The 71,912-nt window shown below is 48.3% G+C and overlaps 2 protein-coding genes across 3 annotated transcripts; both read left to right on the top strand.

Moving 5' to 3' along the window:
• The first annotated feature begins 8,596 nt into the window (after positions 1 to 8,596).
• On the top strand, positions 8,597 to 25,377 carry LOC142254286 (uncharacterized). The gene is made up of 8 exons (XM_075325324.1): positions 8,597 to 8,715; positions 12,309 to 12,447; positions 15,135 to 15,271; positions 17,491 to 17,629; positions 17,884 to 17,993; positions 19,731 to 19,763; positions 23,189 to 23,267; positions 23,530 to 25,377. Exons 1-8 carry the CDS (start codon positions 8,640 to 8,642, stop codon positions 23,765 to 23,767), a joined length of 951 nt encoding a protein of 316 aa, XP_075181439.1. The 5' UTR covers positions 8,597 to 8,639; the 3' UTR covers positions 23,768 to 25,377.
• Positions 25,378 to 30,022: 4,645 nt separating this feature from the next.
• Positions 30,023 to 61,333, top strand: LOC142255135 (CD59 glycoprotein-like). Of its 2 annotated transcripts, none has more exons than XM_075326598.1 (4): positions 30,023 to 30,097; positions 49,566 to 49,640; positions 51,297 to 51,398; positions 60,920 to 61,333. In XM_075326598.1, exons 2-4 carry the CDS (start codon positions 49,571 to 49,573, stop codon positions 61,117 to 61,119), a joined length of 372 nt encoding a protein of 123 aa, XP_075182713.1. In that variant the 5' UTR covers positions 30,023 to 30,097; positions 49,566 to 49,570; the 3' UTR covers positions 61,120 to 61,333. The 2 variants fall into 2 exon arrangements, with proteins under 2 accessions (XP_075182713.1, XP_075182712.1); XM_075326597.1 differs by lacking the exon at positions 30,023 to 30,097 and adding an exon at positions 40,289 to 40,363.
• Positions 61,334 to 71,912: the final 10,579 nt, after the last annotated feature.

Genomic DNA, 71,912 nt, shown 5'->3' with positions numbered 1-71,912 from the left:
AAACCTCTCGTTCTGTAGCTAAATTCATAGCTGTCACAATGAGAGCGTCGGCGTCCGCCTACGACGCTCCCAGGCAAAGTTATGGCCCATATTCCATGTTGTGGATTGTCCATAACTCCAGCCAGGGGTGGAGCAGTGCTCCCTCTGAGGTCACTAAGGTAGGAGGGGACCTGGATTTGCCCAGGTTGATAACCCTACTTCGGCCATTTTCCAGGGTTCTTTCGCTGGGGGTCACGTGCAGGAAACATCTGTGGGAGTTCCTAGAAACCTGGTCTACAGCGCCCCCCTGTGGCCAGACGCACAAGGTAACTGATTGAATTGCATACCTGTTTGTAAACCATGCTTTATCTGTAACTGTACTCTGACATATGTATATTCTGTAGATTCCCTATTGTATATATTGTAGTTTCTAGTGTGCTTTAGGCTGATTAAATTATATAATTAATCTTGGGCTGTTCTGTTATCTCGATCTTGAATCCCACGTCTGTGTGTTCGGCTAATAGTTACCGTGAAGCGGTTGGTGGCAGCGAGTTGTGCCAAGGATTATTGTGGGGAGGCCAGTGAGATCCGGGGAGGTTTTATATATTCCGCCCGCGGAGGTCGGGGGAATATATACCCTACTCTCACTGGGGACCCTTCAATAATCGGCATAAGTAGTATAGCGGCCTCCTTGCTTATTGTCGGGCAATTCCATAATTGGCCTGACTATAAGAGGGGCGCTAGAGAGCGCGTCACGTGCTCTGTCTGTCGGTCGGGAGGTATAAAGGAGGGGTGACCCCCACTTGTTACCCCCCGATTGTGACGTACTGGTAGCCAGCGCGGGGGATTTCTGAGTGACCCCCCCCGGTGGTTTGTGACATATTGGTGGCATAGCGGTGGGATCGAGATAATAGTGTGTGTGAGTGTGAGACCCATACTCCCAGACACTAAAGACTGCCTGCAGCAGCTGTGGCTGCTGGGGTCTTCAGACTAGCTCAACACTAGAGTGTCAGAGTGCAGATACTGTAAGGTGTGTGGAGGCATCAGGTGTCAGTTCTGTGTCAGTGACCAAAAGTCTGCAAGAATGGCTGATGGCACCAGGAGCAGAGCTAGGCAACTGGCCAATGCTAAGGCAGGAGCCGAAGAGAGGGAGGACGGTGCTGTGGACAGTAATGAGGAGGATGCCCACGAGTCCTCCAGGAGCTCGACGCCAGAAAACAGCTCTGCAGAGGACATTGCACAACCTGGCACTGCTGGACAAGATGAGGAGCAGCTCACCCAAGGGTCCTCAACGAGCCAGATGCCAGCCCTCCGCTCTGCAATGGACAGTGAATCACCAGGCTCCGCAGCGGGCCGCAGATCACCACGTGCCATTCCACCGAGCCTGGGAGGCTCGGATAGCCTTCTTCAAATGGCTATGGCCCTTCTCCAGGCTGGAGACCGGGAGGGCTACAGGGAACTCATGGCAGAGCGCAGGGCAGCGTGTGAGGCTGCGGAGCAGCAGGCAGAGCGGCAGGCAGCGCGTGAAGAGCGCCAGGCAGAGCGTGAGGCTGCGGAGCGACGGCAACAGGCAGACCGGGACCACCAGCTGCAGCTAGCTCAGCTCCGGCCCTCATCAGCCACACGTGACCTTCAAGACACCAAACTTCCAAAGGTCCGTGTTGAGGACTTCCCAGTGCTGGAGAAGGATGGAGACTTGGACTCTTTCTTGACTGCTTTTGAACGGACTTGCTTGCAGCACCATCTGGACAAGGACCAGTGGGCCAAATACCTGACCCCCCGTTTAAGGGGTAAGGCCCTGGAAATCCTTGGGGACTTGCCTGCTGAGGCAGATCAGGGCTACGACACCATCAAGCGGGCCCTGATCCAACAGTACAACCTCACTCCAGAGTCCTACCGCAAGAAGTTCCGGAGCCTACAGAAGGGACCAAAGGACTCCTGGGCTGACCACAGGCGGGCACTTGCCCGAGCTGCCGACCACTGGACCCAAGGCCTGCAGCTTTCCACCGGACCGGAGATCCTGGACTTGTTCATCACGGAGCAACTCTTGTGGAACTGCCCTGAGGATCTCCGCCAGTTCATCCGAGACCAGAAGCCAAAGGGGTCCACGGCTACAGCTGCCCTGGCCGATGACTACACCAACAATCGGGCTCCTGAGGCCAGGAGAGCAGCCACCAGCAGCACCTGGAGAGGGGGTAAGATGAATTCTGCGACTGCCCCACCTGCCCCTAGACTGCAGGGGGTGTCCCCCTCAACTCCCCTCTCCAGGCCCGTGGCAGAACCAAGACGGTGCCACCAGTGCAACCTACCTGGACACTTCAAGGCCATGTGCCCTCAGCGTCCCAAGGCCCCGGCTCCGTCCCCGTCCCAAGGGCCGCCCAAGGTGTATTGTGTGGGTGGGGGTGGTGGTAGGTCCCTGGACAGCTTCCAACCTGTCACCGTCGGCCGGTCTGTGACCATAGGACTGCGAGACAGCGCCTCGGAGGTGACTCTGGTGCGGCCTGAGATGGTGTCCCCCCAAGACTTGATCCCTGGAAAAACCCTCGCTGTCTCCGGGATTGGAGGCATTGACCCGGCGCTGCCTGTTGCTGACATTTATGTGGACTGGGGCGCAGGGCGAGGGGTGAGGGAGGTGGGGGTAACTGATCGGATCCCCGCAAACGTGCTACTTGGGACAGATTTGGGGCAGATAACCTCCCAGTTTGGGCCCCCACCAAGGGCTGAACCTTCAGCCAGTACGGACATGACTCCTGACAATGTTAATGTGTTATCTATGAATGATGTGAGAGAGGGGGGAGTGAACTCTGATATTTCTGCTTGCACAGACACCATAGACACACACACAGCTGCAGCTGTGACAGGGGAGGGGGTCAGAGAAAGGTGTGACAATGCCTCTACAAGTAATCAGCCTGTGAGCTGGGATCTGCTGCCCTCTGCAGGGATAAGCAGAGAGCAGGGTGCTGCAGGGGGAGGACCAGTGTGTGGGGTGGGGGCTACCACAGCAAATGTGGGGTCCCCAGAGATTTCACAGCGGGGTTCTGTTGCTGCAGGAGGGGAACAGGCAGGTGAGATTGGGGCCGGTCCAGGAGCGGAAGTGCTCCCAGGTAAGATCTCGGTGCATGGTTCCCCCACAACCGGGGTGTCAGGAAGCCAGGTCGGTCTGCCTGAACCGGCGACTTGGTCAGGAACGGAGGAGGAGCAGGCACGACCCACGGTCGCAGCGGCTGTGGCCGCTGTCACCCGCAGTGGGAGTGCTGGAAGCCAAGGGGCCTCCCGGAGGTCCGATAGCTCTTCCCCTTCTGACCAAGTGGCAGCCGAGTCAGGTGGAGGCCAGGACACAGGTCCCGGGGTACTGACCGAAGATGTGACAGTCTCGTCGATTCTGGCCACATCTAGTCAGGGGTTTCAGGCAGCGTTAGAAGCTGACGACAGCCTGAAAGCTCTTAAGGAGCAGGCGGCACAGCCTCCCTCGGACTCGGACCCGGAGCGAGTGGTCTGGGACCAAGGACGGCTGTACCGGGCCACGGTCCAGCAGGGTTCACCGGAGGCGTGGCCCAGGGACCGACAGTTGGTGGTACCCTATCCGTTCCGGACGGAGTTGTTGCGGATCGCACATGAGATTCCGATGGCCGGACACCTAGGGATCGCTAAGACCAAGGCCAGGTTAAACCAGCATTTCTACTGGCCAAAAATGGGGGCCGATGTGGCTGCCTACTGCCGTTCGTGTGAAACCTGTCAGAGAGTGGGGAAGGCGGGGCCACGCCCCAAAGCCCCACTGGTATCTCTGCCCATCATCGATGAGCCTTTCAGGAGGGTGGCTGTGGATCTGGTCGGCCCGCTGGCCATCCCCAGCAGCTCCGGGAAACGCTTCATACTGACGGTAGTGGACTATGCCACCCGGTACCCAGAAGCAGTGGCCTTGTCGTCCATTCGGGCTGACAAGGTGGCCACCGCATTGCTGGAGATTTTCTCCCGAGTGGGTTTTCCCCAGGAAATGCTCACTGACCGGGGGACCCAATTCATGTCCCAGCTGATGGAGGCCCTCTGTAAGCAGGTCCAGGTGCGACATCTGGTGGCCAGCCCGTACCATCCACAGACTAATGGCCTGTGCGAGCGGTTCAATGGCACCTTAAAGCAGATGCTTAAGATGTTGGTCGACTCCCATGGGCGTGACTGGGAGCGGTATCTCCCACACCTGTTATTTGCTTACCGGGAGGTTCCACAGGCCTCAACAGGATTCTCACCGTTTGAGCTCCTGTACGGGCGACGTGTGCGGGGCCCCCTGGCTCTGGTGAAAGAGGCTTGGGAAGGGGATTTGGCCACCCCTGGAGTGTCGGTTATCGAGTATGTCATGCGCTTCCGGGACAAAATGCAGGCCTTGACGCAACTGGTACACGACAATATGGCTCAAGCCCAGGCCGATCAGAAGCGTTGGTACGACCAGAACGCTTGTGAGAGGACCTACCAAGTGGGTCAAAAGGTGTGGGTACTGGTCCCCGTACCACAGGACAAGCTTCAGGCAGCCTGGGAAGGCCCATACCTCGTGTACCAGCAGCTCAACCCTGTGACGTACCTGGTCACCCTGGACCCTGCCCGTGGAAGGCGGAAGCCCTTCCATGTGAACATGATGAAGGCACATCATGAGCGGGAGGCATGTGCGCTCCCCGTGTGCAACCTGCCCGAGGAGGGAGAAGCGGAAACCCTCTTGGATATGCTAGCCCAGGTTAGGGCAGGCGGATCCATTGAGGATGTGGAGGTTGGCCACCAGCTCTTGGAGGACCAACGGTCCCAGCTGTGGGCCACCCTCCTCCCCTTCCGGGGGTTGTTTACCAACCAGCCCGGAAGGACTGACTTGGCTGTCCATCACGTGGACACTGGGGATCATTCCCCGATCCAGCGTTCAGCATATCGGGTCTCCCTGGAGGTGCAGCAACACATGCGCCAGGAGATTGACGAGATGCTGAAGCTGGGGGTGATCCAGGCATCCAACAGCGCTTGGGCCTCGCCTGTAGTCCTCGTCCCTAAGAAGGACCGAACCACTCGGTTCTGCGTGGACTACAGGGGGCTCAATGCTGTCACGGTCGCCGATGCGTACCCAATGCCACGCATCGATGACCTGCTCGATCAGTTGGCCGGGGCTCAGTACCTGACCATCATGGACCTGAGCCGGGGATATTGGCAGATCCCCCTGACTCGCAAGGCCAGGGAACGCTCTGCCTTTATTACCCCATTTGGACTATACGAGTCCACGGTGATGCCATTCGGGATGAGGAATGCCCCTGCCACTTTCCAGCGGATGGTCAACACCCTGCTCAAGGGACTTGAAGGGTACGCGGCCGCGTACCTGGATGACATTGCCGTCTTCAGTCCCACCTGGGAAGACCACCTAGAGCATCTAGCACAGGTGCTCAGGCGGATCCACCGGGCAGGTTTGACCATCAAGCCGGGAAAGTGTCAGCTGGCCATGAGCGAGGTCCAGTACCTCGGTCACCGGGTAGGCGGGAGAACACTGAAGCCCGAGCCTGAGAAGGTGGAAGCCATCGCATCCTGGCCCACCCCCAGGACCAAGAAGCAGGTGATGTCCTTCTTGGGGACCGCTGGGTACTATAGGAGGTTTGTTCCATGCTATAGTAGCCTGGCAAAGCCCTTGACGGACCTCACCAAGAAGAAGCTGCCCTCTGCAGTCGATTGGACAATGGACTGCGAGACAGCCTTCCGGGCCCTAAAGGACGCCCTGTCCAGCCCGCCCGTGCTACAGGCAGCCGACTTCACGCGGCCGTTTGTAGTACAGACCGACGCCAGTGACTTCGGCCTCGGTGCGGTGCTCAGCCAGGTGGACTCTGCGAGCCAAGAGCACCCAGTCTTGTACCTGAGCAGGAAGCTGTTACCACGGGAAGTGGCCTATTCCACGATGGAAAAGGAGTGCCTGGCCATAGTGTGGGCCCTGCAGCGTCTGCAACCCTATCTATACGGGCGCCACTTCATCGTGGAGACGGACCACAATCCCCTCAGCTGGTTACACACTGTCTCTGGGACGAATGGGCGATTGTTGCGATGGAGCCTTGCGCTCCAGCAATACAACTTCACCATTCGCCACAAAAGGGGCCGGGACCACGGTAACGCAGACGGGCTGTCCCGACAAGGAGAGGTCGCGGACGGGCGCACGGGGGAACACCGGAGTGTGCTGCCCCCTAGCGCCCTCAAAAGGGGGGAGGTGTGAGGCAAATCCCGGGATATGAAGATGAATTATGACTTCCAGTCATAATCGCTCATCACTCCCTGGCAGTGCCCCCCTCCCTTCTTGTCCTCAATGTCCAGCATCTGTGAAGGTGTCACATCCCATGGCCATCTCCTATGATATGGAAATTAGGTGATGTGGGAACAATGGACACAGGATGACTCCCTGCCGTGACCCTGTGGTAGGAGCTGCTATCTAATTAGCAAGCTTGGAAGTATCCAGACAGAACGACTCCAGTAAAAAATGGTTCATATCTCGCAAGCCATATTTCCGATAAATATGGCAACCATAAAAATGGTGTCTCCGCATGCGGACGATGCTGGCACACCCTTTTTATGGGAGCGGGAGCTTGGGAAATACCCCAGGCGTGATATCAGCCAATGGGGAACTAGTAGACAAGTCATGAAACCTCTCGTTCTGTAGCTAAATTCATAGCTGTCACAATGAGAGCGTCGGCGTCCGCCTACGACGCTCCCAGGCAAAGTTATGGCCCATATTCCATGTTGTGGATTGTCCATAACTCCAGCCAGGGGTGGAGCAGTGCTCCCTCTGAGGTCACTAAGGTAGGAGGGGACCTGGATTTGCCCAGGTTGATAACCCTACTTCGGCCATTTTCCAGGGTTCTTTCGCTGGGGGTCACGTGCAGGAAACATCTGTGGGAGTTCCTAGAAACCTGGTCTACAGCGCCCCCCTGTGGCCAGACGCACAAGGTAACTGATTGAATTGCATACCTGTTTGTAAACCATGCTTTATCTGTAACTGTACTCTGACATATGTATATTCTGTAGATTCCCTATTGTATATATTGTAGTTTCTAGTGTGCTTTAGGCTGATTAAATTATATAATTAATCTTGGGCTGTTCTGTTATCTCGATCTTGAATCCCACGTCTGTGTGTTCGGCTAATAGTTACCGTGAAGCGGTTGGTGGCAGCGAGTTGTGCCAAGGATTATTGTGGGGAGGCCAGTGAGATCCGGGGAGGTTTTATATATTCCGCCCGCGGAGGTCGGGGGAATATATACCCTACTCTCACTGGGGACCCTTCAATAATCGGCATAAGTAGTATAGCGGCCTCCTTGCTTATTGTCGGGCAATTCCATAATTGGCCTGACTATAAGAGGGGCGCTAGAGAGCGCGTCACGTGCTCTGTCTGTCGGTCGGGAGGTATAAAGGAGGGGTGACCCCCACTTGTTACCCCCCGATTGTGACGTACTGGTAGCCAGCGCGGGGGATTTCTGAGTGACCCCCCCGGTGGTTTGTGACAGATGTATGGGGGTCTCCTGACTCTCCCCCAACAGATGATGTTGTATGGGGGTCTTCCGACTCACCCCCAACAGATGATGTTGTATGGGGGTCTCCCGACTCTCCCCCAACAGATGATTTATGGGGTCTCCAGACTCTCCAAAACAGATGATGTTGTATGGGGGTCTCCTGACTCTCCCCCAACAGATGATGTTGTATGGGGGTCTCCCGACTCTTCCCCAACAGATGATGTTGTATGGGGGTCTCCCTACTCTTCCCCAACAGATGATGTATGGGGGGGTCTCCCGACTCTCCCCCAACAGATTATGTTGCATGGGGAGGTCTCCATACTCTTCCCAACAGATGATTTTGGAGTTGAGAAGGATCAGTGCGCTAGATTTGCAATGACGACCCATTTATTCGGGGAGGAGATAAATTGTCGCTGGATGATCCTGACCGCGGCGCTCTTTTATTTTTATTTATTTTTTAAACTTGTTTTATTGAGGTTTTTTATGGAAGGAGTAACAAATTCACACAAAAGACATAGATTGTTATGCATAAGAGGTGGCTGAATATACTGCTATATTAAACTGAAAAAGAAAACAAACGACAATAGACAACTAATTACTACAAGTATACGTAAATATATACAAAGAAAAAAAAAAAAGTCAACCGCACCTGTTTTACCTCACAGTAAGTGCCATGCTTACCATTCACTGGAAAGAAGATTATATCTGACATATTATTTTAGAGAACGCAGAAGCGCGTGACATCGCTAGCGATAACGGACAGTTTTATAGAGACTTGCGCCATTCAGGTGCGTTTTGTAAATTGGACAACCCCTTTAAGCGGATGTGGAGGTCCTGCTGCTATTTTAGGGTGGAGGAGGGGATATTCCAGTGATATCTTGTAAAGCGCTGCGGAATATGTTGGCGCTATAGAAATAAAACATATTATTATTATATCTTAGATGGCTGCCGGCACAGATCTGGTGACTTCTTAGGTGCAGAGTGACGCTGATGACACGGCCATAGGTGCGCTCTCACGTCACAGCCCGGCATTCAGCCCCCGGGGTGTGGGCCGGTCTGTGTCACACAAGATTCGACTCCAGATCCTCCCTGTAGTATCAGAAGAAGCTCGATCCCTCCAGACGGCAGATCTCCGGAGCTGTGAGCGGAGACATGATCCACCAAACCTTCCACCTCTGCCTTCTCCTCTCGGTCATCGGCTTCTCGTGGTCTTCAGACCCCATACAAGGTGAGAACGGTCCGCAGCCTTCTGGATGGCACGTTCCTGCTTTCTTCTACCCTATTTTGGCCCCTGTTCTGTAATCGATGGACTATGCTATATTGGGTGCAGAGGTATTAGATGTACCCACCCAAACCGGTGGGGGCCTAAAAGCCCCCCTCGCACACTTTTTACATGATAGGTGCGGCCCCTGTAAAGGATTTTGCTTTAGAGCCTCGGGGCATTTGCTTATAGTTTGGCAATAAAGCAAACGGCTTAAAAGGCGCCTCCCCGTCCCACTAATAATACTGCAACCCTACTCCAGATCAGCGCTTAAGGCGCGCTCCTATGATTGATACACTCATTACCTTGTGTTTAGCTCTATCCTATATATTATATCCTGGTGTCTCTGTGTTTATATAACTCTGTATAATTATTACCTAAAATGTGCCAAAAGCAACTGAGACTTTGTTGTAGACCCCAAATTGGGGCTTCAGATGGTGCTGGGTCACGTCATCATCGCAGACCCCCGTCCTGGGACAAAAGACCCCAAAACTACCAAGTAATCAGTCCCTGAAAACCATCCAAACATGTATGGGAGGGGAGAGTGCGGTATATACACTGAGCAAAAATATCACCGGAACACTTATTTCTCCCATTCTTCATGAGCTGAACTCTAAGATCTCAGATTTTTTCTATGGACACAAAAGGACTTTTTCTCTCAAATATTATTTAATAATTTGTGTAAATCTGTGTTAGTGATCACTTCTCTGCGGAGATAATCCATCCACCTCACAGGTGCGGCAGATCAAGATGCTGATTAGACAGCAGGATTATTGCACAGGTGCGCCTTAGGCTGGCCACAATAAAAGGCCACTCTAAAATGTTCAGGTTTACAGGATTGGGGGATCGAGGGTCAGAAAACCAGTCAGTATTTTATGTGACCCCCCGTTTGCCAGTCTGCCATCTGCCCTGTACTGCAGTCATGAGGAGAAACCAATGAGGATGATGAGCTGCAGTCAGGTGGAGACCCCGATGAGGATGACGAGCTGCAGTCAGGTGGAGACCCCCGATGAGGACGACAAGCTGCAGTCAGGTGGAGACCCCGATGAGGACAACGAGCTGCAGTCAGGTGGAGATCTCCGATGAGGAGGACGAGCTGCAGTCAGGTGGAGACCCCGATGAGGAGGACGAGCTGCAGTCAGGTGGAGACCCCGATGAGGACGATGAGCTGCAGTCAGGTGGAGACCCCGATGAGGATTACGAGCTGCAGTCAGGTGGAGACCCCCGATGAGGACGACGAGCTGCAGTCAGGTGGAGACCCCGATGAGGACAACGAGCTGCAGTCAGGTGGAGACCTCCGATGAGGAGGACGAGCTGCAGTCAGGTGGAGACCCCGATGAGGAGGACGAGCTGCAGTCAGGTGGAGACCCCGATGAGGATGACGAGCTGCAGTCAGGTGGAGACCCCGATGAGGAGGACGAGCTGCAGTCAGGTGGAGACCCCGATGAGGATGACGAGCTGCAGTCAGGTGGAGACCCCGATGAGGAGGACGAGCTGCAGTCAGGTGGAGACCCCGATGAGGATGACGAGCTGCAGTCAGGTGGAGACCCCGATGAGGAGGACGAGCTGCAGTCAGGTGGAGACCCCGATGAGGATGACGAGCTGCAGTCAGGTGGAGACCCCGATGAGGAGGACGAGCTGCAGTCAGGTGGAGACCCCGATGAGGAGGACGAGCTGCAGTCAGGTGGAGACCCCGATGAGGAGGACGAGCTGCAGTCAGGTGGAGACCCCGATGAGGAGGACGAGCTGCAGTCAGGTGGAGACCCCGATGAGGAGGACGAGCTGCAGTCAGGTGGAGACCCCGATGAGGAGGACGAGCTGCAGTCAGGTGGAGACCCCGATGAGGAGGACGAGATGCAGTCAGGTGGAGACCCCGATGAGGAGGACGAGCTGCAGTCAGGTGGAGACCCCGATGAGGATGATGAGCTGCAGTCAGGTGGAGACCCTGATGAGGAGGACGAGCTGTAGTCAGGTGGAGACCCCGATGAGGATGACGAGTTGCAGTCAGGTGGAGACCCTGATGAGGAGGATGAGCTGCAGTCAGGTGGAGACCCCGATGAGGATGACGAGTTGCAGTCAGGGGGAGACTCCGATGAGGATGACTGGCTGCAGTCAGGGGGAGACCCTGATGAGGACGATGAGCTGCAGTCAGGGGGAGACTCCGATGAGGACGACTGGCTGCAGTCAGGTGGAGACCCCGATGAGGACAATAAGCTGCAGATGACAGATGAACTTCTCTGAGTTTGTGCAGAAATTCTTTGGTTTTGCACCGATTGTTGCAGCCGCTGTCCGGGGGGCCGGTCTCAGACAATTTTGGAGGTGAAGATGTTGGATGTGGAGGTCCTGGGCTGCTGTGGTTACACGTGGTCTGTGGGTGTGAGGCTGGGTGGATGTTCTACCCAATTCTCTGAAACGTCTTTGGAGACGAATTATGGGGGAGAAATTTACATAAAATTCATGGGCAACAGCTCTGGTGACATTCCTGCAGTCAGCAGCCTCCAAACCTGTGACATCTGTGGCACTGTGCTGTGTGATAAAACTGCACATTTTAGAGCGGCCTTTTATTGTGGTCAGGCACACCTGTGCAATAATCCTGCTGTCTAATCAGCATCTTGATCTGCCGCACCTATGAGGTGGATGGATTATCTCTGCAGAGGAGAAGTGATCACTAACAGATTTACACAAATTTGTGAACAATATGTGAGAGAAAAAGGCCTTTTGTGTCCATAGAAAAAGTCTGAGATATTTGAGTTCAACTCATGAAAAATGAGAGAAAAACAAAAGTGCTGTGTTTATATTTTTGTTCAGTATAGAAGAAATGGCGATGCTATAGGGAATGGAACAGTCGTGAGGCGCGATTGCTCTGCTTAACTGTTGCTTTCAGATATTGTCAGTGGAATTTAAGTGGTTAAACAGCAGCGATCAGAGCAAGCTCTGTTAGAGATAAGTGCTGGCTGTATAACACAGATGGCACGGGCTGTAATAAAGTGTGCTTAGCTCACAAGCACGCTCCGACATACATACTCGTCATTCTTTGAGAAGTAGTTACAATGGGCATTTCCATCCTATAAAGTTCTGGTATATCGCTAGGATTGGCCCTCGCTTTATAATCCTCTGGGAACCCCACCGATTCTGAGAATGAAGGGGTCACCGAGCTGTGCACTACGGCACACCTGGCTGTACGGCAGGCAGCTAAGACCATTTTTAGGACAGGTCAGGGTTCTGGAGGTCAGTCCTCCCCCATAAAACAGCTCCACTCCTTCCCATAGATTACACCAGGCATTGCAGATCAGCTCAGTGCAAGTGACTGCAATACCAAACATAACCAAGTGTGGCGCTAACATAAGCATTAAATCGTCTCCACATCCATGCTCATAAATCTTCCCCTTTTTCTGTTTCATCCATTCATTTCACGAGGAACCCATTGATTTCAATGGGCACTTGTAATGCTCTGTTTCTCCTGTAGAGGCACTGCAGGGACATTGAACACAACTCCATTATTGTCAATCCTTTAACATCTATTAATGAACCCATCATGTGAATATTTTTTTTCCCACCAGTTATTGCCGGAGTGTTCATGCCAAATAATATCTCGGTGGATTATGATGGGGCCAAAGTGGCCTGTGCCGCGCACTACAGCCGACTGGCCACGATGGAGAACATCAACACTGCGTTTACAAAGGGCTATGAGTTCTGCAAGTGAGTATGGCAGATAATGAGGAGGCCCCTAATATGTGTGCGTGTGTGTGTATATATATATAGGGTGGCCCAAAAGTAGGTGGACAGTATGTGTAATAAGGTTATCAAACATGGTGTAAAGTGAAACTGACTCAGTTGCCCTAAGCAACCAATCAGATTCCACCTTTCATTTTTCACACACTCTATGGAAAATGAAAGGTGGAATCTGATTGGTTGCTAAGGGCAACTGAGTCATTTTCACTTTACACCATGTTTGATAACCTTATTACACATACTGTCCACATACTTCTGGACCACCCTATATATATATAACAGACCAAAAGTTTGGACACACCTTCTCATCTCTAGGACAACTGTTAAGAGGAGACTTTGTGCAGCAGCCTTCATGGTAAAATAGCTGCTAGGAAACCCCTGCTAAGAACAGGCAACAAGCAGAAGAGACGTGTTTGGGCTAAAGAACCCAAGGAATGGACATTAGACCAGTGGAAATCTGTGCTTTGGTCTGATGAGTCCAAATTTGAGATCTTTGGATCCAACCACCGTGTCTTTGTAGAAAAGGTGAACGGATGGAATCTACATGGCTGGTTCCCACCGTGAAGCATGGAGGATGAGGTGGGATGGTGTGGGGGGGGCTTTGCTGGTGACACTGTTGGGGATTTATTCAAAATTGAAGGCATACAGAACCAGCATGGCTACCACAGTATCATGCAGCGGCGTGCTATTCCATCCGGCTTGCGTTTAGTTGGACCATCATTTATTTTTCAGCAGGACAATGACCCCAGACACACCTCCAGGCTGTGTAAGGGCTATTTGACTTAGAAGGAGAGTGATGGGGTGCTACGCCACATGACCTGGCCTCCACAGTCACCAGACCTGAACCCAATCGAGATGGTTTGGGGTGAGGGGACCGCAGAGTGAAGGCAAAAGGGCCAACAAGTGCTAAGCATCTCTGGGAACTCCCTCAAGACTGTTGGAAAACCATTTCCGGTGACTACCTCTTGAAGCTCATCAAGAGAATGCCAAGAGTGTGCAAAGCAGTAATCAAAGCAAAAGGCGGCTTTGAAGAACCTAGAATATAAGACATATCTTCAGTTGTTTCACACTTTTTTACGTATTTCATTCCACATGTTTTAATTCATAGTTTTGATGTCTTCAATGTGAATCTACAATTTTTAGAGTCCTGAAAATAAAGAAAACTCTTTGAATCAGAATGTGTCCAAACTTTTTGTCTGTACTGTGTATATATATATATATATATATATATATATATAATATATTGCCATATGTTGGACCTGTTCTGCCTGGTCCACCACTGGTAACCAGAAATGTCAGGAGAGAACCTACCACCATTGGTGACATTTCTGTATTAGGAAATACTTGTTAACTCCATTAAATGAATTCTGGAGAATTGTATCTTAGAAGTTTGCATTATTTCGTCCCTCTGTTATTCTTCCTGGAAATTCATAAATCTATGAATTTCCAGTAGGAATAACAGAATGACACGTTGCAGATTTGTACGTAGCTATGCTCCAGAATTATTTTTGGGGGGTACCAGTTTTTGCTGTGTTGATTACTAATATCCAATCATTTTGTGTACACAGCTCCTATACAGACCTCATGTATACAAACTACTGTACGAACGTACAGACAGGAATAGCAGAAGGCGTGGAGTAACGCTGAGTCTCCAGGAATACTGCAGGCTGTGCACATGTGTGACCACTACTACTCCACTTAAAATGGGGATATTGTGCCTCATTCCAATTATTGGAGGGTTCTAAATGTTGGACCACTAACAATTATGTGGATAACTGATAAATGCTTTACAGAAGACCATAAATATGTAAAAGAAATTTTACCTGGTGTAAATGCCGCTGTTCTCCTGAATCCGGCGATGTTTTTCTTTTGTTCCTGCGCCTCTCCGTTCCTGAGATTTGGCCCTTTCTTCCCAGTGTGTAAATCTTGTTTATTTAACAAGTGGGTGTGGTGCACAATGTTCCTCATGGGCGTTTTCTTGATGACCACGCCCAGTTGGCTATCAAGATTTATTCACAAGAAAGAAAGGGCCATATCTCAGGAACGGAGCGGCACAGGAACAAAAGAAAAACATCTCCGGATTCAGGAGAACAGCGGCGTTTACACCAGGTAAAAACAAAGACAGATCCTTTTTAACTGGGTTAAAAATCTTTTGTTGCTTTTTTATCAAACGTTTGCCAACCCTATCTATGGTACTTACGTTCAGCCACGCTGCAATAGCAATGATAGTCATAGACAAGAGTGGGATTGTTTCTTATGTCAAACAAATGATTACCATCAAACTACGTAAAGTCAGTTTTAGCTGTATAACCATGGAGATACTTAGGCCTGCATAGGAATTGAATGCACAATATATATATATGTGTGTGTATGTATGTATGTATGTATGTATGTATGTATGTGTATATATATATATATATATATATATATATATATATATATATATATATATATATAATATAATCTTAGATGTATTCATGCAAGACAGTGATTCAAGTAGCTTTTTTATGGGCCTTAATGCTTTAAGGAGCCACTCTATTTGTACGGGTGGAGGACCACCAAGTCCCTATCATTAGCAATAATGAGAGGGGGGAGGTGTTGTTGTGAGGGACTCTTTATAGTAAAGCACATTTTTACTTTTCGTTTTTGACCAGATGGGGTTGGATAGAGGAGAAGAGGCTCGTCATGCTACGTCTGATGCCATTTAAAGCCTGTGCCGACTATAACGTTGGTGTTTTGATCAGAGACTGTCCGAGCGTCGGATCCACATTCTGCATCGGTGGCACCTCAGGTGAGTCCATCCATGGATATATCGGCAAAACTATTGTCCCAGACAAGTCAGCTCTCCTGACATGTGAAAGAAATAAAAAACAAAGATCCTCTGTTATTCCTCCTGGAAACCTATGAATAATTGGGTACTAACATTATGTGTCAGACACTGTCCAAACAATGCTGTGTTGGGGACTTGCCCTATTGTCAATTTACTCATGAATTTCCAGGCAAAATAACAGAGGAACACATTATTTCATGCAGATATCAAAGCATGTCAATAGACCTAACAGATCCTTATATTCTTGACATCCACAATCGATCAAGTATCCAACGCATGCGCACAATCCTGCTTTCTAATCTACAGCTTCACACTTGCGCTTGCGCCAGGAGGAGCGCAGACATCATGATGCCACCCCAGAATGTTGGCGCTTTACGGTGGATGGCTTGCCTGACGACGGGCAATGTCTCATGCTTTCCTGGCGCATGCGCAGTACGTTAGTAAAGCCGGTTAGGAGGGAAGGGAAGGTTTGTGCCCATGCGCAGGATGCACAGGATGTCACATCTGACTGTTGTTACTTTTTCAGCTTTGTTGGGTGTTTTTATTTGTTAGGAGCTGGCAGTTTAAGTGACAGGTAGATATAAGCAAATCACAATTTTTGATTCACTCAAATCTAGAAAGTATTACCTAGCTAGACACCATTTAGCTAAATTCTTTTGGAGGCTTGGAAGGGGTTAAATTTTTATTTTTTTTTTAAAAATAAAAATTACACTCACCTGTCCCACTGCCTATCCTGGGTCTGGCGCTCACCTATTCCGTTGCCTGTCCTGGGTCCTGCGCTCAGCTGTCCCGTCGCCTGTCCTGGGTCCGGCCCTTACCTGTCTCACCACCTGTCTTGGGCTTGGCACTCACCTGTCCCACCACGTGTCCTGGGCCCTCACCTGTCCTGCCGCCTGCCCTGGGCCTGACGCTCACCTGTCACACTGCCTGTCCTGGGCCCTCACCTGTCCTGCCGCCTGCCCTGGGCCTGGTGCTCCCCTGTCCTGCCGCCTGCCCTGGGCCCTCACCTGTCCTGCCGCCTGCCCTGGGCTTGGCACTCACCTGTCCCACCACCTGTCCTGGGCCCTCACCTGTCCTGCCGTCTGCCCTGGGCCTGATGCTCACCTGTCACACTGCCTGTCCTGGGCCTGGTGCTCACCTGTCCTGCCGCTTGCCCTGGGCCTGGTGCTCCCCTGTCCTGCCGCCTGCCCTGGGCCTGACGCTCATCTGTCACACTGCCAGTCCTGGGCCTGGTGCTCACCTGTTCCGTCGCCTGTTTGGGTCTGGCGCTCACTTGTCCCATCGCCTGTACTGGGCCCAGCGCTCACCTGTGCCACCACCTGTACTGGACTGAGCACTCACCTGTCCTACCACCTATCCTGGGCCCGGTGCTCACCTGTCCTACCGCCTGTGGTGAGTCCAACGCTCACCTGTCCCACCACCTATCCTGGGCCCGGCGCTCACCTGTCCCACCACCTGTATTGGACCCGGCGTTCACCTGTCCCACTGCCTGCCCCCGGCCCGGTGTTCACCTGTCCCACTGCCTGCCCCCGGCCCGGCGTTCACCTGTCCCACTGCCTGCCCCCGGCCCGGCGTTCACCTGTTCCACTGCCTGTCCCAGGCCCGGTGCTCACCTGTCCCACCGCTTGACCTAGGCTTGGCGCTCACCTGTCCCACTACCTATCCTGGACCAGACACTCACCTGTCTCGCTGCTGTCACTCTGTGCTCCGTCCCCCACTTTGCATTTTCTGGCCTCATACTGTCACAATGATTTGGGTTGCACCCCATGTGACTGCATGTGGTCAGCGCCGGAGGACCAGACGTGGAGCCGTGACGGCAGTACAGGTGAGCGGCGGGCCTAGGACAGGTGAGTAGCATATTTTATTGTTTTTTTTAACTCCTTTATTATGGTTTGGGGTCTGGGTAAACTTCAAAGTAGAATAAACGTCCTTTTTTGACATTATCCGGACAAAATGACACTTTTGGGACAAAGCAAACCAAAAATGAATGACGGGTGTAAGGGCGCGGGGGGGCATTCAGATCTTCAGCTTTAGTCCCTTTCTAGTGAAGCCCCTGGGTGGGATCCGCAGCAGACCACACTTTATACTCATGAATCGGGACCATTAGGACTCGAGTTGAAGGACGGGATGATAAAATGTGATTTATTTATTTATTTTATTTTTTTTCCCCATACATTTAGGGACTATACAGACGCTTCCTATACCCTCCAGTCTTGTCCCGTCCTATGAAAACGCCAGCAAGACCTGCGCCGCCAGCGGACTCACCATAGCCACCAAGGAGGAGCTACAGAAAAACATAAGCCTCGTACCAGCCAATCAGTAAGATGCACGGCTGCTCTCATCCAGAAACAGCGCCACCTCAATCCACAGGTGGTATCTGGTATTGCAGCCTGCCACTATTGAAGTGGACGGAGCTGACCTGCAATACCACGGACAACCTGTGGACTGAGGTGGCGCTGTTGTTGTTTGTTTTTTTTAAAGCAGCCATGTTTTTCAATCTTTGCACAATGTTATAAGTGTTTTCTATAGTAATATAGGATGTGTGACCGTGTGGGTATTTTTGCTTCCATCAGGCTCGCCTGGTATAACTGGGGAGTGGGGATCGTAAGCAATGGGATTTTGGAGCAGAATTCCTGCGATGATACGTTAAGTCACGCGTCAGCCTTCTGCTACAATCCAGAATGTGAGTATTCACCAAATATGTCATAAATAATCAATGTGAAATAGGAGAATTAAGGGGACGGTGTCATCGGGAAATGAGCTGTGATAATCCGGTTACAGGTAAAATATCCGGATAAAGCTTTTCTCTTAATATTCCTGCCATCATCTATACTGAAAAGATTAATCTGAGCCCCATAATAGGCTGATAATTCCCCATCTGTAATGATCACTTCTCAGCAGTTATCTCATTATCATCACAGGCAGGATAACAAAAAGAGATAACACCTACTGTGTATATAGATGAGATTGACTGATAACACCTCTATATAAAGCAGATAAGAGGTGATATCACAGCTCACCTCCTCCTCCAGTACAAAGTCTAATAATACCTCTACATACAGTACATAACACAGGATCCACAATTCACAACAGGTGATGTCACAGCTCACCTCCTCCTTCTGTACAATTACTGATTATACAGCAGATAAGAGGATCCGCCATTCACAATAGGTGATATCACAGTTCGCCGCCTCCTCCTGTACAATTACTGATAGCACCTCTATATACAGTAGATAACAGAGAATCCACCATTCACAATAGGTGATATCACAGCTCACCTCCTCCTTCTGTACAATGACTGATAACACCTCTATATACAATAGAAACACAGGATCCACAATTCACAATAATGTCACAGCTCACCTCCTCCTACTACTCTAAAATAACTGATTGCTACTTTATATATAGTGGATAACACAGGATCCGCCATTCACTATAGGTGATATCACAGCTCACCTCCTCCTCCTTTATAATGATTGATAACAGCTCTATATACAGTAGATAACACAGGATCCACCATTCACTATAGGTGATATCACAGCTCACCTCCTCCTCCTGTGCAATGATTGATAACAGCTCTATATACAGTAGATAACACAGGATCCACCATTCACTATAGGTGATATCACAGCTCACCTCCTCCTCCTGTATAATGATTGATAACACCTCTATATACAGTAGATAACACAGGATCCACCCTTCACAATAGGTGATGTCACAGCTCACCTCCTCCTCCTCCTCCACAATGATTGATATCACCTCTATATACAGTATATAACACAGGATCCACCCTTCACAATAGGTGATGTCACAGCTCACCTCCTCCTCCTTCTCCTCCTGTACAATGATTGATAACACCTCTATATACAGTAGATAACACAGGATCCACCAGTCATATGTGATGTCACAGCTCACCTCCTCCTCCTCCTGTACCATTATAACTCTTCTATATACAGGAGATAGTGGTATTTGTCTGTAAAGCTGATCCCTCAATTTTGGGCTAATTTTTACCCTTTGTATGCCGACATGATGAATTGTTTTGACACTTTCCTTTTGAAAAGAGTTTTTGAAAAACAGAAATCATTATTTTTGCCCCGTTCACACATAGGGGTTTTTTTATGCATGAAAAACAAGCTGTAGAAATTCCGAGAGATCTGGCACCACAATGTGTGAACGCAGTCATACGATATCGCCTTTTTGGATGAACAAAAAATAGCATTGTGTGAACACGGCTTAAGGACATTCTTTTTTATGCAATATTGCAAAATGGTTGTGAAAATGCAAAATTTTTGCTACAATTTCATAAAATTGTGGTAAACCCGCGAACGCTTCACTGGAACATGGTGCCCTTCTGCTTCCTATGAGGAAACCATATTGTCATGTCCAGGAATATCATGTAACGTACTTTGTTCTCTTACAGTGTCTGATGTCCTTATATCAAAGGATAACCGCAGTAAGTCCCAATTATTAATACTTTTTTTATTTATGTCGTCTCGATCGATTGTTCTATCGCAGAGAAATCCTTGCTTTTATCCATATGTAAGTTTTACTGCAAGTGCACTGGGTGTTGCATGTGCACTTGCAGTCTATGGCTTGATTTGCTGCAAACACAGAGGCTGTTGTCTGTAGGTAATGCGATAAACAACAGCCTCTGTCTCTGCATCCAATCTAGCAGATGATGAGGATGGATTTCAAGTGCACATTGCAACACCCAGTGCACTTGCAGACTGATGTAAGAAAGCGTTTAAGGGGTTAACCTCAGGTACTGATGACGTATAGGTCACAATTTGACAATTTAGATAATACCTACATTGTCTTGATCCATTGTTTTATTGCAAAGAAATCCTTACTTTTAGCCTTATGAAAATGTGACTGAAAGTACACTTGACTTTGCATGTGCACTTGCAGTCCATGGCTTGATTTTCTGCAAAGACAGAGGCTGTTATCTGTAGATAATGTCATAAACAACAGCCTCTGTCTCTACATCCAGTCGAGCAGATGATGAGGGAGTCAGGGAGGGAGAACTGAAGAGGAGACATGGACTGCAAATGTACTGGATGCTGCATGTGCACTTGCAGTCCATGGCTTGATTTGCTAAAAAGACAGAGGCTGTTGTCTGTCAATAATGACCTAAACAACAGCCTCTGTCTCTGCAACCAGCCAAGCAGAAGATGAGGACACCTGGGAGGGAGAACTGGAAAGGAGTCATAGACTGCAAGTGCACTGGGTGATGTGGGTGCACTTGCAGTCCACAGCTTGATTTGCTGCAAAGACAGAGGCTGTTGCCTGTAGATAATGTCATAAACAACAGCCTCTGTCTCTGCATCCTGTCTAGCAGATGATGAGGATGCCGAGCAGAGAGAACTGAAGAGGAGTCATGGACTGCAAGTGCATTTTGCAATGCCCAGTGCACTTGCATACTGATTTAAACAAACAGTGTGTCCACCCATACCCTGTCCACTGCCATTAACTTGAGAACGGCAGCAGCTATAGGCATTGAAGTGGTGTCTAGGTATAGTAAAGTAGCCATGCACTACGCAATGAAACCACCTATAGCGCCACCTGGTGGAAAACAACGGAGTTAGCATTTTTATCTCGAAAACGGAACGAGATAGAGAAAAAAAGTGAATAACAAAGTTGTAGGGCATCATCAATTCAATACGAATCCACACCTTGCATACAGAAATGCTATGATTAGAACATGTAAAACGTGCGTACGTATGATCGCGATCTCCAAAATGGAGACGTTGCGACACGCGGACTAATGGAGCACTTAACCGTCACTAAGCTCACTAATGGGAATCGTGACCATGGGGGATGGAGAGGAAAGCCAAAGAAGCATTAACCCATCAGGTGCTAAAAGGAAAAAACATCCGTTTAAACACGAATGAGTCGCACTGGAGAAAACAGCGTAACAGAGGTCTGTTGGGCAATTCTTTGAACAATCCCATTTACTGTACAGTATGTACTATTAGCAGTCTATAGTATTTCGTCAGGTATGACGTTGCACACTTATTTGCATAACAGGGTAATTCCCTGTTTCACACGTTCTAGTCATAGCATTTCTGTATGCAAGGTGTCGATTCGTATTGAATTGATGATGCCCTACAATTTTATAATTCACATTTTTTCTGTATCTTGTTCCGTTTTCTAGATAAAAATGCTAACTCCGTTGTTTTCCACCAGGTGGCGCTAAAGGTGGTTTCATTGCGTAGCGCATGGATACTTTACTATACCTAGACACCACTTCTATGCCTATAGCTGCCGCTGTTCTTTAATGGCAGTGGACGGGATATGGGTGGACACTGTAGATAAAAGTACTGATTTCTCTGCAATGAATCAACGGATTTGGATAATATAGATATGGCTTTAATTGTTGAAGTGTGAACTGAACATCCCTAAAATTTTGCTTAGGCTGCTTTCACACTACGTTTTTTTAGCATGCGTCATGAACTTTTTTTGCTTCAAAAGCGGATCCTGTTTTTGCAAAGAAAAACGCATGTGTTATTTTGCAGGATCCTGTCACTTTAAGTTTTAGGGGCGGGCATTGGAGTCATGTGATCGGGAGTGAGGGGAACCGAACGTGAGACTGGGAGCCGACATCTGACAGCTGCGGAGGCTCGTAACCAAGGTAAACATCAGGTAACTTGCTTGGATACCCGATATTTACCTTGGTTTCGAGCGTCTGCAGCTGCTAGGAGCCGGCTCCCTGCACACGTAACCAAGGTAAACATTGGGTAACTAAGACCGCGGTTACCCGATATTTACCTTGGTTACGAGCGTCCTCCACTCTCAGGCGGGGGAGAGAGGAGAGAGAGAGGGAGAGGGAGGGGGAGGGGGAGAGAGAGAGACTGAGCACGCGAGGCTGGTTTCTGGGCATGCTCAGTAGAGGAAGCAGGATCCTGTCTATCAGCACGCCAGCGTTCACATGCGTTTGCGTGCAGTATAGTCAGGATCCAGCAATTTGCAGTTTTTCGACGCAGCTCAAAAATGCCACAAGTAGCGTTTTTGAAAAAAGTAAAAAAACTGCAAGTCGCTGGATCCTCACTAAAAGGCTACTTTCACACATCCGGTTTTTGCTCTGCGGCACAATACGGTGCTCTGCAGAAAAACCGCAACCGTTTTTTTTGCCGCCGGTTGCGGTTTTTTTTGCATAGACTTACATTAGTGCCGTATTGTGCCGCATGGCCTTGCGTTCGGTCCGGTTTTTGCCGCATGCGGCAGATTTAGCTGATGCCGCGGCCGGATGGAATGTTGCCTGCAACGTTTGTTCCTCCGGCAAAAAAACGCATCGCGCCGCATCCGGCCGCTGCGGCGCATTTTTCAATGCATGCCTATGGACGCCGGATGCGGCGCGATGCGGAAAAAAACGCATCCGGCCGCCGCATGCGGTTTCTTCCACTGCGCATGCTCAGTAGCGTGCCGCAACCGGAAAAAAACGGACGGGCCGCATGTAAAAACTTATGCAAAGGATGCGGTGTTTTCGCCGCATCCGTTGCATAGGTTTCACAGCCGGATTGAGACGCACTGCTCAAACCGGATGTGTGAAAGTAGCCTAAGGCAGGTGAACGCATGTTGACACGAGTCCATTGCAAATGCATTGAAATGAAAACGCATTTGCGTTAAAAAAAAAACCGTTTATGACGGATGTTAAAAAAACGTAGTGTGAAAGCCGCCTTACATATCGCCCCTGTATACAACAGGAGCCTAAAAGCAGTATATACCCCTGCATCGTTTCTTATAGACTTTCGTTAAAGAAAGTGCCCCCTTTATATATCTACGATTGAAAGTTTGAATGCAATGTGAACAGAGCCTTGTCGCAGAATTCTGAATTTCCTTCTAGCTCCTCATCACCCGTCCACTCCTTGTTATTTACAGCCTGGAAGAAAATCGCCATCGGTTGCATCATTGCCTTCATATTTGTGGTGTTACTCCTAACCGCTGCCTTCATGAGAGGGTGAGTAGCAGGAAAAACCCGAACTACTCCGTCCGGGATAGTCAGAGCTATGTCTTGCTCAGGCTTTCTTCATATATTTTTTTTCCCAGAAACAGCGCCTCCCCTGGTGATAGGTGACATCTGGTATTGCACTCACATGATAACACCTAGCTGCATTACCAGATATAATCTGTGCACAAAGGTGGCGCTGTTTCCAGTTAGAAATCCTACTTAAGCATCGTTTTTATAGACGTAATATAGAATTTATATTTTTATTCCCCAGGAATAAATGTATATGCTGCATGGGAGAGAGGAAACCTCACGCACCCGAGACCACCCAAGTCCCAGTGCCCACGTGGAACACCACCAGTATTTACCGGCGTATCAGTCACGCACCCAAGGACGTTGTTTATGACAACATGGTCAACCCGAAAAAGGGTCTCCCGGCGATCCATCCGGATATGAGCTTCTATAAGACCCACTACAGCAACATGGGCTTTGACACCATTGGGGAAGAATGAGGGCAAGAAATGGGGAAGGGGACCTGGATCCAACACCTTTGGGGGTCAAAATGCAAATCCAAGTGCCACCAGTTGGGGGCTTTAACACCGCCGATTTAGGGGACATTTCCTTTCTACATAGCAGCCATTCTGATGTCCATAGGGACAGCCTGGGTCCCGAAACTGCTTAGGGACCCCCCCTATAATGTCTGTAAACCCCAATAGGATGTGGAAACCGAGGATATCTTCATGAGACGCCCCCTTTAACCTGTATATATGTGTAAAGTTGTAATATATTATATTCTATGGTCCAGGGGCTGAGGATGGCCCCATTTTTATGCCACTTTCCTGAAAATGGAAGGATTAGGATATGTTATCAGACACGCAGGCAAAATTGGCCAAAAGGGTCAGGGGGCCTATTTCCATCCCCAAAGTAGGTGAAATAGTGCATTTAAATGAGCTTTTGGACTGGAAAGGGCCCATATATTGTTCTTGCACAGGGGCCCTTTTCTGTCTGAGTCCGCCAGTGGCTCCAGGTACACCTCTCCATGTTCAGCGAGTCACATTAAAGGGGTTTTGTTAACATTGCTGGTCAGGAGTGCACCGCTCCCCTGCCTCCTGACTTCTGCTGGCCGGGGGGGAAGTGCGCTCCTGATGACTGACAGTTCGGACCAGCGACATGGGTGACCCGAACTGTGATCTCTCTGATATTACTATGTTTCTGCAGCATCAGAGGAGCGCACGGGCACTGAGGCCGGCTGGATCGGGTGCTCAGCTTCAGAGCAGCACTTACAAGCTCTATCAGAAAGAACTTGTAAGTGCTCCTTGCCCCCCCAGGAAATTGTCACTGCTGATAGATAGCCGCAGTGGCTGGTACCTTAAGCAACTAGCAGTAAACAAAATGAAAAATCCCTACATTCTTGAGACCGTGAATTGCAAAGATGCTTATATTACAAGCGCTTTACAATTTTAACCATTTATGATGTTGATAAAACCCCTTTAAGTGATGCCACCGCTTTCACATTTCATTGCCCCCCTTTGCAATATATTTTACTTGAATAATCCCATGAAAACAGAACAATTAAATGGTAACAGGACAGATTCTAAAATATTGTTTTTATGTGCAGTATATAAAATGGCCTGTAGGTGTCACTATTTACATTACAAAATTACTCAGTCTCCAGCAATAAAAGTTTTATAAACTCATATTGAGCGCCAGTTTGTTTTGCATTTAGTCATTTGCAAATAAAGTCTTTAATTTTTGCAAAAATGTATGAAAAAACAAGTATAATGCTCATGGCGTGCAAATGTTGCAGCTACAATGGACCCTCCTAATCCTGGACAGGGGCATTATATTCAGAGCCTGGATCAGTTATACAAGGGCACTTTGTCTACACACATCTCACACGTGCAAAGATAAATACAGAAATTATAGTGGTATAATCATAACTGCAGGAATTGGACCCACTGTTCTTGTTATCACTCTATATTTCTCCATGTAAATACTAAGCTTACGTTACTGTCCCTTTAAATGTTTGGTTGTTTGCATGAGCGGGGGAGGGCATTGAGGGTATGATGAAGCCCAATTTAAAGGCCTGTTGTAATTATTAGGTACTAATAAAATTTATTTTTATAGGATTTATAGTGTCTGGTGCATTTGTACATTTTATACCTTTTTGGATATTTCCTACATATAATGAGCATGGAATTCGGCATTGATTTTATAAAGAAAAGGTGAAATTGGGCATGTAACCACTGAAGAGAAAATTAGGAGTAACCTGGAGCAAGAGATAGCTGCATGCAAAAATAACATTAGAAACACACTGTAATAAACAGGATTATAAAAGGGGCTGGACACCATTTTTTGTTTATTTTTTTTTCATAATTGGGTTTAATTAAAAATTTGGCATTGACAGGTTATTTGTTTCCTCCGCACATTCAACATTGATGAGGTCTGTGGTCCTAAATCAGATGAGAGGAGCTCAGAAGGCAGAATAAAGTTATTAACGAACAAGCTCACTGTTGGACCCTCAGTTAACTCGCTCTGCAGCCAGCAAATGGCAGGGAAAGAAACAACCTGGAAACCTGGAAAGCCAAATATGTATTGAAACCCACATGCAAAAAATGTTTTTAGCCCTCAAATACATGCATTCAAGTAAAAAAAACAACAACTGCCCCCAATGGTGGACAATCCCTTTAAGTGTTGACTCCTCTTCAGCAGCATAATTAATTTCAATGGTGACTTGTAATGCTGCATTATTCTTGATTGATGTACCTGAAGATCTGTAGCGATCAGTTGATCACCATTTTTTTTCTGTGTGCACCATGGATCTTTGATCACCATTTTTTCTCTGTGTGCACCATGGATCTTTGATCACCATTTTTTCTCTGTGTGTACCATGGATCTTTGATCACCATTTTTTCTCTGTGTGCACCATGGATCTTTGATCACCATTTTTTCTCTGTGTGCACCATGGATCTTTGATCACCATTTTTTTCTCTGTGTGTACCATGGATCTTTGATCACCATTTTTTTCTCTGTGTGCAACATGGATCTTTGATCACTATTTTTTCTCTGTGTGCACCATGGATCTTTGATCACCATTTTTTCTCTGTGTGCACCATGGATCTTTGATCACCATTTTTTTCTCTGTGTGCACCATGGATCTTTGATCACCATTTTTTCTGTGTGCACCATGGATCTTTGATCACCATTTTTTTCTCTGTGTGCACCATGGATCTTTGATCACCATTTTTTTCTCTGTGTGCACCATGGATCTTTGATCACCATTTTTTCTCTGTGTGCACCATGGATCTTTGATCACCATTTTTTTTCTCTGTGTGCACCATGGATCTTTGATCACCATTTTTTTCTCTGTGTGCACCATGGATCTTTGATCACCATTTTTTCTCTGTGTGCACCATGGATCTTTGATCACCATTTTTTCTCTGTGTGCACCATGGATCTTTGATCACCATTTTTTCTCTGTGTGCACCATGGATCTTTGATCACCATTTTTTCTCTGTGTGCACCACGGATCTTTGATCACCATTTTTTCCTCTGTGTGCACCATGGATCTTTGATCACCATTTTTTCTCTGTGTGCACCATGGATCTTTGATCACCATTTTTTCCTCTGTGTGCACCATGGATCTTTGATCACCATTTTTTCCTCTGTGTGCACCATGGATCTTTGATCACCATTTTTTCCTCTGTGTGCACCATGGATCTTTGATCACCATTTTTTCCTCTGTGTGCACCATGGATCTTTGATCACCATTTTTTTCTCTGTGTGCACCATGGATCTTTGATCACCATTTTTTCTCTGTGTGCACCATGGATCTTTCATCACCATTTTTTTCTCTGTGTGCACCATGGATCTTTGATCACCATTTTTTCTCTGTGTGCACCATGGATCTTTGATCACCATTTTTTCTCTGTGTGCACCATGGATCTTTGATCACCATTTTTTCCTCTGTGTGCACCATGGATCTTTGATCACCATTTTTTCTCAATGTGCACCATGGATCTTTGATCACCATTTTTTCTCTGTGTGCACCATGGATCTTTGATCACCATTTTTTTCTCTGTGTGCACCATGGATCTTTGATCACCATTTTTTCCTCTGTGTGCACCATGGATCTTTGATCACCATTTTTTCTCTGTGTGCACCATGGATCTTTGATCACCATTTTTTTCTCTGTGTGCACCATGGATCTTTGATCACCATTTTTTTCTCTGTGTGCACCATGGATCTTTGATCACCATTTTTTTTCTGTGTGCACCATGGATCTTTGATCACCATTTTTTCTCTGTGTGCACCATGGATCTTTGATCACCATTTTTTTTCTGTGTGCACCATGGATCTCACTAGGACTCTTCAGATGAATGGGGTTTTTTTTCCCATGAGCCGCTAGAAAAAAAAAATCAAAACATGCACAAGTGAAGTCCACTTTGCAAATGATACACACTCACTGAACTCAATAGGTATGTAAAAAAAAAAAAGGGCACCATACAGACTTTTATTTTTCACTGATCCATTACACATGCTTACATGGTTACAATCCATGGTTACAATCATGCATATAATGACCTGATTAGCTATGTCTCTTACCTCATGTGCAGGGCATTGCAGCTTAGGTATCCATGGTTACAACCACGCATATAGTTAGTTGCTAGTGGTCATAACCATGGATACCTAAGATCCTGCATTGCCCTGGACATGAGGTAAGAGACATGGCTAATCAGGTCATTCTATGCATGGTTGTAACCATGGATACATAAGGTCCTGCAATGTCCTTCCCATGAGGTAAGCGACACAGTGACTCAGAAGAACTATACTACATTTCTAATTGGAGCGATTTGCTAATATAATTACACCTATTGGGATAGGATCTTGGAGATGGGAACACCCCTTTAAAAATAAACCTTCAATACCGCTTCAGAAAACTTAAAACACTCCTTCAAAAACTCCCCACAAAGAGCTTTCCTGAAGCGGTTTGTACTAAAAAAAAAAACTGGTAAAAAAAATCCTAAATTTGCTGAAGCAAATCCCTCCATAGTAAAGCTAAATGGAAGAGAAAGGAAATCAACAAAGTAGAGTAGTTGCCAATAGCAACCAATCAGAGTCCTTCTTTCATTTTGTAGAGCCCCTTTGTAGAATGGTAGCAGCGACCTGATTGGTTGTTACAGTCAATGGCTCTGGTTCTTTCAACAATCTCTCCCCGAGTCTGACCTGATCTGAGGAAAGCGAAGTGATTAAAAAGTGTCCGAAATATAATCAGATAATGGCATTTCATCTCGGCCATTACCCCCCTCCTCTTATTATTGCATCCTGCACATATTTTATTCATATAGATGAGACACTCGGCAGTAATGTATATTTAATGCAGCATTCATTAGAAAAGCTCGAAACATTCAGGGGACGCAATTCTGGCCAAAAGGAAAAACATTTATCAGTCACCGAGGGTCCGCGCGTTCTTCTCGCAATCAATTTAAACCCAATATTCATTTATTTTTATATTTTATTTATTTTTTTTTAATTTATTTTTTTTTTTAGGACAAACTATACACCGTCTCCCAAATCATGGCTTATGACATACAGACATTTCCTGGTGCCAGAACCACTTGACGCTCCTATGCACATTAAATTAACCCCTTCAGCCCACAGTGGTTTTTCGTTTTCGTTTTGTTCTCCCTATCTTACGAGAGCCATAATTTTTTTTTTTTTAATTTTTCAGTCAATATAGCCGTATGAGGGCTTGTTTTTTGTTTTGCGGGATGACTTGTACTTTTGAATGACGTCATTAGTTTTACCATGTAGTGTATTGAAATACGGGGAAAAAATTCATGCATGGTGAAATTGCAAAAAAAAAAAAGTGCAATTGCACGATTGTTTTCTTTTGTTTTTATTTACCAGGTTCACTGTATGGTATAACTGATGTGTGATTATGATTCCTCAGGTCAGTACGAGTTCGTAGATACCAAACATGTATAGTTTTTACTTTTATCTAAGTGGTGAAAAAAAATCAGAAGTTGGCAAAAAAAAAAACAAATTGCGCTTTTGTTGCCGTTTTCCAAGAGCTGTAGTGTTCTCATTTTTCGGGATCTGGCCCTCTGTGGAGCTTATTTTTTGCGTCTTGAGCTGACATTTTTAATCTTATAATTTTTGGGTAGATAAGATATTTTAATTGCCTATTATTGCATTTTAATGCACTGTTACGAAGAACAAGGAACGCAATTCTGGTGTTTTAATTTTTTTTTTTCGCCATGTCGTGTACCAATCAGATTAATAGATTTTATATTTTGATAGAGCGGGCATTTCTGATGGTGGAGATACCAAATGTGTATTTTTTATTTTTTTTATTGTTTTATTTTCAATTTTCAATAGGGCACAAGGGAGGGGATTTGAACTTTTAGGGGTTTTTTATTTTTTCATATTTTTTAAAACTTATATTTTTATTGATTTTACAAGTCCCCTAATGGTACTTTATGCCTGCACTTTTTGATCGCTTCTGCTGATCAGAGCCACCTTAAAAAAGAAAATGTGAAACTACACAATTCACAATGTAGTGTGAGAGGAGCTTTACCTCTGACACACACTGACATTCATGAAAGCTCCAGATATGTTCTTATTATTATGAAGAACAATTGGTTGTCATAGGGGGAGGGGGGAGGGGGATATTTTTCGGCTTTGTGATAACATTCTCAGCAGGTTGGATTGGGTTCTCAAGCTTCCTCTAAACGACGACTGTGAGTTCCCAAGATTCGGGCGTGCCCGAGCTCATACCTTTCCCTGTACATTCTCCGGCACATTTCCTGAAGAGGAAGATTGTGAACGTGTCTATCTCTGTAAGTTCTTTATATTATTTTTTTTTTAATTTATGTAATACCAGCTGTATTACCAGGCATTGCTTGGGATAGTAACTGTCTCTCTCCCAGTCTCTGTCTCTCTCTTTCCCTGTCTGTCTCTTTATCTGTCTCTCTGTCTCTTCCCTGTCTGTCTCTTTCTGTGTCTATCCCTGTCTGTTTCTTTGTCTGTGTCTGTCTCTTTGTCTGTGTCTATCTGTGTTTGTCTTTGTCTGTCTGTCTTTGTCTGTCTGTATCTTTGTCTGTCTCTTTCCTTGTCTGTCTGTCTCTTTCCTTGTCTGTCCCTGTCTGTCTCTTTCTCTGTCTCTTTCCCTGTCTGTCTCTGTCTCTTTCCCTGTGTGTCTCTGTCTCTTTCCCTGTCTGTCTCTGTCTCTTTCCCTGTCTGTCTCTGTCTCTTTCCCTGTCTGTCTCTGTCTCTTTCCCTGTCTGTCTCTGTCTCTTTCCCTGTCTGTCTCTGTCTTTTTCCCTGTCTGTCTCTTTCCTTGTCTGCCTCTGTCTGTCTCTTTCCTTGCCTGTCCTTGTTTGTCTTTCCCTGTCTGTCTCTTTCCCTGTCTCTTTCCCTGTCTGTCTCTTTCCTTGTCTGTCCCTGTCTGTCTCTTTCCCTGTCTGTCTCTTTTTCTGTCTGTCTCTTTCCCTGTCTGTCTCTTTCCTTGTCTGTCTCTTTCCTTGTCTGTCTCTTTCCTTGTCTGTCTCTGTCTGTCTCTTTCCTTGGCTGTTTCTGTCTATCTTTTTCCCTGGCTGTCTCTTTCCCTGGCTGCATTGTGACATGTCAACGTTCTTCTGAAGTTCTGGCTGCATTGTGGCTTCCAGCTCTATTGACTTTAATGGAGACGGGTTTTTGGCGATTAACTGTAAAGTGCGGGGATAAAATTTCCCCTCAAAACATAGTCTATGACGTTCTCTGAGTCAAATAAGGCATCTGTGCAAAATGTTCTGATTGTAAATGCGACGGTGCAGATTCTTTTAGCGGACACACACACATACACACAGCTTTAGGCTGGGGCCATACGGGGATTACATGATAAGTCCTACGTCATCCACACTAGCCGACATTGAGGTCCTGTGCAGTTGCACTACAATACTTTCACCTGAACGGGCAAGTCAAAGTGCGCCTGCGCTGGACTTCAGTGCCGGCGAGTGTGGATGACGTAGGACGCGTCATGCACCCCGGCTTCAGAACAAGGAGAACAAAGATGGCCGAAAGAGGAGGCGCCGGCACCGGAGAACGGAGACACCCATCCGACCAGTCTGCACCGCACCGCCCCTTAGGTGAGTATTATAAAGTGACTTTTACGTCCTACACAGCGGCCTGGGCTCTTATATACAGCATGTTAGAATGCTGTATATAAGAGCCCACTGGTGGTGGCCGCAGCTTATAGGCCCCAAATCTGCTGACAGGTTCCCTTTCTCCTCAGTCCCACTATGGAACGCCCCCGGCCCTAGTGGGAACACCCATATTTGGGAAGAATGTATAAACCCCATCCCTTATCAGGAGTGTATCTGAAAATTTTGGACAGTTACAGCCCTTTTTGGATAGTTGCCAAGTATTGAAGTGTGTGATGGTCACCTGAGGTCAGATGTGAATGACTGAGGTCCAGAGAAGCATGGTCACCATTCCATCCAGCATTGGGGTTCTCAGGCGTGACTTGAGTACCGAGTACAATGGAAGCCAATGGGAAACTTTTAAACTGATGCTCGAGTGAGTAATATGCCGTGGCGAGCACGCTCACTCATCACTACCGGAGAGGTACGCTGTTGCGTGGACTTTAGGATTCAGACAAATTGTGAGACGTCACCGAAGACCCCGGAGAACTTGCGACACATAAATAAATACTTTGCGCTCGATTCATCGTTTGCATTTTTTCTTACATCTCTTTTTCTTGTCTCTTACCTGTTTTTTTTGCACTTTTTTAGAGCAAAAAGTTACATGTCCCACTAAAATGCCACAACATTTTTTTGCAAAATTGTCAAGGGCATATATCAATCCATGGGGACAGTAGAGTAATATGTGCAAAATTTTTACAACTTTTGATGCTGGTCACAAAACGTCTGGAAACCAAACACGAAGCCCATGCAAACGTTAAAAAAATGACAAACACGTATAAAAATACTTTTATCAAAGACGCAAATTAAGAGAAAAATGGACAAAAAAAGCACAAATGTAATAATGAAATAGGTCTGTATAGGACTGGTCAAATTTCTAAATGAGGAGTGAATAATTTGGGGCATGTTCCTACATGGCATAGCCACTATTTAAAGGGAATCTGTCACCAGGCTTTTGCTCCCCCATCTGAGAGCAGCATAATGTAGAGACAGAGACCCTGATTCCAGCGATGTGTCACTTATTGAGCTGTTTGCTGTCATTTTGATAAAATCAGTGTTTTCTCTGCTGCAGATCTAGCAGTTATACAGAGCTGAATAGTATGCTGGACTTTCTGCAGAGACCAAGTAGTCCTGTAATGATAATCTCCTGCTGATTAAACTGTGATTTTATCAAAACTACAGTAAGCAGTCCAGTAAGTGACACACCGCTGGAATCCGGATCTTTGTCCCTACATCATGCTGCTCTCAGATTAGGGTGCAAAAAACTGGTGACAGATTCACTTTTATTTACACAACAGAAAATTTGCAGAGGCAAAAACCGCTGCAGATTTCATTACAAAATTGCTGTGCATTTGCTCTGAATTTCATCCTTTGCATAAATTTGACATGCAAATCTGCAGCACTGGTAAATTTAGGCTGCATATTTTGTGCAATCTAAACATGTATCTGTGTATTTGGAGTACTGTATTTATTTATTTAACGGCCTTCAGCTCAGTCTCGAGCCATGGCGACTTGATGGATGAACACTCTGCAAGAAGATCAATCTTGTGCAGCCTAGAAAGGTCACCAGGGTCTTCTCTGCCATCATCTTGATTGTATCCAGACATCGGATTGCTGGTCGTCCTCTTCGCCTTGTTCTTTCTATTTTTCAGACCATGAGGTCCTTCTAGAGTGATTGCTCTCTTTGTATGATGTATAGACGAGTCATAGCTTGGTGATCCTTGCTTTGAGTGACATGTCTGGCTTGATTTGTTCCAAAATTGATTTGTTTGATTTTCTTGCCATCCATGGTATTGATAACATCCTTCTCCAGCTCCACATTTTGAAGGCGTTTATTCTTCTTCTGTCTTGTTTTTTTATTGTCCAGGGTTTGCATCCATATGTGACTATAGAAAAGACCAGACTATTTACGAGCTGAGACCAGACTATGTACAAGCCGAAACCAGACTATGTACAAGCCGAAGCTAAACCGATTAATGCCAAAGTGGAGAGTGCAATATAGTGTGTTAAAAAACTATCACCATACATAAATATAAATACACCCCAACTATCAATAAATAGGCTATTATATAAATATAGAACCGATACATAGAAAAATAGCCAACAACCAAAAAATAATTATTTCTTTATTAATGACATAATTAAAAACAATATTTTAGCAAGGAAAATGGTGACAGGAGAAAGCCTATGGCACGGTACAAATTTATAATAAACCAATAAATATTTAAATAGACAATGTAATTTTAGAAAAAGGCCACCAGATGGCAGCAAGGGATCAGAACAGGAGGGCATGCATAGAAAAATACTGCCATATAATGCCAATACAAATCAATAAATATAAAGGGCATGTGCTATAAGACAAACATAAAGTGCACAAAGAGTACTAATAAAGTGTTCAATAATAAAGTGCACTATAGTTAGTAATAATATATATTATGGCAGTAAGTTCAATGCATGGCCACGTGCAAGGACACCCAAGCTAGCCACTGGGGTAAAGTCCACAAATGCTGAGTCAAATGGAACATATAACATGCATAATGCAAGCAAGCAAGCAAATGTAATCTACATGGATATACCTGAGGCCATCAGAACCGTGTGTAGGCAGTCTCCAACCCTACACGTGTTTCGGCGTACCTTCGTCAGGGGAATGCCAAATTGTCTATTTAAATATTTATTGGTTTATTATAAATTTGTACCGTGCCATAGGCTTTCTCCTGTCACCATTTTCCTTGCTAAAATATTGTTTTTAATTATGTCATTAATAAAGAAATAATTATTTTATTGGTTGTTGGCTGTTTTTCTATATATCGGTTCTATATGTACAAGCCGAGACCAGACTATGTACAAGACGAGACCAGACTATGTACAAGACGAGACTAGACTATGTACGAGCCATGTCTTCGTCACCAGTTAAATGTTCCTCAGTTGAGGACCTTGTTCAGTGACATCATTGTTGATTTGCCCATAACTCTTCTATGGACTTGTGGTGTCTTTGCTGCATCCTGAGTGATAATTGATCCAAGAAGGTTGAAGTCCTTTATAACTTCCAGTTCGTTGCCATCCATCTCAAATGTTTCTCAGTGTAACCTGGCAGTAGTCAATATTTTTTTTCTTCTTTGTATTGAGTAGGATTCCCATGTCTGAGCTTTCCATCTTGACCTCCATAACAAGTCCTTCATTCCATCTACGCTTGTTGCTATCAATGTTGTATCATCTGTGTATGGAAGATTGTTGATTCACGAGGGTAACTATGTTGTTAAAAGTAATTTCTATCTTATCGAGAAGAACATGTTTGTTTCCTCTTGGAATTGCACGTACATTCTGCTGCGGTTACACAATGTTTTACAGAAGCATTAATCTTAACAGGTGGGGTGCATCCCTTGCAAAAGTCTGTGCACTGTGTTTTCCAGTTGGTGTTGAGAAACTGCACCCACTTTGGGTGGTCAGGAAAAATTTCTTAAGAAAGGTAGCAAACATTGCACTTAAAAAACAAGATGCTGGCGCAGCCTTGTGAAATCTCCGGAGGCAGAGGAAGCTGTGCTAATGAGTTAGTCACATAGCGTTTGGCCATCTTCAGTGCTAATGGACCTTCTGGGGGATTAGTGGTGGGATCAGTGTCCTCTGGACCCCAGTAGCTTTATCCGAGAGTGAGTTATACTAAAGTTTTGCAACTGTTCAAGGGTTAGGTTTGCTACATAAAGCAAGTGAAGCTCCTGAATGTTTGGCGGTACAGTTACTGTCGCTACCATACCACACCTTACATCTAATTCTAACAGTACCGCCGAGGATGCAGAGGCGTCAGTCCACAACCAACGTCAAGGCAGGTGGTGGAGCAATAGTTAGGTAAACGTTATCCGCTCACTTAGCTATTGTGGGTACACATACTTATTCTCACCACGTCTGACTCTATTACAGTCCAACCAATGGATCACTTGATCAATAACACCTTAAAGGGAACCTGTCAGCACATTCTTACATATGGAAGTAGTGGTACAGCTGTATAAGTGTACACGTGTCCGCCAATAAAAATTAGACCTAGAAATCTAGCAAAAAAGCCTTATGCAAATTAGATTGAAAATGCATGATGGTGCTGCATCTACTGATGGTGTTTCTGGTGCTGCGTTCATGTACTGAAGGTTGTCCTGGTGCTGCATTTATGTGCTAACAGTGCTATGGAACTTGTACACTTGTAGCAATTGGAAATATGCTTCATGGCTATGCTAGAACTTTAAAAACCCTCAGAACTTAGAGTTTTGAGATTATGAGGAGGATTTGGTGAGTTCTAAACCAAAAACTCAGTGTAAGTTATCGTGTTTCTCATCAAATACTCATAACTTGCTTTTGTTGCCTTATTAATGTACTGATGGTGGTTCTGGTGATGTATTCATGTTAGCACCTCTTTACATTTTTTGCGGGCTTTGGGATTGGTTAAGTATGGTAATGCAGAGCAAAAATATTGTTCACCCCTGTTGCAATGATTGTGCGCCACCATTAGCGGCGCAGATCTCTGGGCAGGGAGCTTACCTGGAGCTCCCCTGATGGCAGTACAGAATAGCAGTGCAGCTCCATGGGGGCTACAGTCACCTTTACTGCGACGTGCTGACACAATCATGTTATCAACCGCGGGCGCCAACATGTACACACTAGAAACAAGAAGTGGATATTTGGGGACCAAAGCAGAAAATGGAAAATAGGAGCAAGGTAAGTAGTTCTTTTTTTTAATATGTGTATGGGATGTGTGAGGGCCCATCCCATATAGGGAGCTATGTTGGGGGCCCATACTGTGTATAGGGGCTCATACTGTACATAGAGAGCTATGTGGAGTCTCATACTGTGTATAGAGGGCTGTGTGGGGCTCATGTTGTATATAGGGAGCTATGTGGGGCTAATACTTTATATAGGGGGCTATGTGAGGGCAGCACAGTGGCTCAGTGGTTAGCACTGCAGTCTTGTGGTGGCTCAGTGGTTAGCACTGCAGTCTTGTAGCACTGGGGTCCTGGGTTCAAATCCCACCAAGGACAACATCTGCAAGGAGTTTGTATGTTCTCCCCATGTTTACGTGTTTCCTCTGGTTTCCTTCCACACTCCAAAAATATACTGATAGGGAATGTAGATTGTGAGTTCCAATGGGGACAGTGTTTCTGATGTATGTAAAGCGCTGTGGAATTAATATCTCTATATAAGTGAATAAATATCATTATTATACTGTATATAAGGGGCCATTTGAGGGCTCAAACTATATATAGGGGTCTATGTGGTTGCTCATACTGTAGATAGGGGGATCAATCTGTATATAGGGGCTATGTAGGGTCTCATACTGTATAGAGGGGCCTATATGGGGCTCAATCTGTATATAGGAGGCTATGTGGGGGATAATACTGTATATAAGTGCCTATGTGGGGGCTTAACCTCTATATAGGGGGCTATGTGAGGGCTCCTTCTGTATATAAGAGGCTATGTGGGGCGCCTACTGTATATAGGAGGCTATGTGGGGGCTCATACTGTATATAAGGGGCTATCACGGGGCTCCTACTGTATATAGGGAGTGCTTTGTTTGTGCTCATACTGCATATAGGAGGCTATGTGGGGGCTCCTACTTTACATAGGGGGCTGTTGGGGGCTCCTACTGTATATTGGGAGTGTCGTCATAAATATTTCTGCTCAGTATTAAGTGATACAATATTAACATAAAATAATATGTTAATATTAATATTGAGCAGAATTAATTTTAGCCTGTTGGTTCGGCCCCTGCACCAGTCACGCTCTCCCATCGCCCACCCCTGCTCTATTATGTATAGAGCTTTGTTATGTATAGGGGAAAAAAATAGCGTCTATTGTTTTGCATCTACAGATCTGCACCAGAGCCCGTGTGTTAATCACCGACCTATCAAAAGTGATCATGCAACATGTCAGGTGATACATCGTATACTGGGGTCCTCCGCCTCTGCCCTGGACCCTGGCTACTCTTTGTCTGCCTTTAGCAGCTTGTCAATTAGTGCAGCGTTTTTGCTGCAGATTTCACCCAAGTTTTTCAGCTTTTTCCTGCTGAGAGATGCAGAAATGGAGCAGAACTTTCTACGCCAAATACTAAACATGTGCAGTAAAAATACAGTGACAAAAACTGATGGTGGCCACACGACATAAAGTATATTTTCTTGCTACATTTTTTTGCAATAACTGAGTGCAGCAGCTCTGCCCAAGAGGACGGCCTGAGCTGCTGATGTCACTGATTGGCTGCAGCGCTGCAGCCAATAACTGAGTGCAGCAGCTCTGCCTGAGTGGACGGCCTGAGCTGCTGATGTCACTGATTGGCTGCAGCGCTGCAGCCAATAACTGAGTGCAGCAGCTCTGCCTAAGTGGACGGCCTGAGCTGATGATGTCACTGATTGGCTGCAGCCAATAACTGAGTGCAGCAGCTCTGCCCGAGTGGACGGCCTGAGCTGCTGATGTCACTGGCTGCAGCGCTGCAGCCAATAACTGAGTGCAGCAGCTATGCTCGAGTGGACAGCCTGAGCTGCTGATGTCACTGATTGGCTGCAGCGCTGCAGCCAATAACTGAGTGCAGCAGCTATGCTCGAGTGGACAGCCTGAGCTGCTGATGTCACTGATTGGCTGCAGCGCTGCAGTTAATAACTGACTTCAGCGATTCTGCCTGAATGGACAGCCAAGCTGCTGATGTCACTGATTGGCTGCAGCGCTGTTGACAATAACAGGCATTGAAAGCAGTGGCAGAGACGGAGTCCTGGACCATGGGAGGGGGAGTAAAGCACATTGACCAATGAAATGAAAAAATGGGAAGGTTCAGTTCAATAAAATTCTGAAAACTTTATTACAAAAAGGACTAAAAATTAAAAAAACATGATGCAATAAAAGCGACGCGCTTCCAACATCCAAATGTTCTTTAGCAAAGCTGAGTAAAGCAGAATTTTGTTTTTAAAACCCAGGAACTGGGAATTTCCAAAACTGGAAAACATCTTGAAGCTGAACCCCAACAACAAGAACAGATGGGTGCGGTGCGGCTCCCAGCACATGTGCTGCGCTCTCCGTGTATCTGGCTGTAACAGCATCAGGCGCTCACTGGTAGACTTTATAGGGAAAATGTACACTGAAAGGCGACTTTATAGGGAAAATGTACACTGAAAGGCGACTTTATAGGGAAAATGTACACTGAAAGGCGACTTTATAGGGAAAATGTACACTGAAAGGCGACTTTATATGGAAAATGTACACTGAAAGGCGACTTTATATGGAAAATGTACACTAAAGGCTGCACATCTGTGGCTGAAATATATATAGGAACAACAATGTATGGTGAGCAGGAGATACCGCAGATGGGACTATGCGTTTCGGCGGCCTTGTGCGCCTTCCTCACGACCTAACCACATCTCCTGATAACCACACTTTGTTGTTCCTGAGCCTTGTGGGTCGTGTTTACTTTTATGGATATCACAAATAAAGAAGAAGTTTTATTACAGCCCCGGTGTCTCCAAGTCTTTGTTGAATTTTCTTTATAGCTATATATATATATATACTAGCTGTAGTGCACAGCGTTGCCCGAGGTAGTAACTAAGTGTCTCTATGTATCTCTCTCTGTCTGTCTCTGTCTGTCTCTATCCGTACCTCTCTGTTTCTGTCTCTGTCTCTTTCTGTCTATGTCTCTCTCTCTGTCTCTTTCCCTGTCTGCCTCTATCCGTCTGCCTCTGTCTCTGTCTCTCTCTGTGTCTCTCTATTTCTCTGTGTCTCTCCCTCTGTGTGTGTGTCTCTCCTTCTCTCTCTGTCTCTCTCTCTGTCTCTGTATGTCTCTTTCCTCTCTGTCCCTCTCTCCCTGTGTCTCTCCCTCTCTCTCTTTGTCTCTTTCCCTGTCTGTCTCTCTGTCTTTCTCTGTGTCTCTTTCTGTCTCTTTCTCGGTCTCTCTCTGTGTCTCGGTCTGTCTCTGTCTGTCTCTGTCTGTCTTTGTCTCTTTGACTGTCTGTCTCTCTGTCTCTCTCTGTCTCTCTCTGTCTCAGTCTGTCTTTGTCTGTCTCTTTGTCTGTCTGTCTCTCTCAGTTTGTCTGTCTCTCTGTCTGTCTTTGTCTCTCTCTTTGTCTGTCTTTGTCTATCTGTCTCTCTCTCTCTGTGTCTCTCTCTCTGTCTCTCTTTGTTTGTCTCTTTGTCTGTCCCTCTCTGTCTGTCTGTCTCTCTCAGTCTGTCTGTCTTTATCTCTTTGTCTCTCTCTCTCTCTGTCTCTCTGTCTGTCTGTCTTTGTCTGTCTGTCTCTTTGTCTGTCTCTCTGTGTCTCTGTCTCTCTCAGTCTGTCTGTCTGTCTTTGTCTGTCTCTTTGTCTGTCTTTGTCTGTCTCTCTCTGTCTCAGTCTGTCTTTGTCTCTTTGTCTGTCTCTCTCAGTCTGTCTGTCTTTGTCTGTCTCTCTCTCCGTCTCAGTCTGTCTTTATCTCTGTCTGTCTCTTTGTCTGTCTCTCTCAGTCTGTCTGTCTCTCTGTCTCAGTCTGTTTTTGTCTGTCTGTCTCTCTGTCTTTCTCAGTCTGTCTGTCTCTGTCTGTCTCTCTCCATCTTTCCACTGATATCATATTACCTCACACACAAGCTTCTTATACTAAGAATATCCCCGTTGCCTATAGCAACCAATCACAGCTCCTATTAATGACCTGTAGCTTCCAGCTCTATTCACTTTAACACAAGAAGTTTTTTTGTTGAATAACTGTAAAGCACGGGGTTAAATTCTAGCGGATATACACAGCTGTATATTATATATACATACACTGACGATTTACGCACTTGGTAGCGGACCTGGAATAATGGGATTAGTTTAGGCAGATTTCTCTGTCAGTGAAGGGTTAACATGTGGTCCCCGCCTACAGAGTGGAGGGGGATGGGTTAGTGTGGATCAGAGGAGAGGAGCCTCACAGCACAGAGGACACAGGCGGGGAGGTCTGTATACACTGCTGCTGCTGGGCATTATGTGCAGGGCTGTATGGATTGCTGGGCATTATATGCAGGGCATTGCTGGGCATTATATGCAGGGCATTGCTGGGCATTATATGCAGGGCATTGCTGGGCAGTGCACAGGACGCCTGGGTGGGGAGGGGAGAGGGGCTTGCTTTGTGCTATATTTGTCTTCAGCCTGTAATGCCGGGAGGAGGGAGGTGTCATGGCCCCTGGAGAGGGGCAGCAATGCCCATATTGTGCCCCTGATGCGGCTGCTCCCTCCTGGCTGCAGGGCATTGCTGTCACTGTCCTCGTCTGTGGCAATGATCTTCACCGGCCTTCATAGTTCATATGTCTTGTATCCAGTATCATGAGACCAGATAGAAGGGACCGCTGTCTTCCAAAAACAGCCCCACCCGTGTTTATTAGTTGTTAGGCGATGTTCACACCGGGCGTTTTTGCAGCAGTTTTCCCCCCTGACCAAATCCTGATCTTGTGGCAGGAATTCTGTGGGTTTGGTGCGGATTTGCAGCAGTTTTTCAAGACCCACAGAAAAAAACACAGCAAAGAATTGACGTCCATTAATTCAAAAACGTTGCAAAATTGTAAGTATTTGACAAAAGTCAGTGTGTGCAATTTCAAGACTCTCATAGACTTTGCTGGGATTGTAAAACAGCGTTTTATTAGCATGGGACTGCATAAAACAGACGGAAAAACCATACTAAAAATGCTGCAAAAACGCCCTGTGTGAGCATAGCCTAGGCTGTATTCACACGCTGTGGAGATTTTTTTTTCCTGCGTTTCTATCAATGCATAAAAAAAACAGCAGAAAATGCGTGTTTTGTGTTAGGGGGTTTTTTTTGCAGCGTTTTTCCTGCCAAGAGATGCAGTTTTGGGGGCAGAAAAACTGCAAACAAATCTGCAGCATGTGAACACACACTTACTGGGGCTGTATCTCGGCCCGATATATTTATCTTAGATCCCGGGGACTTATCTGTTTTTAGTCACACGTCCGTTTATATAAAGAGGAACCACGTGCCATGTATTGTCTCATCACTGTACTGTGGTGTTTACGCCGTTGTGTCCACAGTCCTGAACTTTCTGCCATATTCTGTAGGAACAATAGTCTGCACTGTCACCATTGTGGGATGAACTGATGATGAAATCTAGAAAACATTCCTGTACATCAGGATCCGGCGCTCTCTACCTGTCCTCCGTGTGTGGTGCGGGGTCTGTCGCTCTCTACCTGTCCTCCGTGTGTGGTGCGGGGTCTGTCGCTCTCTACCTGTCGTCCGTGTGTGGTGTGGGGTCTGTCGCTCTCTACCTGTCGTCCGTGTGTGGTGCGGGGTCTGTCGCTCTCTACCTGTCCTCCGTGTGTGGTGCGGGGTCTGTCGCTCTCTACCTGTCCTCCGTGTGTGGTGCGGGGTCTGTCGCTCTCTACCTGTCCTCCGTGTGTGGTGCGGGGTCTGTCGCTCTCTACCTGTCGTCCGTGTGTGGTGTGGGGTCTGTCGCTCTCTACCTGTCGTCCGTGTGTGGTGCGGGGTCTGTCGCTCTCTACCTGTCCTCCGTGTGTGGTGCGGGGTCTGTCGCTCTCTACCTGTCCTCCGTGTGTGGTGCGGGGTCTGTCGCTCTCTACCTGTCCTCCGTGTGTGGTGCGGGGTCTGTCGCTCTCTACCTGTCCTCCGTGTGTGGTGCGGGGTCTGTCGCTCTCTACCTGTCCTCTGTGTGTGGTGCGGGGTCTGTCGCTCTCTACGCGCCCTCCGTGTGTGGTGCGGGGTCTGTCGCTCTCTACGCGCCCTCCGTGTGTGGTGCGGGGTCTGTCGCTCTCTACGCGCCCTCCGTGTGTGGTGCGGGGTCTGTCGCTCTCTACGCGCCCTCCGTGTGTGGTGCGGGGTCTGTCGCTCTCTACGCGCCCTCCGTGTGTGGTGCGGGGTCTGTCGCTCTCTACGCGCCCTCCGTGTGTGGTGCGGGGTCTGTCGCTCTCTACGCGCCCTCCGTGTGTGGTGCGGGGCCTGTCGCTCTCTGCCTGCCCCCTCAGTGTGTGGCGCGCGGGGGTCTGTCGCTCTTTCAAAGTTCAGAATTTTATTTTTAACAAAATATACAGTGCCTTGCGAAAGTATTCAGCCCCCTTGAATTTTTCATCCTTTTCCCACATTTCAGGCTTCAAACATAAAGATAAAAATGTTAAAGGGAACCTGTCACCTAGAATATGCGTTCTGACCTATCAGCAGACACATGAGTGCCCTAATTACACCTCCCTACCCATCCCTGTGCTGTAAAATTGTGTAATATGAAAGTAATAAAAAAATGTTTTATTACCTTCATATTTCCTTTGTAAATTAGAGTTTATGGTCACAGGGCCTTGCCCTATGGGCGTCTGCATACTTTCCGTGGCATCACGCCCCTGTGGGCGTGATACCATGGAGTCACATGAGCGACGTCATCCGTCGCTCATTGTGGCAGGCTTCTTTTCCGGGTGTTCATGTGCCGGCTTCAGACGCACGCTGTGCATGCGCAGTGAGCGTCTGAAACTGACAAGGAGAACCCGGAAGAGAAGCCGCCTCAATGGTAAGTACAAACGTACGCAGGATAGAATGAGCGACGGGGACGTCACTCATGTGACTCCATGGTATCACGCCCACAGGGGCATGATACCACGGAAAGTATGCAGACGCCCATAGGGAAAGGTGCCGCTCCTGTGACCAGAAACTCTAATTTACATAGGAAATATGAAGGTAAAAAAACGTTTTTTATTACTTTCATATTATACAATTTTATAAACACAGGGATGGGTAGGGAGGTGTAATTAGGGCACACATGCGTCTGCTGATAGGTCAGACCGCATATTCTAGGTCACAGGTTCCCTTTAATGTCCTGGTGAAGAATCAACAACAAGTGGACACAATTGTGAAGTTAAACAAAATGTATTGCTTATTTTAAACTTTTTTTTAAAAAAAATAACTGAAAATTGTGGCGTGCAATATTATTCATCCCCTGTAAGTGAATACTTTGTAGCGCCCCCTTTTGCTGCGATTACAGCACAAGTCTCTTGGGGTATGTGTCTATCAGTTTTGCACATGGAGAGGCTGAAATTCTCACCCATTCTTCCTTTGTAAACAGCTGGAGCTGAGTGAGGTTGGATGGAGGCGTTTGTGAGCAGCAGTTTTCAGCTCTTTCCACAGATTCTCGATTGGGTTCAGGTCTGGACAGTGACTTGGCCATTCTAACACCTGGATACGGTTATTTGTGAACCATTCCATTGTAGATTTTGCTTTATGTTTGGGATCATTGTCTTGTTGGAAGACAAATCTCCGTCCCTGTCTCAGGTCTTTTTCAGACTCCAACAGGTTTTCTTCAAGAATGGTCCTGTATTTGGCTCCATCCATCTTCCCATCAATTTCACCCATCTTCCCTGTCCCTGCTGAAGAAAAGCAGGCCCAAACCATGATGCTGCCACCACCATGTTTGACAGTGGGGATGGTGTGTTCAGGGTGATGAGCTGTGTTGCTTTTATACCAAACATATCGTTTGGCATTGTGCGCAAATAGTTTGATCTTGGTTTCATCTGAGCAGAGCCCCTTCTTCCACATGTTTGGGGTCTCCAGGGGCTTGTGGCAAACTTTAAACAACACTTTTTATGGATATCTTTGAGAAATGGCTTTCTTCTTGCCACTCTTCCATAAAGGCCAGATTTGTGCAGTGTATGACTGATTTTTGTCCTATGGACAGACTCTCGCACCTCAGCTGTAGATCTCTGCAGTTCATCCAGAGGGATCATGGGCCTCTTGGCTGCATCTCTGATCAGTCTTCTCCTTGTGTGAGATGACAGTTTGGATGGACGGCCGGGTCTTGGTAGATTTGCAGTGATAGGATTCTCCTTCCATTTCAATATGATCGCTTGCACAGTGCTTCTTGGGATGTTTAAAGTTGTGGAAATCTTTTTGTAACCAAATCCAGCTTTAAACTTCTCCACAACAGTATCGCGGACCTGCCTGTTGTGTTCCTTGGTCTTCATGATGCTCTCTGCGCTTTACACAGAACATGAGACTATCACAGAGCAGGGGCATTATACGGAGACTTGATTACACACAGGGGCTTATATTTATCATCATCAGTCATTTAGGACAACATTGGATCATTCAGATCAACTTCTGGAGTGAGTTTGCTGCACTGAAAGTAAAGGGGATGAATAATATTGCACGCCCCAATTTTCAGTTATTTATTTTTTAAAAAAGATTAAAATAAGCAATAAATTTCGTTCACCTTCACAATTGTGTCCACTTGTTGTTGATTCTTCACCAGAACATTAACATTTATATCTTTATGTTTGAGGCCTGAAATGTGGGAAAAGGTTGAAAAATTCAAGGGGGCTGAATACTTTCGCAAGGCACTGTAAAATAAAAAAAAAACAACCTTAAACATTTGGGGTTTCACTGTAATCATTCTGGCCTGGAGAATGCTCTTCAAAGGGCATTTGTGCTGTACTATGGACGGCGTGACAATAAACCCAAAAACAGTGGCAAAATTGGTAGTTTTCACCCCACTTGGCGTTTTTTTGGGGGGGGTGGGGTTTATCTGTCTTTCAGCACAAAAGATGGTAAAATAATAATAATAAAAAAAAATTCAAAACACTTCAAATGTTAGTGGAAAAATAAAAAAGTTATGGCTGTTGATAGGAGGAGAGGAAAAATTACTACGAGCAAGAAAGAAGCTTCAGAACATTCCAAGTAGAGCAGTGGGTGCAAGAAAGATCTGAAAAACTCCCAAAATCCCCCCCCCCAAATCTCCTCTTTTGTAAATGATCCAATGGGCAGGAAAGTGTCTTGACAGCGGCAGCAACCACTCCCATCATGGCATCGATTAACCTCTTTGCAAAAACAAAACGTTGGATGATGCAGCAAAGAGCTGTCAATCAAACCTAAATGGGAGATGCCCAGCGGACACCTGGAGATTAATTTAAAAAGTGTCAGTTATAACTTGATACAAAGTATCAGTTTAGCCTCATTAAAGTCAATGATACTGCCCCTTTAAGGAATTGTTTGCTTGTTTTCAGGAATAAGTCGATAGATCACATCTAAGGCTAGTTTCACACTTGCGTTGTGCGGCATCCGTTGCATTGCGTTGTGTGACGGATGTAACGGATGCGTTGCATATAGTGGCACAACTGATGCTACGGATCGTACAAAACAACGGAAAGCTTTTTTTTTTTTTTTTATTTATTTATTTATTTTTTTCTTCTTCTTTACAGTTTTACCAGCAGCAGACTATTGTGAACGCTCAGCTGAGCAATCTCGTCGGCGGGCGGGCGGGCGCTCAGCTGAGCGCTCTGACATGCCGGCGGGCGGGCGCTCAGCTGAAAACGTTCTGCCACCGAGAGACAAAATAAAATAAAGTTTGTGATTTAAAAACAAAAAAAAAAAAAAAAAGCATGCGCAGTGAAATCCTATAGATTGCGATGCTCAAAAAAATGTTACATGCTGCGTTTCTTCCGCCCGACGCAGCGTCAAAATAACGACGCTTGGCCAGCGGATGCAACGCTGACACTTGCATTACAGTACGTTGTCCGTACAAGTCTATGGAGAATATCGCAGTGCGTTAACGGACTGCGCTATTCTCCATAGTGATGAACTGCGCTGAACGCAAGTGTGAAAGTAGCCTGACCGTGTGATTCTGCAGATTCTGCACCTTGGAGTAATGGTTCTGTTTTTATCTGAATATCTTGTGATTGTGTCTCAAGGTCTGTAGTCTCTAAATATTGCCTGCCATGTGACATGAGATTAACTCCTTATGAGCCGCCTGTGTAGCATTAATCACCATTATTTCTTTATCTCTATATTTTAGCAGCCATGTTTTGTTTTTTGTTCCCGCATTGAAATGGCGTTTGTTTTTTTTATTATTTGTAGAAGAATATTTTTTCAAGCTGTTACATACAGATTATATCATATTTATTTTTGCAGTCTAGCGGTATGTGTGTACACTGCAGAAATTTTATGCACCAAAAAATGCACCAAAAACCGCATACAGTTTTAGTGCGTTCTTTTGCGTTCTTTTAGTGTGCTTTTTTTGTTTTTTTTTTTTGTTTTGTGAATTCAATGGCTAAAAAAACGTAAGCCCAACAATTCACATGCTTTCTATTTTTTTTTTCTGCACCAAAAACTGCAATGTACGCACAGCGCTTCAGAATTCTCATAGACTGCTGTGATAAGGATAGACATGCAGATTTAGGCAACAAACTGCACCAACAAAGCATTAAAAACTGCATCGTGTGCCAAGGGCCTAAATATAGAGAGAGCGGTTTGGATATTTTTTACTCCTACTGTTAAAGTTCTACCTTAAAAGGAAGGTGTCGCTTTTTTTATTTTTGTATTAATAACAATGATTATAACAAGTATTTTTAATACAAAATTAAAATCACTGTTTATTTAGTTTTTATTTAATTCTAGTTTTACTGAAGCAATGGGGGCGGCCATCTTGGATTTGGTGTTTGTAACGACAGTAACTCACCTCCTTTATGGCAGCTCTCTGTGCATAGAAGACCGTGGTCGGTTTCCGACCCTATACTGTAACATAGAGAAGGCGTCTGCTGTGAAATGGACGCGCGCCCCCCCCCCCCCCCCCCCCTCGGGCTGTCCAGATCACAGCAGAGGGAGGAGATCAGCGCCATCTTTGTGGAGCACACGGCGTAAGCAAGGCAGTGGTGATTGCACCGTAACTGATCCTGGCTGTTCCCCACTCTGCCGGTCACCCCCTCACCTTCCCCCCCACACACACACTCTGCCGGTCACCCCCCCCCTCCCCCCCACACACACACACTCTGCCAGTCACCCCCCCCCCCCCACACACACACACACACACACACACACTCTGCCAGTCACCCCCCCCCCACACACACTCTGCCAGTCACCCCCCCCCCACACACACTCTGCCAGTCACCCCCCCCACACACACACACACTCTGCCAGTCACCCCCCCCCCCACACACACACACTCTGCCAGTCACCCCCCCCCCCACACACACACACTCTGCCAGTCACCCCCCCCCCCACACACACACACACTCTGCCAGTCACCCCCCCCACACACACACACACACTCTGCCAGTCACCCCCCCCACACACACACACACACTCTGCCAGTCACCCCCCCCCCCACACACACACACTCTGCCAGTCACCCCCCCCCCCACACACACACACTCTGCCAGTCACCCCCCCCCCCCCACACACACACACTCTGCCAGTCACCCCCCCCCCACACACACACACTCTGCCAGTCACCCCCCCCCCCCCCCCACACACTCTGCCAGTCACCCCCCCCCCCCACACACACACTCTGCCAGTCACCCCCCCCCCCCCCACACACACACTCTGCCAGTCACCCCCCCCCCCCACACACACACTCTGCCAGTCACCCCCCCCCCCCACACACACACTCTGCCAGTCACCCCCCCCCACCACACACACACTCTGCCGGTCACCCCCCCCCACACACACACTCTGCCGGTCATACCCCCCTCACACACACACACTCTGCCGGTCATCCCCTCCACACACACACACACACACACACACACACACACACACACACACACACACACACACACACACACACACTCTCTGCTGGGCGCCCCGCCTCACTCTGACTGTCATTCCCCCCCCCCCTCCCCGCCGCACTTTCCCTTTAACGGGAACCTGTCAGTGGGTTCAATCATCCTAATCCTTTTACATGGGGTGCAGATTATAGAAAGCTGAATAATATGATAACTTGATGTAGGCGATCCGATGAATTGTTCTTGAGAAATCCATATTTTTCTTAATGGTAATGAGCTGCTAAGATCTATATTACCAGTGTGAGATATGTAGTTCAGGAGAGCGGACTCTGTCATTACATGTCTCACTGATATAAGCCATGAAGGCAAATTCTGAGAATCCACCTCCAGAGCTTATTGTAAATGAAGGGATGTTACCAGTGTGACACATGTAGATCAGGTGAGCAAACTGTCAGTCTTTACAGGTCTCCCTAATATAAGCCCAGAAGGCAGATTCTCAGAGAGATCTATGTCCAACCCTTACATCTCCACGAGAATCTGCTTTATTTAAATGAAAGGGGACATTACCAGTGTGAGACATGTAGTAACTGACAGTCCGCTCTCCTGATCTACATCCCTGTGATGTGTTTTATCACACTGTGTGGTGCTGAGGTCACTTTTAAAGGGACTCTGTCAGCACAGAATGACTGTTTAAACCAAGCACATACGCTCGGTCCATCGTGGCTGCAATGGAATTTACTTTTTAAAACCTTTTATTATGAACCATTAATGTATTCGCCTTTTTCTTCATCATACATTAAACTCTGTCCCTATGATATAAGCTTGTGCACAGATAGCCCTGGGGGTCCCTATTGCTAAATAAAGTGGTCTTCCCTGTCCTCGATCTAAGATGCTAACAAACAGCGGCCGGGATCGGAGATTCCACTGATCCTTGCCTTAGAGCAGGAAGTGTTACATTTCCCTGCAGTGCCTCCACTGGACAAATGGGGCATTACACTGTTGCTAATAGACTTTCTTGTGAACCGTTATGTCCTGATGGCTGCCCGGCCCCTCGGTGATACTCTCTAGGGTTAGGTTTTGGTGTGTAAGTTATGGTCCCTGTAAAGTGCTGCAAAATCCGAACCTACTACCGTATCTAAGCGATAGAAAAAAAAAGGGGGGGGCTCATAAAGCTGGGGGTCCTCAAGTCATTTTCACACTTTTATGATGCAAGCACTTATTTTTGGACATCAGCAATTATCCCAGCTCCTGAGCACTTATGTTTTATAGCTTTCTCTTAAAGGGGGTGTGTTGTTTTTTTTTTTTTTTTTGCATAATCTTTACAATCTGGTTTATGAACATTTTGGCTTTTAAACTTTGTTTCCATATACATTCAACTTTCATGCGGTCTGTGGCCATAAATCAGCTGAGAAAGACGCTAAAGGAGTTATACTCAACTATCAGACCATTAGAACGAGCTCGCTGATGGGTTCTCAGTTCACTCATTCTGCAGCCAGCAATAGTCAGTGTAAAACAGAGGCTATAGAAGGCAAACGATGCAACATTTTTAATGAAACCCGATTGCAAAAATTACTTTTAGCCCCAAAATACATGCATTTAAGCAAAAATAAGGACTCTGTCATTGACGTGTTAATTCTTTTCCTACCGTATATACAGGAATCATGAGAAATCCTGGGATCGGCTGTGCGCTCTTGGCTTTAGGCCTGGTCTTCCTTTCACTTTGCTCAACAGGTAAATCTTCCTCTAAAGGTGCATAAATCATAGCAATATTTAGGTATATGTTGGATATCCCGTGTGGGGGTGGATACAAGTGACAGATTGTTCTGGCAGCATCCCGAGCAGTTTGTAGAACCTGTTTTCGGGGCCGGGCCCATATATTCCTGCATTAACAAGATAAAGGCTTTCTGTTCTTGAGCCCGCATGAGCAGGATAGGGGTGAAGGGGCGCCCATCTCAGTGTGGACTAGGGGACCCCTTTTCTCCTATAACCATATCCATGGTTATTTGGCCCTTCCCAGACTAAAAATAGCAGCCCGCAGCTGCCCCAGAAGTGGTGCATTCATTAATTTGCCAATTCTGGCGCTGTACTTTGCTCTGTCAAAACCACAAAAAGAGAAAAATCCTGTTAAAAAATAACTTTTAATTAGATTAAAAGATTTAGTCTAATCAGACACACACAAATTCTGAGCAGAGATAATGGGTAGGTCACGGAGAGCTACATAAGAAGAGAACAGCATTCAAATGAATAATATAGTCAATACAATAGTAACCTGAAAAGCTAGCCCTAATGGAAAGTTAAATTCCTTACCTGTCAATGGAGGGTATGATGCCCTAACGTTTTTGGCGCCCCCATTCAACATCGGGAAGCCCTAGAAGAGCAAACCCTACAGAGACCCTGCTGATGCTAAAGCAGTGAAAAACCACCACCGGAATAAAGGTTCCAGGTACTTATCTTAAATGTCATGGTCATACATCAGTACCATAGTCAAGTGTACAGTCCCGTAATGGCCCGACGCGTTTTTCTCCAGCCGCAGATATACCGGTGTTCATCAGGGGACAAACCAATACTCGGGGGTCCCGGATCCAGTGACCCTCAGGAGAAAAGAAGAGGCTGTGCCTATATCTGAGGATGATACCTCTAGTATATCGGGGTTCATCAGGGGACAAAAAGACCAATACTCAGGGGTCCTGCATCCAGTGACCCCCCCCCCCCCCCCCCCCCTTCCCCAGGAGAACATAAGAGGCTGTGCCTATGTCTGAAGATGATAGGCACAGCCTCTTCTTTTCTCCTGGGGGGTCATTGGATCCGGGACCCCTGACTATCAGCCTTTTTGTCCCCTGATGAACCCTTGTATATCTGCGGAGAAACGCGTTGGGACGTTACGGGACTGTACGCTTGACTATGGTACTGATGTATGAATATGAATGTGACATTTAAGAGAAGTACCTGGAATCTTCATGTATTAAATTGTAATTTTATTCTGGTGGTGATTTTTTTGCTGTACTCTGTTCTGCCCTGTGTTGGTGACAAACTGGGTAATATAAGGGGTTGATGCCAGCTGTGAAATTACAGCTGGCATCATGCCCTGGTCTTAGTAATTGGAAATAGAATTTTTTTTTATTTGACCAACCCCCCCACCCCCTCCAAATTACAGCCCTTGTTCACACATGTATGTAAAACTTTAGCAAAAAAAAAAGGTCCGCCGTGATCCACATGGAAGGGGGTGGGGGGTGTAATTTTGGGAAAGCGACAGAAGGGAAAAGGTCCTGGATATAAGAGATTGTACATTATGTGCTTTAGACCAGAGATTGCGGCGTGAGGATCGGGTGTAGCCGGAGGAGTTTTCCGATCCGTTCTGATGCCTTCGTTTTCTGCTTTTTTCCCCAGGCGAGGCTATACAATGCTACACCTGCAATACTTGGAGCACTGATACATGTATGATTCAGACCACCTGTGCAGGGAGTGAAGACGCCTGCATGAAGGTTACACGTATGTATATCTGAGGGACGTATAGATATGCAGTATATGTGTAGTATCCATGGGATTCTTGCACTGGCCTTCGTGAAGGGAGGGGACGGCAATGCTACAATATGGAGAGCGCCTAGTAGTGGTGACTCCATGCCCTGAACAGCGTCTTCAGTACTGGTTGGAGCCCCTCTGGCTGTTATGACCTGCCGCAGACATGATGCATTGCCAGACACCGGCTTCTGGCAGCGCTCCTGAGGCATTAGTGTCGACCCCCCCCCCCCCCTTCCCGCCCCCCTTCCCCCCCCCCCCCCCTTCCTCGGGAGATCCCGCTGCAACTTTCTGTAAGCCTCCTCACACTTTAATATAGGCCCCATGGAGGTCTTGATGCACCTCACTGTGAGCCCTGTGGAGCCTCTGTTGCAAATCACTGTAGGCCTCCCGGGATCCCCGCTGCACCTCGCTGTAAGCCCCCTGAGGCCACTTCCATGCCTCACTGTGAGCCCCACGGAGCTCCTGATGTGTTTCACTGTGAACCCCCCCAGAGCCCTTGCTGCCCCTGGCTGTAAGCCCCCACCACGCCACACTGTAGGCCCTTCACTGTAGGCCTCTTGGAGTTCCCCATGCTTTTCTTTGTGAGCCCCTATGGAGCCCCTGCCATGTCTCACTGTGGGCCCCACGGAGCTCCTGTTGCGCCTTTCTGTGAGCACGCTGGAGTCCCTGCTGCTCTGTGCTGTAAGCCCCCTGGAGCCCTTGTCATGCCTGACTAAGTCCCACGGAGCACCCTATGCGCCTCACTGTGAGCCCTCTGGAGCCCCTGCTGCACCTTGCTGTAGACCCAACGGAGCACTTGATGTGCCTCATTCTGAGCCCTTTGGTGCTCCTGCTACACCTTGCTGTGAACCCCATGGAGGACCAAATGTGCCTCACTGTGAGTCCCTGCTGCACCTTGCTTTAGACCCCACGGAGCACCCGATGCGCCTCAATGTGAGCCCTCTGGAGCATCTGCTGCACCTCGCTGTAGACCCCACGGAGCACCCGATGCGCCTCACTGTGAGCCCTTTGGTGCCCCTGCTGCACCTCTCTGTAGACCCCATGGAGCACCCGATGCGCCTCACTGTGAGCCCTTTGGTGCCCCTGCTGCACCTCTCTGTAGACCCCACGGAGCACCCGATGCGCATCACTGTGAGCCCTCTGGAGCCCCTGCTGCACCTCTGTAGACCCCACGGAGCACCCGATGCGCATCACTGTGAGCCCTCTGGAGCCCCTGCTGCACCTCTGTAGACCCCACGGAGCACCCGATGCGCATCACTGTGAGCCCTCTGGAGCCCCTGCTGCACCTCTGTAGACCCCACGGAACACCCGATGCGCATCACTGTGAGCCCTCTGGAGCCCCTGCTGCACCTCTGTAGACCCCACGGAACACCCGATGCGCATCACTGTGAGCCCTCTGGAGCCCCTGCTGCACCTCTCTGTAGACCCCACGGAGCACCCGATGCGCATCACTGTGAGCCCTCTGGAGCCCCTGCTGCACCTCTCTGTAGACCCCACGGAGCACCCGATGCGCATCACTGTGAGCCCTCTGGAGCCCCTGCTGCACCTCTCTGTAGACCCCACGGAGCACCCGATGCGCATCACTGTGAGCCCTCTGGAGCCCCTGCTGCACCTCTCTGTAGACCCCACGGAGCACCCGATGCGCATCACTGTGAGCCCTCTGGAGCCCCTGCTGCACCTCTCTGTAAACCCCACGGAGCACCCGATGCGCATCACTGTGAGCCCTGTGGAGCCCCTGCTGCACCTCACTGTAGACCCCACGCACCACCCAATGCGCCTCACTTTTGGGTGCAGCTGCTGGTAACTTCCAGGCTTCATATTATATTATATATTATGTTATACTTGACACTGATCTCTCCTTCACCCCCCACATACAATCTCTTGCCCGCTCCTGCCGCTTGCACCTCAAGAACATCTCTAGAATCCGCCCCTTTCTCACAATGGAAACGACAAAAACCCTCACCGTGGCCCTGATCCTCTCCCACCGTGACTACTGTAACTCTCTATTAATTGGTCTCCCCCTAACTAGACTCTCCCCTCTACAGTCCATCCTTAATGCAGCAGCCAGGGTCACCTATCTGGCCAACCGCTACTCGGATGCCTCTGCTCTGTGCCAGTCATTGCACTGGCTACCCATATATCATAGGATCCAATTCAAACTGCTTGTTCTCACCCACAAAGCTCTCCACAGTGCGGCACCCCCTACATCTCCACCCTCCTCTCTGTCTATCACCACAAAGCTCTCCACAGTGCGGCACCCCCTACATCTCCACCCTCCTCTCTGTCTATCACCACAAAGCTCTCCACAGTGCGGCACCCCCCCTACATCTCCACCCTCCTCTCTGTCTATCACCACAAAGCCCTCCACAGTGCGGCACCCCCTACATCTCCACCCTCCTCTCTGTCTATCACCACAAAGCCCTCCACAGTGCGGCACCCCCTACATCTCCACCCTCCTCTCTGTCTATCACCACAAAGCCCTCCACAGTGCGGCACCCCCTACATCTCCACCCTCCTCTCTGTCTATCACCACAAAGCCCTCCACAGTGCGGCACCCCCTACATCTCCACCCTCCTCTCTGTCTATCACCACAAAGCTCTCCACAGTGCAGCACCCCCTACATCTCCACCCTCCTCTCTGTCACCACAAAGCTCTCCACAGTGCGGCACCCCCTACATCTCCACCCTCCTCTCTGTCACCACAAAGCTCTCCACAGTGCGGCACCCCCTACATCTCCACCCTCCTCTCTGTCACCACAAAGCTCTCCACAGTGCGGCACCCCCTACATCTCCACCCTCCTCTCTATCACCACAAAACTCTCCACAGTGCGGCACCCCCTACATCTCCACCCTCCTCTCTGTCTATCACCACAAAGCTCTCCACAGTGCGGCACCCCCCCCTACATCTTCACCCTCCTCTCTGTCTATCACCACAAAGCCCTCCACAGTGCGGCACCCCCCTACATCTCCACCCTCCTCTCTATCACCACAAAGCTCTCCACAGTGCAGCACCCCCTACATCTCCACCCTCCTCTCTGTCTATCACCACAAAGCCCTCCACAGTGCGGCACCCCCTACATCTCCACCCTCCTCTCTATCAGCACAAAGCTCTCCACAGTGCAGCACCCCCTACATCTCCACCCTCCTCTCTATCACCACAAAGCTCTCCACAGTGCAGCACCCCCTACATCTCCACCCTCCTCTCTGTCTATCACCACAAAGCCCTCCACAGTGCAGCACCCCCTACATCTCCACCCTCCTCTCTGTCTATCACCACAAAGCTCTCCACAGTGCAGCACCCCCTACATCTCCACCCTCCTCTCTATCTATAACCACAAAACTCTCCACAGTGCAGCACCCCCTACATCTCCACCCTCCTCTCTGTCTATCACCACAAAGCCCTCCACAGTGCAGCTCCCCCTACATCTGCACCCTCCTCTCTGTATACCACAAAGCTCTCCACAGTGCGGCACCCCCTACATCTCCACCCTCCTCTGTGTCTATCACCACAAAGCCCTCCACAGTGCGGCACCCCCTACATCTCCACCCTCCTCTCTATCACCACAAAGCTCTCCACAGTGCGGCACCCCCTACATCTCCACCCTCCTCTCTATCACCACAAAGCTCTCCACAGTGCGGCACCCCCCCCTACATCTCCACCCTCCTCTCTGTCTATCACCACAAAGCTCTCCACAGTGCAGCACCCCCTACATCTCCACCCTCCTCTCTGTCTATCACCACAAAGCTCTCCACAGTGCGGCACCCCCTACATCTCCACCCTCCTATCTGTCTATCACCACAAAGCTCTCCACAGTGCGGCACCCCCTACATCTCCACCCTCCTGTCTATCATCCACAAAGCTCTCCACAGTGCGGCACCCCCCTACATCTCCACCCTCCTCTCTGTCACCACAAAGCTCTCCACAGTGCGGCACCCCCTACATCTCTTCCTCCTCTCTGTCTATAACCACAAAGCTCTCCACAGTGCGGCACCCCCCCTACATCTCCACCCTCCTCTCTGTCTATCACCACAAAGCCCTCCACAGTGCGGCACCCCCCCCTACATCTTCACCCTCCTCTCTATCACCACAAAGCTCTCCACAGTGCAGCACCCCCCCACATCTCCACCTTCCTCTCTGTCTATCACCACAAAGCTCTCCACAGTGCAGCACCCCCTACATCTCCACCTTCCTCTCTGTCTATCACCACAAAGCTCTCCACAGTGCAGCACCCCCTACATCTCCACCCTCCTCTCTGTCACCCCACCCGTTCTCTACGCTCTGCAAACGACTTTTGACTAACATCCACACTAATTTGAACCTCCCACTCTTGGATCCAAGACTTCTTCCGAGCTGCACCAACCCTCTGGAATGCTCTACCCCAAGAAGTTAGGACAAATCACAACTTACTCGGCTTCAGCCGCACCCTAAAGACGCATCTTTTTAGGACGGCCTATCACACTCCCTAATCAGATTCGTTTCACGTAGTCCCTCTACAACTTCTCACAACATAACTCCACATCAAACTCCATAGCACCCAAATGCATCTCAAGGCTCTGGCCAACTGATCCAGGAAACCATTATCTATCCCCCATTTCCATGAGATGGCTGGATTGTCATTGTAAATAAGCACTTGTACCTTGCCCCTATTCCCCCCCCTCCCCCCCCCCCCCCCATCTCAATGTAGAGTGTAAGCTCTCACGAGCAGGGTTGTGTTTCTTCTTCTTTTTTTTTTTTTTTTTTTTTCTTTTTCAGCTAACTGCTCAAATTGTTCCGGGATAGTCAAAATTATTTTAAAGTGTAAACCAAAACAAATGCCTTTAAAAATACTCTTTATTTCATAGATATTAAAAAATCCCAAGTGATTCACCCATACACATAATTATCCTGGGGAATTATAAATATATACAACCGAGATAGCATAGCCGTATTTTAAGAAGAGATATAAATTCAGTTGATGGCAGAGGTCAGGATCTAGGATCTTACATTAAAGATACTCTTACCCTCTTTTATACACACTATAGCTGACCCCTACCTACCAACGGAGGGTATGACGCCTCAACATGACTGGGCGCCCCCGTTCCTGGACGGCTATCCCTCAATTCCCCTGATAATTTGCCCTACCATTATAAGGACAAACCATGCTCTAACTATGCGGTATATCAAACAATTTATGGTTGGACAGATAGACCTTTAGTGTTATCTGAGAAAAGCTACCGTGTTTCCCCGAAAGTAAGACAGTGTCTTACATTCTTTTTACCCTCAAATGTCCCACTATGTCTTACTTTCGGGGTATGTCTTATATTGGAAAAAATCCCACAGCAATCGCAGCAAATCTCCATGCAATGTACCGCATGGGGACTTGCCGCGATTGCACTGAGGCTGCGTGTTTTTGTATGTTGTCCATGGTCCTGATGGACCACGGACAACATTACTGCAACATTCCTCAGTGGCCGAGCTGAGCGCCCTGACATGCCGGCGGCCGAGCGTTCAGCTGAGTGCCCGACCGCCGGCATGTGACAGCTCTTAGCTGAGCGCTCGGCCGCCGGCATGTGACAGCTCTCAGCTGAGCGCTTGGCCGCCGGCATGTCAGGGCGTTCAGCTGAGCGCACCGACCGCCGGCATGTGACAGCTCTCAGCTGAGCGCTCGGTCGCCGGCATGTGACAGCTCTCAGCTGAGCGCTCGACGGCCGGCATGTCAGGGCGCTCAGCTGAGCGCTCGGCCGCCGGCATGTCAGGGCGCTCAGCTGAGCGCTCGGCCGCCGGCATGTCAGGGCGCTCAGCTGAGCGCTCGGCCGCCGGCATGTCAGGGCGCTCAGCTGAGCGCTCGGCCGCCGGCATGTCAGGGCGCTCAGCTGAGCGCTCGGGCCGCCGGCATGTCAGGGCGCTCAGCTGAGCGCTCGGCCGCCGGCATGTCAGGGCGCTCAGCTGAGCGCTCGGCCGCCGGCATGTCAGGGCGCTCAGCTGAGCGCTCGGCCGCCGGCATGTCAGGGCGCTCAGCTGAGCGCTCGGCCGCCGGCATGTCAGGGCGCTCAGCTGAGCGCTCGGCCGCCGGCATGTCAGGGCGCTCAGCTGAGCGCTCGGCCGCCGGCATGTCAGGGCGCTCAGCTGAGCGCTCGGCCGCCGGCATGTCAGGGCGCTCAGCTGAGCGCTCGGCCGCCGGCATGTCAGGGCGCTCAGCTGAGCGCTCGGCCGCCGGCATGTCAGGGCGCTCAGCTGAGCGCTCGGCCGCCGGCATGTCAGGGCGCTCAGCTGAGCGCTCGGCCGCCGGCATGTCAGGGCGCTCAGCTGAGCGCTCGGCCGCCGGCATGTCAGGGCGCTCAGCTGAGCGCTCGGCCGCCGGCATGTCAGGGCGCTCAGCTGAGCGCTCGGCCGCCGGCATGTCAGGGCGCTCAGCTGAGCGCTCGGCCGCCGGCATGTCAGGGCGCTCAGCTGAGCGCTCGGCCGCCGGCATGTCAGGGCGCTCAGCTGAGCGCCCGGCCGCCGGCATGTCAGGGCGCTCAGCTGAGCGCCCGGCCGCCGGCATGTCAGGGCGCTCAGCTGAGCGCCCGGCCGCCGGCATGTCAGGGCGCTCAGCTGAGCGCCCCGGCCGCCGGCATGTCAGGGCGCTCAGCTGAGCGCCCCGGCCGCCGGCATGTCAGGGCGCTCAGCTGAGCGCCCGGCCGCCGGCATGTCAGGGCGCTCAGCTGAGCGCCCGGCCGCCGGCATGTCAGGGCGCTCAGCTGAGCGCCCGGCCGCCGGCATGTCAGGGCGCTCAGCTGAGCGCCCGGCCGCCGGCATGTCAGGGCGCTCAGCTGAGCGCCCGGCCGCCGGCATGTCAGGGCGCTCAGCTGAGCGCCCGGCCGCCGGCATGTCAGGGCGCTCAGCTGAGCGCCCGGCCGCCGGCATGTCAGGGCGCTCAGCTGAGCGCCCGGCCGCCGGCATGTCAGGGCGCTCAGCTGAGCGCCCGGCCGCCGGCATGTCAGGGCGCTCAGCTCGGCTGCCGGTACTGTAAAGAAGAAAAAAAAAATACATTTTTTTTCAGTTTACTATGTCTTACTTTCGGGGTATGTCTTAGCCGACCCCACCCCCCCAAAACCCCCACTACGTCTTACTATTGGGGGTGTCTTACTATTGGGGAAACACGGTATGTTATAATTCAATATGCCAAAGGCTTTTCTCCTATGTTAGTCAATAATAATCCATACAATCATGAATTCTTACATCCTATAAAGGCCTAAAAATGACCAAACACATATAATCACCCGCATAAGATAGGCACAACATCCTGGAACAATGCCAGCATATCAACCACATATAAATAACCTGATATCATTATTTATATAAGATTATTCACTTCCCTTTATGTCGTACATCCGCACTGCCTCTTTAGTGAAGTGAATAATCTTATATAAATAATATCAGGTTATTTATATGTCTGCTGTCTCGCTGCGAGGCTGCATTCAGCTGTGTCAGTGTCAGTCGCGGCTGGATGCAAGCATCGCAGGACGCCGGAGCTGTGGATTACGCCGGAGCTGTGTGTTTCGGGAGGGGTTAATAAAAGGGTGAACGAGGCTTATTTGTGTTTTATTTAAAATAAAGGATTTTTCGGTGTCTGTGTTTTTTAACTTTACTTACGGGTTGATCATGTCAGCTGTCACATAGACGCTGCCATGATCAAGCCTGGAGTTAATGGCGGTGATCCGCCACCATTAACTCCTTGTATTACCCTGACTGCCACTGCTACACGGCAGCAGGAAGATCCGGGGGCACTCCGGTACTGTCGTATAATGGATGCAACAGTCCCCCAGGGCAGCTGCGGCTGATATTCTCAGCTGTGGGAGGTGGGAGTGAGGCGGGGAACATTAACCCTGCCCCTCTCTCTCCCCAGCCTGAGAATACCGGGCCGCCGCTGTGTGCTTACCTCGGCTGGACGGTAAATATACAGCGGAGCCCACGTGTTTTGTTTTCTATATTTCCATTTGATTTCTATGTGTCTGTGTTCTATGCCTGTGATGTCTGTGTGTGTCTGTGTGTGTTTACTCTCTGCTCCGCTTCCTCTTCCTGTAATGACATCACTTCCCTGCAAAACCGCAGGCAAGCGATGTACATTACCGGAGGTAAACCGCGAAATACCGCAGGGAATAACGCAGGAAAACGCAGTGAACCGCACAGAATTTGCTGCCTGCGTTATTCCCTGCGGGATTTCACGATTACATGGCAGTCAATGGAGTGAAATCCCGCAGCGATGTGCGGAAAAGAAGTGACATGCAATTGTTTTTGCTGCGGGAATCCCGCAGCAAAACATGCAGCTGTCAAAATCCGCCTAGTGCGCAAATGATTTTTTTCCCCATAGGTTTTGCTGGTGAATCACTGCAGAGATATTATGAACATTTTTTGCAGCGAAACAACAAAACCACAGGAAATCCGTGGCAAAATCCGGTAAGTGCGCACAGGGCCTTAAGGTCTATCTGTCCAACCATAAATTGTCTGACATACCGCATAGTTAGAGCATGGTTTGTCCTTATATGGTAGGGGAAATTATCAGGGGAATTGAGGGATAGCCGTCCAGGAACGGGGGCGCCCAGTCATGTTGAGGCGTCATACCCTCCGTTGGTAGGTAGGGGTCAGCTATAGTGTGTATAATAGGGTAAGAGTATATTTAATGTAAGATCCTAGACCCTGACCTCTGCCATCAACTGAATTTATATCTCTTCTTAAAATACGGCTATGCTATCTCGGTTGTATATATTTATAATTCCCCAGGATAATTATGTGTATGGGTGAATCACTTGGGAATTTTTAATATTTATGAAATAGAGTATTTTTAAAGGGATTTGTTTTGGTTTCTTTTTTTTTTTTCCCTCCTAAATATTGTATTTTCTGTAACTGTTACTTGTTTGTATATGATCCTCCTGAATTGTAGAGCGCTGCGGAATATGTTGGCGCTATAGAAATAAAGATTTTTTATTATTATTATTATTTATATCTTCCAATTATACTGACTATAAAGCCAAGAACTGCGGTGTGAAAGTTAAAATAAATACTCATTTTTGTCCTATTGCATGTTGCTGTGTGCAAACGTCTCCCTCCAGAAAGGGTCAATAAAAGACCCTTAAAGGCTCCAGGCAGAGTCCTAATGTTCCAAATAGGGGCACAGATGGTTCGGGGAACATTTGCAAGGCACTTTTATGGGCTATTGGTGTCATAGGGAACTTTGTATGTCTGTCTGTTAACTAGTAATTGTCAGCTGTGACTGTTAGTCCCTTGTGTTAGGGATCGGCGTGTGGGGGGCCGCAGACCCTTCACCTACTAGGCCGAACGTGCAATACTGGGTGACCCCCTCCACTCGTTCATATCTTCTCAGAATCTCTTTGGTGCCGCTCCTCGGAAGTTGGCATGAACGCCTTACATCTATGTTGTCCGCCATTGCAAATCCTCTTTTCCCGGAGTGAATGCTTAATGGTTGTACTGCAATTTTCTGATATTAACCCTTTTCTTTTGACCCTTTCCAGTTAATGACGGCAACAGCAAATACAGCTGCAGAGCTCTTGACAAGTGCACGGCTGCATCAGTCAGCCAGGAGAACGCAGGGATCATGAACCTTCAAGTAAATTGTTGTCAGAAAAGTTTGTGTAACAGCGGATTGATGGCGCACCCCAGCGCACTCCTGCTCCTGAGCCTGGCCGCCGCACTGCTGCTGCTGCTCTCATGATCGCTGCTCCGGAGCACTCCACTCATCTGTCAGCTAATCAGCCAGTGCTGCATAAATTAAGTTTTCTGCTTCGATTACAGCTATTAATTTCCGGCTAAAGGTTAAAATATGAAAATTACCATCGGATTGGTTATGAGCAATACAGCAAAATTATATTATTGTCGGCACTAGTTCACCCGAATGTCTTTGTAATAAATGGTATTATCATAATTTACTTTTTATTCATTCATATTTTTTTCTTTTTTGAGAGCTAAAACTAGGTTTAGAATCTGTTAAAGAAAATATTTATATAAATTGTAGTTTGTGAAGGTCGCGTCCACCGATAGAACACAATTTATACCGTATATATAATCTACATAAAAAAGAGAATCAGATTGTACATGTAGTACAATAATTGTTTTGTATTATACTCTCTATTCTGCTGGTGCAGTCACTGTGTACATACATAACATTACTGATCCTGAGTTACCTCCTGTATTATACTCCAGAGCTGTACTCACTATTCTACTGGTCACTATATACATACATTACTGATCCTGAGTCACCTGTATTATACCCCAGAGCTGCACTCACTATTCTGCTGGCAGTCACTGTGTACATACATTACATTACTGATCCTGAGTTACCTCCTGTATTATACTCCAGAGCTGCACTCACTATTCTGCTGGTGCAGTCACTGTGTACATACATTACATTACTGTAGATCCTGAGTGACATCCTATATTATACTCCAGAGCTGCACTCACTATTCTGCTGGTGCAGTCACTGTGTACATACATTACATTACTGATCCTGAATTACATCCTGTATTATACTCCAGAGCTGCACTCACTATTTTGCTGGTGCAGTCACTGTGTACATACATTACATTACTGTAGATCCTGAGTTACCACCTGGATATCCTCCAGAGCTGCACTCACTATTCTACTGGTCACTATATACATACCTTATTGACCCTGAGTGACATCCTATATTATACTCCAGAGCTGAACTCACAATTCTGCTGGTGCAGTCACTGTGTACATACATTACATTACTGATCCTGAGTGACATCCTATATTATACTCCAGAGCTGCACTCACTATTCTGCTGGTGCAGTCACTGTGTACATAATTGCATTACTGATCCTGAGTGACATCCTATATTATACTCCAGAGCTGCACTCACTTTTCTGCTGGTGCAGTCACTGTGTACTTACATTACATTACTGATCCTGAGTTACCACCTGTATTCTACTCCAGAGCTGCACTCACTATTCTGCTGGTACAGTCACTGTGTACATACATTACATTACTGATCCTGAATTACATCCTGTATTATCCTCCAGAGCTGCACTCACTTTTCTGCTGGTGCAGTCACTGTGTACATACACTACTGATCCTGAGTTATACCCTTTATTATCCTCCAGAGTTGCATTCACTTTTCTGCTGGTGAGTAATCTGAGTGCAGCTCTGAAGTATAATGCAGGATGTAACCCAGGATCAGTATAGAAATAATGCAATGTACTGTATGTACAAAGTTACCCATGTCTAATCTAATTTTATATATATTATACTGTTAAATGGTGTTCTAAGGTGACCCAGTGTCGGTCACGCAGTTGTTAAATCTGATGATCTTTGGCAGCAATTTAATGGTTCCCAGTTATCTGTAGATTAATTGCTGTTTGTTGAGCCACGAAAATACAAACTGCCCATAATATGAAGACGCGGCTAAAAAATGTGAAGTATTTTCTGCTCTTTGCTTGCATTGCTGAGCTACTTATGTAATATGGTGTTTATAACAATGGCCGCTGTCTTCGGAGTGTCTTGGGCTTCACAGTGTTAATCGCCCCCTATGAGGACTTTGGACCTTTGTAATCTCTGATTGTGCGCGGTCAGAACACTGTCAGCACTGCGCGGCTCCGATCGTGATCGGCTCTAGTCCACAATGGATAACCCCTTTACCCATCAATGACAAGTGTGTAAAGGCTTCCTATAGAGCTCTCTATATGAGGCTTTATTGGCCGCATACATTCATTGCTTTGTTACCCATATAGGCATACAAATTGATTTAAAGGGGTCATGGCTATAGTGGAGAGTTTTGCATATACACAGACATATCCATATGTTATACACAGATCCCAATTCCAAATCCGTACCCCTATAGATCCATGCCATATTTTGCCACCTATAGAGGCCAGTTTTTGGGGAAGTGGGAGAAAACTGCTGCCAAACTTCTGCTATCTGCTTATGTCAAGAAAAGTATCGGGCGTCTGAATTCATACTGCCTGGTCGATTAGTCAGGAGGCCGCCATACACATTAGGTGTTCGATCGGCCCCGTCACAGTTAGTGGGTTCAGCAAACATCTATGTAAATGGGGGGCCTCTGGGGGTATACCACTGAGGACCCCGCTGACCGAGCATGCCTCGAGTCATATGGATATGAGGACTTGCCCAAAGATTTCTATTAGTTCCATACTGGGGTGTAGAGCTTGAATAGTAATTTAATAGTGCCAATGACCCCATTTGTGCCCCCCAATTAAAATTTAAAGGGGTTCTCTGGAGGGGAAAAAAAAACCCAGGATAGTTACTAGATCTGTATCACCCTGACTATTGGGACCTGCACAAGGGGGTCTTTTATCCCCGTTGGAATGGACTGGTTCTGCGCATGTTCAGCCGCCTCATTCCTTTTTGCGCTGCACTTGGCTTTTCCCATAGAAATGAACGGCGCAGCGGTCAGACACGTTCATTGCCGCTCCATTTTGAAACTAGAATCAAAATTCCCCTTATTGCAGGTCCCAGTGGTCAGACCCCAACTGATCAGAAAGTTATCAACTATCCTCTTTTCACCGGACAACCCCTTTAAACGCTCCTTGTTCCGCTCTCAGTGCCACTTTTCTTCCCCGCAGTCTGTGGTTTGGCCGCACTGTCGCAGCCACCTGATGACCTCCAGCTTGTGGCCTATCTGAGTAATTGGTGGAGCACAGAGCCGATGGCTCTCTGCTCCACCAAAGAAGGATGACATGAGAATCCAGATAAGAATGAAAAGGCTCCCAGCCCCGGACATTCACCTGTTCCTCCAGGAGGTCTTCCTGATTTCTGGATGTTCTGGTAGAGTTGGCGCGTATGTCCGAGCCTGGGTCGGGGAATAACACCGTGAAAGAGGTTGTGCATCAAGTGTCAAAGGCTTGTAGTGTAAGGAGCGTGTCTTGGATTTGTTTGATTGCTGTAAATGACCTTAAAGAAATAATAAAAGTCGACTGCCAGGAAGCAAAATGTTTGTGTGATTTTTCTTGACCGTAAAACTAGTTCACGAGTGGAGAAGGAAGGTGGCAGCATGGCGGCGTTGGCACCTGCACCCAGTCCCATCGGGGGCCCTATCTGGCGTAATTACAATGTGGAACTAGTGTGCTAGAATTATTTGGGGCTTTCTGCACACGTGGATTTATATATTCTGATCATTCAGATAATTTAATAATCCATCACCTATAAATAAATAAATCTTTATTTTTATATAGCGCTAACATATTCCGCAGCGCTTTATATACATCAGGAACACTGTCCCCATTGGGGCTCACAATCTAGAGTCCCTATCTGTATGTCTTTGGAGTGTGGGATGAAACCGGAGAACCCGGAGGAAACCCACACAAACACAGGGAGAACATACAAACTCCTTGCAGATGGTGTCCTTAGTGCGATTCGAACCCAGGACCCCAGCGCTGCAAGACTGCAGTGCTAACCACTGAGCCACCACAAGACTGCAGTGCTAACCACTGAGCCACCACAAGACTGCAGTGCTAACCACTGAGCCACCACAAGACTGCAGTGCTAACCACTGAGCCACCACAAGACTGCAGTGCTAACCACTGAGCCACCACAAGACTGCAGTGCTAACCACTGAGCCACCACAAGACTGCAGTGCTAACCACTGAGCCACCTATCGGGTCCCTTTGATATATTTATAGGAGATGGACACCTTTTGGAGGATTTTAGTTATTTATTTATTTATTTTTTTACTTGTATTTTGGCCTAAAGATAATTTTAGCAATTTGTCATTGAACCTTTTTTAGCTTTTATATTTTTGGTTGTTTTTTTTTTTTAGCAGAACATTGATGTGGTCATAAATCACCTGAGAGGAGCCAAAGTAAATAGTTACAAACTCCCAGTCTGGACGAGCTCACTGACAGATTCTTGGTTACCTCATTCTGCAGCAGGCAATAGAATGAAAGTTTTGCAAAATTTTTAAGAAAATGCAACTGCAAAAACTTTTATCCCAAAATACATGCAAAAAAAAATAAATCCCTGAAACAGTCCATATAAATCAAACGTTACTCAAATGAGAGAAAATTAAAATAAAATCGCTAATCTAGAGGTGAGGAAAAGAGAGAACAAGCACAATAAAGAGCAAGACATCCTAGAGGAGTAGATAATGTGCCGGACTGTCGGAATGTCCGGATTATCGGATGTGGATTAAAAGAACTTTGCTGTAGAATGTTAGGTTACGTGTATTGATTGTTCGCCCAGCAATAAGGGGTTAACAGCGGAGCACGGAGCATTTTACATTTCTGCTTTGGAATTGTCAGGATTGACAACAGAAGTTTCTAAGGTCAATGGTTCCTGTCGCCTCCTTCCGTGGAGGCGAAACTGGAGCTTCATCTTGAAATGTGAGTAATAAAAAATTATATTGATTTATAACGTTATTTCCTTGCAACTGATATTGTGAAATTTTGAGCTGTGAATTCATATGACTCATTTATACAGGACGTGCCCCTAATCAAAGGCATTGGGATCGCAAGTAGCTCACCACCTCTTTCATACTGTCCCTAATCAAACAAAGACCCCAGACCAGACCCCCAAATGAAGAGGCCAGACCCACAGAAATATAGATCTCAGATCAGAACCAGACCCCCTTCCCCCAAACTAGTACAGGCCCTAGACCGGACCGCCGAAATTAGTACAGACCGAGGATTTGCCTCCTATACTGTACTAATACAGACCCCAGTACAGATCTACTGAAGTAACTCAGACACTAAACCAGCCCCCCTAAATATGTACAGACCCCTATACTGTACTAATACAGATCCTAGACCACACTCCCTAAACTAGTACAGACCCCAGACTGACCCCTATATTGTAATACAGATGCTACACCAGTCCCTCTAAAATAGTCCAGACCTACTGAAACGGCACAGACCCCAAACCAGTCCCCTTGATAAGTACAGATCCTTGACTGACTCCTATATTGTAATACTGACCCCAGACCCTCTAAATAAGATCCTAGTTGCTTTATTGTACTATTTCAGACCAGACCCCCCCCCCCCATAAACTAATCCAGACCTTCTGAAGTAGCAGACACCAAACCAGACCCCTAAATAAACACCCTAGACTGACCATTATACTGTACTATTAGAGACCCCAGTCCAGATCTCCTGGACCAGTACAGATCTACAGAAGTACTCTGGCACCAAACCAGCCCCCCTAAATAAGTACAGACCATAGACTACCCCTATACTGTACTAATACATACCCCAAACCAGACCTCGTAAACTATTCAGACCTACTGAAGTAATAGATGCCAAACTAGCCCGCCTAAGTACTGACTCCTATACTGTACTAATACAGACCCGCAGACCAGATGACCTACATCAGTAGACCCCAGACCAATTTAATTAGTATGGACCCCAGGCCAGAGCCACTAAACTAGTCCAGACCTACTGAAATAACAGACACCAAGCCAGCCCCCCCCCTCCCCATAAAATAGTACAGATCCTAGACTGGCCCCTTATACTGTTGTGCTACAGACCTCCTAAATTAGTACAGACCCCAGATAATTTAAGCTAGTGCAGAGCACAGATCAGACCATCTTAATTAGTACGGACCCTAAACTGACGCCCTATACTGTACTTATACAGACCCTAAAACCAGAACAAACAAATAAAGAAGAGTCCATGCCTAAAAAATACAGATCTAAGATTACAACCAGCCCACCTAAACCAGAAGAGGAGACCACCTAAACCAGTAGCCCAGACAACCTAAACCAGCAGACGAGACCACCTAAATCAGTACAGCTTTTACACTTCCCTCCCCATACAATACAGAGACTGGAGACCTAAGGCCTAGAACTAGGACAGACCTGATAAATTGGTTTACAACTTAGATTGACCCTATACAAGCACAGGCCCCAGACGAGGCCCTCGTAGATTTGTACAGGCCCCAGACGAGGCCCTCGTAGATTTGTACAGGCCCCAGACGAGGCCCTCGTAGATTTGTACAGGCCCCAGACGAGGCCCTCGTAGATTTGTACAGGCCCCAGACGAGGCCCTCGTAGATTTGTACAGGCCCCAGACGAGGCCCTCGTAGATTTGTACAGGCCCCAGACGAGGCCCTCGTAGATTTGTACAGGCCCCAGACGAGGCCCTCGTAGATTTGTACAGGCCCCAGACGAGGCCCTCGTAGATTTGTACAGGCCCCAGACGAGGCCCTCGTAGATTTGTACAGGCCCCAGACGAGGCCCTTGTAGATTTGTACAGGCCCCAGACGAGGCCCTCGTAGATTTGTACAGGCCCTAGACCATCTCCAGGTCACCGCCATATAGACAGTTCTCAGCCACCAGATCTCGGTGACAGGTAAATACCACATGAAGATGTAACTCCGGTTTTCCTCGTTATCACATTTCCGGTGATATTCTGCCAGATTTCACAATTGTGCTGTTTACAGAAACATGACACACGGTGCGGCGGCCTCGCCCTGTATTATCATACGTGTATCTGATATCCGAGCTGCCATCATAGATCTGTCGAGGAAGGAGTGGAGCTAATGGCATTTCATGTGAGTAATGGGGACATTGTGCGTAACTCTTTTTAAAGGGATTTTTCAGGACTTTCATATCAAATCGGTGAGGATCTAACACCCTTTTTTACCCTTTAAATCCAAGATGCCTGATAACGTGGACCCAAGCGCTCGTAATATGTGGCACTTTTGGTAAATACTTGGATTTCTTATGAAATTTTGATCCTAGAGGAACATTGGATTGTGCACGTTCCTCTGTTATTCCTCCTGGAAACATGAATAAGCTGCCAACTGGGAGCTAATATAATTAATCATCACTGCAGATTTGACATCTGCTGCCTGTCGATCTATGCTGCAGATTTTCAAAGCAGAATTTCTGCACCAAAATCCACTGTAAAATTTGGGGCGTATTTTGTCACTATGGAGTTGTCGCGGGCGGAGGAGGAGACGCAGCGCTCTCCCACTGCTCGGGTCCGGCCGCCGCTGCTCTGTGGCTGCTGCTGCTCGGTGGCTCGAGCGATGGGCCGGATCCCGGGGACTCGAGCGGCGCTCCTCGCCCGCGAGTGAAAAGCGGTGGTTTGGTTTTAGGGATATTGTCCGTGACGCCACCCACGGTCGTGGTGATTGTGTGGACACCACCGCTGCTCTGAACGGGGATCCTGGGGACGGTGACAGGGAGCAGCTTTGTTGTTACTTCTCCCCTCCGTGAGTAAGGGGGTTGGTTGTCCCGGGGCCCGGTGATGGGGTAGGGATGGATGACAGGCGGGTTGCGGGGTCTGATGAGGTGCAGGGTCGCAGGGGCAGCGCTGTGCCGCACAGCACAGAGGTACTCACTCAGCCCAATGATGAGGACACAGTTCACAGTAAAACAAGCGGCTGGATGGATGGGTCCCTCGGACGGCTGCGGTGTTGTTGCTCCCTGCAGGTTAGCGGTGACTGTCCTTTCCCTGCACCTACGCTGTCTGTACGGTTACAATGGGTTCCCACCGGTAACACGCTCCCCGACTTGGATATGGGCCGGAGGAGCCCCTTTTGCCCGCAGGCGCTGGCCCTGAGAAACGGTTGCCTTGGCGGTGGCGGTGTCTCTCTCACTAGGTTGGACTGTTGCCTTCTGTCGGGACTTGACTGTTTGGAAACCCAGGAGGTCCCCTTCACTAACGGATTCGGCAAATTCACGGCGACTCCTAGCCTTGCCGGGCTCCGAAAGGCCCCTGCCACTGGTGCCGGCTTCTCTTTGTGTACCGGTACAGTACCGCCGGGCCACCACCCGTCCACGGTCCTTACGGTAGACTCCAATCGGCAACTCCTGCAGACGGTCACCACCGTCTGCCAACCTTGCTGTCTCGCCCGGGCCACACACCCGGACGCTCTTCAGACTGTTTGTTTGCTCTAGTACCACTTCACTTCCTCACTCCTCCAACTCCTGAACTAATCTGACTCTTTTCCCTCCTCCAGGATTGTGAACTCCTTGGTGGGTGGAGACCAACCGCCTGGCTCCACCCCCTGGTGTGGACATCAGCCCCTGGAGGAAGGCAACAAGGGTTTTGTGTCTGACCTTGATGTGCCTGCTGGGAGTGTGGGGTGTGTTGGTGGTGTTCTCTGTGGCCCCTGGCTTGTCCAGGGCGCCACATTCTCCCTTAGTTAAATGCAGACCGTCCTCGGGCTGCCCGTCCAACACCGGTTTTTTTTTCATCAACTGGAAAATAGAAAAATAGAAAAACGGTAACAGACATACAAGTATATTAACATCTTCCCACATCGGGAGGTACTCTTACTTAAAACGTTGCGGTAACGGTTACGGCTTCCGCTCTCTCCCACCCAAGCAACCTGGCCCTGATGCTGCCCATAAGCAAATGGGCAGCACCCCTTGACCCAAGTCCTGCACAAGTTGCCCGAGCGGGTTCTGTCCTTTCCAGGGGACCCACGTCCATGGGGAGCCCCTGAAACCCTCAGAGGATCGCCACCGGTTCCGGTGGTGGCTGGGCCCCAGCTTCCTCCCACCTGCCTCTCCGGAGGTGGTAACGGTTAAGCCATAAAACAACATTTTTATTTACAAGCCACTAGTTTGTGGTTGCCCTGCTAGTTCTCAGGCATGTTCATAGAAGTTTCTATGCAAGGTTAAGGGGGTCCCAACGGGGACCAGCTGCCGGCTACGACCGGTTCAAATCACGTTGACAATCAGGTAACTTTCTTCTGTTTCATTCACTTATCATTTTCAAACTTTCAGACTTTAAACAGTAGTGGTCCCAACGGGGACAACTTGCAGCGGTGGACCGCTGCCTTTTGCGGCTCAACAGTCCATTCTCACTCGTGGGGCTCTAGTGCCACCTTCACATGGTGCACCGCTGTGGACCCCGATGGTAGCACGCTGCGGATGATCTTCCTCCATATTCATGCGGGCATGCACATCCGTTCTATACCCCTCTCGGGCATCGATCTCCCTGCGCAGCTGCCTTTGCCGCCGCTCCCAGTATGGAGCACTTTCTGCTTGCTCCGGTTCAGCGTGTGCGAGGGACGGGCCCAGCCAGAGTCCCTCCGTGTCGGCCACGACCGGCACCTCCAGTAATGAGGGACCCCGCTGTGACATGGCCTGCTCTGCCTCCTGGCAGCTGCATCCCCGCCGTGCCTCCGGTGCATCTTTGCTGACGGCCTCAGCCTTCGGCTTCTTCCATGGAAGCGGATCAGGGCGGTCATGAGCTTCTGCTGCAGGTCGGTCCGCCGGGGCGGATTGGCAGGGTACCGCTACTGGTGGTGGTGGTAGCGGGCCTAGTGGCGGGGCAGCAGCAACCAACACGGGTAGCGGGAGAGGTAGCAGGGCGAGCGGGTATGGACCGGGTCCCTGAGCCGCGATGACCGACCCACTAGGGGTACAGGGGCGTGGGTCACTTAACCTCCCTTCCAAGACTCCCTCCACCTCGCGTCTCCGTATGGCCGCCACCACTTCCGCCATGTCGGCCTCCCACTCCTCCAGGAGGAGCTGCATGCGGACCTGCAGACGGCTGCTTAGCTGGACGGTCCGGACTTCCACCCACGCTGCGAGGCCAGGCGCGGGGACCACGATGTTGTCGGTCGGACTCAGCATCTTTAGCAGCGGCCTCTTCCAGGAACCAGTAAATGGCCGCAGGGTCCTGGCGTCCCTGCTTCCATAGCCGCGCTCACATGCGGCCAGCCGCCATTTCGTCCCCCTTAGTTTCTTTCCGGCTCCTCCTCTATAGGGGCGGGGTTTTGGCCTTCGCGCCTCCACTACTCGAGGAGACGCTCGAGCGGGAACTTTTCGCGCCAAAGATGGCGGCTTCTGAAATTTTTCGGCCGGACACCTCTGGCGGTAACAAGGCGCACCTCTACCAGACGGCAGAGCGGTAAGATCCTGTTCGTGACGCCAAGTTGTCGCGGGCGGAGGAGGGGACGCTGCGCTCTCCCACTGCTCGGGTCCGGCCGCCGCTGCTCTGCGGCTGCTGCTGCTCGGTGGCTCGAGCGATGGGCCGGATCCCGGGGACTCGAGCGGCGCTCCTCGCCCGTGAGTGAAAAGGGGTTTGGTTTTGGGGATTTATTGTCCGTGACGCCACCCACGGTTGTGGTGATTTTTGTGGACACCACCGCTGCTCTGGACGGGGATCCCGGGGACGGTGACAGGGAGCAGCTTTGTTGTTACTTCTCCACTCCGTGGGTAGGGGGGTTGGTTGTCCCGGGGCCCGGTGATGGGGTAGGGATGGATGACAGGCGGGTTGCGGGGCCTGATGAGGTGCAGGGTCGCAGGGGCAGCGCTGTGCCGCACGGCACGGTAGTACTCACTCAGCCCAATGATGAGGACACAGTTCACGGTAAAACAAGCGGCTGGATGGACGGGTCCCTCGGACGGCTGCGGTGTTGTTGCTCCCGGCAGGTTAGCGGTGACTGTCTTTTCCCTGCACCTACGCTGTCTGTACGGTTACAATGGGTTCCCACCGGTAACCCGCTCCCCGACTTGGATATGGGCCGGAGGAGCCCCTTTTGCCCGCAGGCGCTGGCCCTGAGAAACTGTTGCCC

Source organism: Anomaloglossus baeobatrachus, chromosome 10 (genome assembly GCF_048569485.1).
Source record: "Anomaloglossus baeobatrachus isolate aAnoBae1 chromosome 10, aAnoBae1.hap1, whole genome shotgun sequence".
Taxonomy (NCBI): domain Eukaryota; kingdom Metazoa; phylum Chordata; class Amphibia; order Anura; family Aromobatidae; genus Anomaloglossus; species Anomaloglossus baeobatrachus.
The sequence above is the reverse complement of the archived record's forward strand: the minus strand, read 5'-3'. Positions and strand labels throughout refer to the sequence as shown.

What these genes read in the sequence shown, in the direction of transcription:
- LOC142254286 (XM_075325324.1), top strand. Translation starts at nt 8,640, where the DNA reads ATGATCCACCAAACCTTCCACCTCTGCCTTCTCCTCTCGGTCATCGGC. An exon ending in GTCTTCAGACCCCATACAAG is followed by an intron (nt 8,716 to 12,308) that starts GTGAGAACGGTC and finishes TTTTCCCACCAG; the next exon opens with TTATTGCCGGAGTGTTCATG. An exon ending in AAGGGCTATGAGTTCTGCAA is followed by an intron (nt 12,448 to 15,134) that starts GTGAGTATGGCA and finishes GTTTTTGACCAG; the next exon opens with ATGGGGTTGGATAGAGGAGA.
- LOC142255135 (XM_075326598.1), top strand. Translation starts at nt 49,571, where the DNA reads ATGAGAAATCCTGGGATCGGCTGTGCGCTCTTGGCTTTAGGCCTGGTC. An exon ending in CCTTTCACTTTGCTCAACAG is followed by an intron (nt 49,641 to 51,296) that starts GTAAATCTTCCT and finishes TTTTTTCCCCAG; the next exon opens with GCGAGGCTATACAATGCTAC. An exon ending in CGCCTGCATGAAGGTTACAC is followed by an intron (nt 51,399 to 60,919) that starts GTATGTATATCT and finishes GACCCTTTCCAG; the next exon opens with TTAATGACGGCAACAGCAAA.